The sequence below is a fragment of the Mytilus edulis genome, chromosome 7, assembly GCF_963676685.1.
Source record: "Mytilus edulis chromosome 7, xbMytEdul2.2, whole genome shotgun sequence".
Classification (NCBI taxonomy): Eukaryota; Metazoa; Mollusca; class Bivalvia; order Mytilida; family Mytilidae; genus Mytilus; species Mytilus edulis.
This window is the reverse complement of record NC_092350.1, coordinates 64927969-65000057: the sequence shown is the minus strand read 5'-3', so window position 1 is coordinate 65000057 and position 72089 is coordinate 64927969. Positions and strand designations below refer to the sequence as shown.

At 31.7% G+C, this 72089-nt stretch overlaps 4 protein-coding genes across 4 annotated transcripts; all 4 read right to left on the bottom strand.

Annotated features, from left to right (window-relative positions):
- Positions 1 to 4924: 4924 nt before the first annotated feature.
- LOC139483328 (uncharacterized) lies at positions 4925 to 8509 on the bottom strand. Its single transcript, XM_071267353.1, has 2 exons — positions 7150 to 8509; positions 4925 to 5618 (listed from the first exon to the last, which is right to left on the bottom strand). Exons 1-2 carry the CDS (start codon positions 8507 to 8509, stop codon positions 5311 to 5313), a joined length of 1668 nt encoding a protein of 555 aa, XP_071123454.1. The 3' UTR covers positions 4925 to 5310.
- Positions 8510 to 18218: 9709 nt separating this feature from the next.
- LOC139481995 (uncharacterized) lies at positions 18219 to 24999 on the bottom strand. Its single transcript, XM_071265623.1, has 2 exons — positions 22878 to 24999; positions 18219 to 18548 (listed from the first exon to the last, which is right to left on the bottom strand). The coding sequence occupies exons 1-2, from the start codon at positions 24946 to 24948 to the stop codon at positions 18238 to 18240; spliced, it is 2382 nt and encodes a 793-aa protein (XP_071121724.1). The 5' UTR covers positions 24949 to 24999; the 3' UTR covers positions 18219 to 18237.
- A 23790-nt stretch (positions 25000 to 48789) lies between these two features.
- LOC139481994 (uncharacterized) lies at positions 48790 to 50921 on the bottom strand. The gene is made up of 2 exons (XM_071265622.1): positions 50275 to 50921; positions 48790 to 49267 (listed from the first exon to the last, which is right to left on the bottom strand). Exons 1-2 carry the CDS (start codon positions 50843 to 50845, stop codon positions 48957 to 48959), a joined length of 882 nt encoding a protein of 293 aa, XP_071121723.1. The 5' UTR covers positions 50846 to 50921; the 3' UTR covers positions 48790 to 48956.
- A 1-nt stretch (position 50922) lies between these two features.
- Positions 50923 to 56694, bottom strand: LOC139483327 (uncharacterized). The gene is made up of 2 exons (XM_071267351.1): positions 56610 to 56694; positions 50923 to 52357 (listed from the first exon to the last, which is right to left on the bottom strand). The coding sequence occupies exon 2, from the start codon at positions 52300 to 52302 to the stop codon at positions 50923 to 50925; it is 1380 nt and encodes a 459-aa protein (XP_071123452.1). The 5' UTR covers positions 52303 to 52357; positions 56610 to 56694.
- Positions 56695 to 72089: the final 15395 nt, after the last annotated feature.

Sequence of the window (72089 nt, the reverse complement as noted above, 5' to 3'; positions counted from 1 at the left end):
TAAGATTTTTGGAATATGATACCGTATAGTTTATACGCTTTAAAATTGACAAAGACATAACCAAATACTTTATGTTGTAAGATTATCTCCACATACACTGTTTTTCTTGTGGCCACTACTCCTTCCCAACCATAAAAGATTACGACAAATTTATTTCACCGAATTGCTCGTTACATCTTCAGGATTAGGAGTTTGATTTTAACCGAAGCTATCAGGAGACTCCATATGAGAGTTATTCCCCCTTATGTATGTGATATCAGTGAAATGCGTTTCTAACTGGTAAACCATAAGTGATAGAGACCTAAGGTCTTTTGATTTGAGGTCTAAAAAAATGAAAATTAGGTCAAAGTCAATGGTCAAGGTCATATTCTAAATTTTGTTTTTGCCTTATTTTGGCTTATTTTGAAGCACATATCGACAAATTATGTTTACTAAATTGTTAGTTGCGATATGCCGTTACTTATATATTTTGGTTGAACGGGTACTTTCACCCATCCTTTATTTAAAATTACGTGTAAAGTGATATAACTCATTACCCATACATATTAAAGACCTAGGGTCTCTTGATTTTAGGAACTTTGTTTGTGGCCTTGAAATTTATGTCAAGGTCATAGGCTAATTGGACATTTTACATTTTGACCTTTGCTTCAAATTCATATTAATCCATCATAAAGCCATAGGAACTAACATTTTAAACTGAGTTTTCATATTTTTATATCAAAATAGATCTTTACTAGTCGAAAGATTTTTAATTATTGTATAATTTCTCTAAATTCTGTATGTATATCTCCTCCCAGAATGAATACACAATTAGAAGTTGCTCTAATGGAGATATTGTCAATATATATACAGTTAAATGTGATGACAATCGGTATGAATCTCTTCGGCTTTTTAAAACACTGTAGCAGGTTAAATACGAGGTATTCATTTGAATTGATAATGAGACCCCGTATCGTGGCATTTAACAAATAAATAATTAAAATCATATTCAGTGTTTTAGATTAACAATTAATCAAGTCAATCTCAACAGTCGAAATAGTACACTTACTATACACAGTTATAATAATTTAAATAATTATTCAGATATATTAGCACTATGTGTCATGTAAACACTTATAAATGGTACCAGGATTAGCATCTTTAAATCCAAAACGTCTATAAGTTTCCCTTCATTAATCGAGTACACAGTTAGCGACTGAACATGCAGAAGGCTTCAAGGAAACTTACACAAATGTATTAAATTCGTGATCTCAGATTGTGTTTCTGATATCTCAAATTACTTATCCGTTATCTAGGTTTTCCCCAAATCTTAATATCTAATTTCTATTCGGCGATCTTTGTGTTCCAATCCGTTATTTCTTTTAGCAATATTTCGGTATTTTTCTATGTGAATGCCGACAAAGGCCGGAGGCTCCTTATTTTAGGTAAACGCAAAAAATGCCGTGGGGTCAATCATGTTTTGTGCGTTCTCAACACTACCCCTATACATTTAGCCATGAATAAACAAACATATTCAATGTTTTCTTTGTTTTTCTTTAAATCCGAGATACTGAACTGGTAATAAAAAACCGTCTGTTTAGAAACTTATTAAATTCATACTTAAGGTTAAGTCCTTTTTAAAAACAAATATTTCATCAGATTTGGGAAACACCTCTCACTTGAATGAATAAATTTCGATTAAATTTACAGCGATGTATATATTGATATTCCTGAGTCTATAGTAGTACATGTATGCAATAGAATCAAACCTGTAATTATATAAACATCACCATTTAGGACCCTCATTACGCCATGTGCACCAAAATAAATGCAAGGTCAAATACATCGTATATTTAGAAGAAATCGTATCTAGAATGTTATCATTAGAATATGACACTGTCCCGTCTTCACTCCCAAGATAGATGGTAACAAAGCTCTCTTTTGTCGCTTACATGAATGACAGTTTAATGTCCAAATCAGCTTAATAGTTGTCAAAACAATAATGCGAATGCTTCAAAAGTTCAGGCAAAACAAACTGGAATTAGTACCGATATGTTAATGATTTCCTAGTAACTTATGTATTGTAGCCCGAAAAATCAAAACCGTAATAAAGAGAAAGCTTTCCACTACTCATTTACATATCAAATAGAGTGTAAAGCTATTTTATAAAAGCTATCGCTGGTTCTTACATGTAGATTGTTCATATATATGACATGTGAATGGATGCACAGACAATACGGTACGTTATCAAACATTTTCTTGAAAGACGGTCTTTTCATACAATAAAATGCCCTTAACCTCCATTTTATAGCTTTTTTGCGTCAGACATAAACCTCAAGATAACATAAAACGCTTATTTAAAATTGTACATGAATCGACACATTTTTATCTAAATTGTTGTTGTTGTCAAAATCTTTAAACTTGTATCGATACACGGTAGGTTAAAACTTAGAATGAATGTTCACCGTTTTACCTGACTGCTCATTGATTCTTTATGAATTGTCTTCCGTTGTACTAAATTGTGACTAGCCTTTGGCAACAACAAAAGCACATGAATATGTGTTTATCTTTTATATTTACTACACAAACACATTTTTGTTAAAGTCAATGAAAAAAATAGATATGAGTTGACGATTGCAGTAGTATGGTTGCTCACGAGGAGACTATCATAACCAGAGTTCAAAGTGGTCCAGCTGATATCATTTATTTGTAAATCTTACGAACGACATAAAATGTTGGTAAACTGTTATGGAATGTACATTTTACAGATGATAGGGGATATGTTCCTCATGTCGTTCTCCTTTTAGTCGAATGTGACCATCGCGTTATCAATTTATTTTCGACTTACGAGTTAGAATATTCTTTTTGTATCTTTCTGATTGTAGTATGATTGAAGGGCGAATGAATATACCAATATTATATAGAATGGTTTTAATATTATGATAATAAAAATAATAATTCTGTCCACTTACAACAAACCGCAGGATTTATCATATTCATTTGTACGAGATAAGGAATATCTTGTGTATTTTACCATTTATAAGACAATGTATTAATTTAAAGAGAACCAAGAAGGCGATTTGTGAAGTGCAACATATTCAAAGTACAAATTATATTTAAAATAAACAATGTTTTCCTTGTACATTTAAATTTGAACAACAAGATACAAATGAATGAAAAACATGAAACGATAGAACAAGAATACATAATACAATTGATACCCTATGGAGAAGTCAACTAAGCCTTCAGGAAATATTTAATGAAATCAATCGTTCCTTCAAAACAAAAACCAAGCGCTTTTTTCAAAAATAGAAAACATGAGTTTCATTGAATAAGAGAGGCAAAAGATACGATCGGGAGAGTCAACTCATCAATCGAAAATAAACTAACAACGCCATAGCTAAAAACGACAAACCTATATAATAACCTTAATCATAACTGCTTTTTAGTGTTGTAAGTGAACATACATTATGCAACTTGTTTTGAGACCTTTATTAGTTCTCATTCATCCGATGTAATAATTAACAACGACAAAACTTAATAACTAGACAACTAACTAGATGACTAATGACAAGAATTCAGACAGGAAAACCAACTGAATACTACGGTCTTATCTATATACAAACAACCGGAAAATGATATAAATCAAACTAACACACCATCACCACTAAACAAAAGGCTTTTCAATCATCTGTAATAAAACTTAATGGTCTAGTATGAAATTAAATTTATATAACACATTTATATTTTGAAAATAATAAAAATGAAAAAAATGATTATTTTTGAGAAAAAATAATAAGAACTCGTTTAGTAACTTATTTAGCGGACAAAAAATATATTTATACAATGTACTTTCTCACTTCTGTTTGACCAAACACCTGGTATATTAGTCGTGGTATACTTCCAACATATATAGACCAGCTACAACGTGGTTTATAAATAGTCTGGACATTTAACGACCAACTATATTATCAACATTTACTGACCGCTTACATGGTCCATTACCGACATCTATTGACCAAATTTAAAGCCTATAAGTAATATGTACAACCCAATTACATAGTCTATAACCATATAGTAGTGATCCAAATATTGTCAGTAATATATATTGACAAGATTAATGGTTTGTTACCAGCAAATGTTGAACAAATAATGATCTAGTGCCAAAATACATGGTTTTAAAGTAACATGAATCACCTAAATACATGGTATGTAACTAACATCTGTTCATGCAAGTAGATGTTCTATAATAATCATGTATCATGTTTCTTGACCTACTTGGTATATTGTCAACTTCTATTCACAAAAGTACATGATATGTTACTAAAATTCGTTGCCTCATTAGACTGTCTATAAGTAACATCAAATGACCATGTACACGGTGTATGAGTACCATTTATTGAAAAAAATGGTCTGGTAACAAACATATATTGACAAATTCCAGGGTCTGTAAGTAAGATCTTAAAACCAAATATATGGTTTATACTGACCAGCTACATAATTGTGCTATTAAATTTTTTACCGTTTTTTTTTAAATAAAACACAATGTATTGTGTGTCTGAATCTTCAGTTCCCCAGACCGTTTAAAAAAAACATGAATTCACCAGGACAAAAAGTCAAACTTGTGTTAAAAAGACACACAACCTCCATTGATAAATACAAACAAATAAATAATAATAGTTTAACATTTTAAATACTTGCTATCATGTCTGTTGTATTTTAGAGCGACTGTTCACGTTGTAAGATGATAGAAATAGCTGAACGTTTTTGTTAAGCTTTTCTGAGTATAAGTTGTCATAGATAAATACAAGTTTTGAAATCTGCATATCATGGTACGACATACCTCTATAATAAACATGAACATTGAACATAAGCAATATCTTATTATATTAATTAGCATTGTAAAACAAAATAGAGGCAAAAGAAAAAATTGATGGTAAGCCAATTTCCAGGAAGTTTTTTTTTTAATCATATTAAGCATAGTACGTATGAATGCATTCCAAGTTAACAATGATAATGAAAGTAACAGACATTTATTATGAATTGTAAGATTCCATCAGTCAGATTGATTTCGTAAACTTTCTCATTGACTACAAATGCAGATCACATTAGGATACTTCAAAAGATGAGAGTCTACATGTGAATAATACTAATTGCAAAACAAAGGATAAAAATGTCTCGTAACACAGAATCATTGAAATTTGCACAGCAACAGCTAATAAACACAGGAACAGTGTAATGTATAGATGTTCCTCAAATCAAAATTAGAGTGACGTCTTCAGAATTCAAAATATGAGAATGAATAGAACAGATGATTTTGTCTTCAATCAATCAGTTTTCTAGTAAAGCCAACTTCAAATGTTGAATTTCGAAAGGAATGTTCATCTCGTCAGTGAAATCAAAGTATGATAAACGTGTATCATCTATCTCCGACGGCACATCACACGTTTCGAGTAAAATGATAAATAGAGAGTCCGATCTTTTCTGTAGTATTTCTGTAACTATCGGCTTTAACAAACACCATTCCCTCGTCAGTAAGTCTTTAGATAGAACAAGTATGCTTGTTCGACTTTTATTGATACCGTCTATTGTAGTCTTCAACAACGATGAACTGGATTCATAATCGATACCAGGAAAACCTAAAATAAGTTTTAAAAAGAATGAGAATTGAATTGGGAATATGTCAAAAAGACAACAACTCACACAATAATAAACATAACAGCTAAGTGTAAATTGTCGTTTTGTAATGATTGTTTCCGTAATGTATGTAATGTATGTGTAATATGACAAAACAAATACGTTTGTTCATATTTTACAGTCACAGGTCAGTTTCATCAAATAACGTGAGTAATTGCTTTATTCACTTACGGTGAAACAGTAACAAACTAAAAATGAACAATGCGAAAACAGAGTTTATTCTCTTTGGCAGTCGACAACAACTCTCTAAATGTCAGACAAAAGAAATAATCATTTGTGGAGATGTTATAAAATCAAAAACATGTATACGGTACTTAGGAGCTTTTCTGGATGAGACTCTAAACTTCAAAGACCATATTACTAAAAAATGTAAGACAGCAATGATGAACTACTACAAAATAAAGTGCATAAGATCCTATCTATCGAAAGAAGCAACTGAAACTTTGGTCTTATCTTTGGTTATTTCACATTTAGATTATTGCAATGTTATACTTTTTGGAGTTTCACAAACTGATTTATATAAATTGCAACGTATACAGAATATGTGTGCCAAACTTGTGTTAAACCGTTCTAAGTATGACAGTGCCAAGCAGGCATTGTTTGACTTACACTGGCTTCCGATCAAAGCCAGAATTACATTTAAAATCTTAACATACATGTACAACTGTCATGTAGGTAATGCACCGTCTTATTTGATCAATTTGTTAAATCCTCAAGTGTCGAAACGTTCATTAAGGTCGTCAGAGTCATCTATTGGTTGTTATGCAGTCCCATATAACAAAAAGAAAACTTTTTCAGATAGAAGCTTTAGTACTACTGGGCCAAAATTGTGGAATGAACTAGGTACAAATGTAAGAAACTCTGAATCTTTGGATATTTTTAAATGTCGGTTGAAAACATTGTATTTCCAAAATTATTTTGAACTTTTCTGACTTTTTTCTTGTGTATCACAGTATAAATTTTCAATTTTTGGTATTGTACATACATATTGTATTTTTGTTTAGTATTTTTGTATTTTATATGTCATTTATGTACAACGCCATTGAATACATATTGTATATGTAGAAATAGGCGTTTAATTAAGTTTTCATGTTTCATGTTTCAATATCTTCTTTATATTCTGGCAAAGAAAAAATTTCAAAATGCTGTGTGCACAGTTGTTGGACGTAGATCATGAAGATTGATGCCTGACAATTAGGACAGCCACCGAAGGTAAGATAGATGTATGTTACAAAACGGTAAAGTTTCTTTTAAAACAGGCAACAGTGTCGTTCATCAAACAGTTGCATCTTTTATATTTATCGAACGAAGAGTTTGTATGGTTACCTACATGAAAAATTTGATATCAATTTTGACAAAGGCTGAACATGAACACATTTGAATCCTACTACATTTTAAATATTAGTACCAAAGACTTATAACTAAAAAAATGTCTTGTAAGATTACAGATATTCTTAAAGTTAATATTGCTACCTGCAAATTTACTGTCACCATCGACCATTTGTATTGCAAGCTGATGCTGTAGGAAACATTGAATCCAACCAGATTTAACTTTACTCATGATAAAACAGTAATCAAATCTATAGTTCTGTAGGACATCCGCAGGTTCAATTTCAATTGGATTTCGTTGAAGCAGGCTTGCTTCGTTTACGTCATATTCATTGTGGTTTGTTGTAGATTTGCTGTACTTTGTAGCGCCGAACTGATCAGCGGTTATGACATTTTTCCTGAATAAGATAGTTTCCAAACACTTTGCGATTTCAACCTGCGGAGTTGTAAGTGGAAATGTTTGTAAGAAAGTTAGAAATTTCGAAAAATATATTAGATATACCTTCCCCTGAAAGTTGGACACTAAGTCACGAAGAAATTCTACATCTTTTCTTTTTCTGGCTATCAATGTTAAAACGTGAATAAGCTCATCATACACAAGTGAGTTATCTACCATATCTACCAATCTAAATATTGAAAAGCATAATTTTTTAATATTTCCAAGGCTATCTGACAACAGGAGAGCTATTTTATGCCATTCTGTGGCGGTTCTAAAATCTCCCATATCAAAATAGATCATTCCAAATGAGTAGGCTGTCTGGTAAGTATAACCCTTTGCACGAAAGCATTGATTTAAATAATCTAGGGCTGCATTTAAGTAGCTGTTGCTTATAACGGCTGCTGGACCATAAAGGTAGTATTTTGGAAATTTAGCAAGTCTCTGACAAATTTCAGCAACTGTATAGACATCCCTCACGCTCATCTTATTCTTTATTAGAGCTTTACCGTCCTCTAGTGCCTTTTTCAAGACATCTTTCTTTCTATCGAGGGGGAGACTTTGCAAAGAGGACAATTTAAGATATACTTTCATTCTCGTCGAAAAGGTGACTTGGTGCATGCAAGGGCTTATTGATATAGATAACGATAACACTTTATCAGCTCTGTCTAGAAATTCATAGATTTTCTCATCATTTCTAGTCGAACCATACTTGACTAATATCCATAGACTCATACCCTCTCGACGAAGAATAACCTCATCATTTTGTAGTTCAGCATTTGCAAGTTCAAAGGATAGCATTGGACTCATAAGTATGGATTGGAATTGTTCATTGTTGCTCAATAAGCTGTATTTGGGATTTGCGTCCGACGTTGAAATCAAGATATGGCCAATATATGCATATGAACGAGCTCTATATATGGTAAAGCATCCGTTGTCTTTTGGTAAATTCACAATTACTGACCAGAATAGTTGAACAGCCTTTTCACGCATGGATAATTTGTTGTAGGCGGCTTCACTAATGCCAGGCAGTCTGCTGCAAGCCAGTTTGTCCACAGGATTGTGCATGCGTCTAGTGTGGTTAGAACCATAGGTTCTCTATCACCGCTGGCTAGCCTGCTTTTGCAGGTGAAAAGAAAGCCGAGTGAGTAAGTCTTTCTGACAGTACATAGCCTCTGCATTATTCAAGACTTCTACAATGCCTCCTCGCGACAACACACGGTAACTAGGAGCTAGCATCCTAGGCATTATTGTAGAGGATCTCGGAGCAGCAAGGGCCCCAGAGATGCAGTGTGTAGGCCCACCGGCGTGTGGACATGCCCTAACACTCATCAACCTTGCCCCAGCTATGGGTAAATAGCTGGTCAGATGAAGATCATAGCTCTGTTAAAGCAGTTCATCTAAGAGAAGGAAAACTCGATATAAAACCAATGGCAAGATGGGAGTCATAAGCTTTGGCTAGCGACTCATCTAGAGGAAGGAAACCTTGATGAATAAATCCCTGGCCCTCCTGGTAAGGAGGTTGTGCGCTGGGCTAGCTACTCAGCCACGGAAAGAAACTTATGCTACAGAAACAGAAACAAGGGAAAATCAATTAGTTCGGTGTAGACAGATGGAAACCTCTGCAGGAATGCAGCCTATGACGAGCGACAAGACTCCGACAAACTCTATTCTGTCTCCTAAACAAACGTTAAAATTTGGTTGTTGGAATGTTAGAACTATGAACGAAACAAGCAGAACTGATCAAACAATTAAGGAAATGAAGAGATTCAAGCTTGACATACTGGGTGTTAGTGAATGCAGATGGACTGATTCAGGAAAATTTAAACATAATTCAGGTACAGACATTTATTATTCAGGACGTACAGATGGTAGACACCAGGAAGGAGTAGCTATTCTATTGAGTAAGAGGGCAAGCAAGTCTGTTGTAGAATGGATAGCAATAAATGAAAGAATAATAAAAATACGAATGAAGACCAGTTATGGACACATGACCGTTATCCAATGCTATGCCCCAACAAATGATTATACAGATAATGAGAAAGAGATTTTTTATGATAAATTAAATCAGATCATAATGGATACACCAAAGCATGATGTACTTACCATCATTGGAGATTTTAATGCAAAAGTAGGTTCAACTAACATAGGTTCAGAAGAAGTGATGGGAAAACATGGGCTTGGAGAAATTAACAACAATGGTGAAAGATTAGTGGAGATGTGTACTATGAACAATCTGATAATTGGGGGAACAATCTTTGAACATAAAAACATACATAAAGCCACATGGGTGTCTCCAAATGGGAAAGTGAAAAACCAGATCGATCACATACTGATTAATAAGAAATGGAGGTCATCATTATTAGATGTGAAAGTGAAAAGAGGTGCAGATGTATACAGCGATCATCACCTAGTCATTGGAAAGATCAGACTAAAATTAAGAAAAAATAAATGCAAAACACCAAGCAAGATCATAGACTTTGGAAAACTTAAACAACCTGAAATACAACAAAACTTCAATATAGAACTGAAGAACAGATTTGAGGTCTTACAACTTGAAGAAAATGAGATTGACATAAACTCTAAATGGCAACATATGAGTGAAATTTATTTAAAAACAAGTGAAGACATCTTAGGTTACAAGAATAAAGAAAGAAAGGAATGGATATCTGAAAAAACCTGGGCTCTAATTATGGAAAGAAAACTGTTAAAATCAAAAACCAACCAAGCAACAGGAGAACAACAAGAGAGAACAAAAGATCTATACAATAGTAAGGAAAAGGAAGTGAAAAAGAATGCTAAGGCAGACAAAAAGGCATACATAGATAAGATTGCAGAAGAGGCTGAAAATGCATCTAAAGTTGGAGATATGAGAAAGCTATATAACATTACAAAACAGCTTAGTGGCAGAGTAAATACCAACAGTACTTACATCAAAGATAAAGATGGTCAGACAATATGCAAATTTGAGAAACAACTGGAAAGATGGAAAGAGCATTTTGAAGAGGTGTTGAATAGGCCTGAACCAGAAATCTCAGTTGACAGGACAGAGGAAGCTCCACCACCAATAGAAATAGAAATGGGACCCATAACAGATGATGAGATCAAAGCAGCCATTAAAAAACTTAAAAACAACAAAGCTCCTGGGGTAGATGGCATACCAGCAGAAGTACTAAAATCAGACATAAATCTCAACGTGAACATCCTACATGATTTGCTGAATGAAATATGGGAAAAAGAAATACTACCTACCCAGTGGAAAGATGGTATCATCATAAAACTACCAAAGAAAGGTAACCTTACAGATTGTAACAACTGGCGTGGAATTACTTTACTATCAGTGCCTGGTAAGATACTTTGTAGAATAATTTTAGAACGAATCAAAGACAAAATCGATACCATTCTACGGGAAGAACAAAGTGGATTTAGAACAAACCGTGCATGTATAGATAACATCCTCATACTGAGAAATATTATAGAACAGGCACTAGAATGGAGGTCACCCATATATATAAATTATGTGGATTTCGAAAAAGCCTTTGATAGCGTCCATAGAGAGTCACTCTGGTACATCATGAGTATGTATGGAATTCCACAAAAAATAATTAACATCATTATGGAAATGTATGATGGTTTTAGATGTGCAGTCAGACATGATGGAAAACTATCAGATTGGTTTTTAATAACATCTGGAGTAAGACAGGGATGCATAATATCTCCTTTTCTCTTTATATTGGTGGTTGACTGGGTAATGAAGAAGACAACAACTGAAAATCATGGTATACAGTGGGGACTAACAACATTTTTGGAGGACATGGACTTTGCTGATGATATCAGCCTCTTTTCTCATACACATGAACACATGCAGAAAAAGACAGATAAAGTAACATCAGAGGCAGCAAAAGTAGGACTGAAGATAAATGTAAAGAAAACTAAGGTGATGAAGATAGGTACAAAGAACAATAAAGCAATAACAGTGAATGGAAAAGAACTGGAACAAGTAAACTCATTTAATTATCTTGGTAGTAGAGTAAATGCAGAAGGAAATATTGAAGAAGAAGCTAACATCCGTATTGGCAAAGCAGCTTCTGCATTCAAAAACCTGAATAACATATGGAAAAACAACAAAATATCCAGAAAGACAAAGATCAGATTGTATGTGAGCAATGTAAGATCAGTTCTGTTGTACGGTTCAGAAACATGGAAAACAACCAAAAAAGTAGAAAGTCGAATTAGAGGATTCGAAGGACGCTGTTTGAGACGAATAATTAACATCAGATGGCCAAGTGTAATTTCAAACAGTGAACTATCAGAAAGAACAGGTGTGAAGAATATAGTGAATGAAATCATGAGAAGGCGGTGGAAATATATTGGACATATACTGCGAATGGATAACAACCGGCATGTGAAAAAGGTATTGACATGGACACCGCAAGGGAAAAGAAAGCCTGGAAGACCGAAAGGCACATGGAGGAGAGATATAGCAGCAGAGATAAAAAGACATGGATACACCTGGAAACAAATAGAAAGAATCGCGAAAGATAGAACGAGTTGGAGGTCCCTTGTTGATGCCTTATGTGTTCAAGAACATGAAGAGGATTAAGTAAGTAAGTATGTACCCTCGAAGGCCACGAAAATTGGTATCCAACACACAATAATAAACCCACAGTACGGCTAAACATAGACCAGTAATTGGATGATTTATTCACCATTTTTACTTTTATTGATGATTTTAAAATTTGCAATATTATGTGCTAATGTAAATCGTGAAGAACACTGCAGAAGAAAAATAGATAAATAAAAAGCAAAATCATAATTCGTTGCACAAAGAGGGTTGTTTATCATGGAAAGTTGGTAATTATCAACTGATTTATTCAATAATATTTACAACATTTCTTTAATTGACTATTTATTATACTTTTATTATGAATCGTTACAGTTAAAAATTATGATAAATAATCTAAAGAACTAACCATACCATAGTGTATCCGACACATTCTAGCTCGTTGTAATTGAATCACTGTCATGCATGTACTTGCAAACAGGAGGACCCAGACGAAAACTACGTGATGAATCATGTCTATTTTTTCAATTTTTGGAAAATACATATTGACATTTGTTGAATTAGTGTTACTTCGTAAAGCAATTGACTAAATGTGTCAAGCCTGTATTTTAAATAGAAATACAATGAACTTCAAATCAAGTTGGCATATACCCATATAGACGACATTTTAATTAAAACGTATGTCTGTTCGGATATATTTTCAATAAACTGACGACCTTTAACACATATTATATGTAGTATACAAAACATACTACGTTACTGCTTAAAATATTAACAAAACAATGTAATATGTACTTTAATAAGTTTGAATTTACGACTTGATGCATTTCGTTCAAAGTTATGGAAATAGATCCAAAGTAGCACATATTTGTACATTGCGTACGGTTTCAAAATTGAAGGAAAGAAAACAGTGTCAACTTTTGTGAGGTTGTTTATAAAGGGAAGCTAGTATATTAAAGTGGTAGTACGACTCATGATCATGTGGTACAAAAATAACACTTAAAAGTACAAACAATAGTTTTTTAACAGAGATCATTGATACTTTGACTCAGAAACAACAACTATACAAATAACACAGCGATTATATCAGCTTCATTGGAATGTTTAGATGATCATATCATATCATATACTGGATTACTCTTGTTAATCCTAACCTATCGACCAGAATTTTTTGATAAGTCACATATGAAGAAAAATAAATAATTTTATGAAAACTTGTCATCTCTGATTTGAAATAGACATTTTAACATGCTGAACCGAAGAGGGATTAAGACAGTAAAAATGCTGACAGGGGTAACTAAAACTTCAATACTTGGGATTCTTCGTTGAATTGCTTCCTTATGAGCAGTAACCCTATGATAATAAAGCTCAACTGGTTGATAATACATATCCCTTATGCATGTTCTGTTGGATGGTTGCTCAATTGAAATTCATGGAAGAATGAATCTTCATACTTTATTTGGCTTTTTTAACTTTTGGAGATTCGAGCGTCACTGATGAGACTTTTGTAGACGAAACGCGTGTCTGTCGTAATTACAATATTTACTCCTGGTATTTCTGATGAGTTTATCTATTTAATTGTAAAGTTTTATTCTTATCTATTGTCCTCTTCTAGATGTAAGCCATCAGGGAAGACATACTTAAATGAATCTTGCACTACATTTGAATTTTGATAAGATATAGGCGTACATTATATTTACCAGAATTTAATTGTTTTCGGTAAGAGCTAGCTAGGTTAACATCTATATATATATAGCGGAACGTAAGGTTATCAACCTTACTAATGTTATTCATTCTTTCTTATGAGCTCTGTTATGAACTTTGTCTCGTATTAACAATTGAACAAGGTGAACAGATAGCATGCACTTATACATGTATATACATTTTTATAATAAATATTATGAGAGATGTCACGATTTGAAATAAGACAACAACCATAAGATTCTAAGAAACAAGATGGGGCATGTTTTGAAATCAGACAACAATCATGCAGAGTCAAACGATGTGAAGGTAAACAAATTATTGTCATTGTACGTACTGACTTCAAAAAAATCGGAAAACTATTACGTTAATGATTTTGAAGGTCTTTAGTTTTTTTTCGACTTCACTACCTATTTTTTGCCTGATGTAAACCGCGCGCGCGCGTCTCTATCTATTCGGCCAAGCATTGCACAAGGTCATGTTTCTTTGACCAATAAAAAAGTTTTCCTACTACATTCATTGAATGATAGATGTGCACTAATTGATAATTTAGTCTCAGAAGCGTTTCTTTATCAGTTGTTTGTGGCTTTGAACTAGCTGTCAGAAACTGCAAGTACACTTGGGTCTGTTATTTGTGTCTTTTTGTTTTTGGGACATACAAGTACCCGGCCACGTACACTCAGTGTTTTTGTTATATGTATTTTTATTTATCCATCTGAGAAGATAAGTCTTTTTCAACTGATATTTATAGTTCGTTTTGATGCTACACTGTTTCACCAATCTCCTAGGTAATGGCCTGTAATTCAGTCTTTGTTAAATATAAAGAAAGAAAAATCAATATAACACTACCCAGACAACTACCAGATTTTTCAACACAGACATTTTATAATTCATAAAATTTGAATCAGTCTTTACGCTTTAGATATGCTTTGTAAGTTCTTCATCTTTCATTGGATAATAATATGATTATCCAATAAGATTATCCAAACAATGCGAAAACGTAAAAACAACTTAAAAAAAATCAAACACGGTAACAAGTGTGATCAGGTGGATGCACGAAATATGCATGTGTGTTAACGGTCTGAAAATAAAACAGGAATATAACAAATTACTATAGCATTAATGTTACTTAATTTGCTTCACCATGATAACAAATGATGTTTTCTAGGGGATATAAAAAAGAAGATGTGGTATGATTGCCAATGAGACAACTATCCACAAAAGATCAAAATGACTCAGACATTAACAACTAACGGCCTTCAACAATGAGCAAAGCCCATACCGCATAGTCAGCTATAATAGGCCCCGATAAGACAATGTAAAACAATTCAAACGAGAAAACTAACGGCCTTATTTATGTAAACAAATATGAACGAAAAACAAATATGTAACACATAAACAAACGACAACCACCGAATTACAGGCTCCTGACTTGGGACAGGCACATACATAAATAATATGGCGGGGTTAAACATGTTAGCGGGATCCCAACCCTCCCCCTAACCTGGGACAGTGGTATAACAGTACAACATAAGAACGAACTATACAAATCAGTTGAAAAAGGCTTAATGGACAAAACTACAAGTAGACGTGGCCGGGTATTTATACATCCCGACACAAAAAGACGCAATTAACAGATCTGAGAGTACTCGCAGTTATTTGACAGCTAGTTCAAAGCCACTAACAACTAATAAAAAATCATGCATCTAAGACTAGATGCTTGTTAACAATCAGGTTGAATATCAGAAACCTACAAACAAAGAAAAAGTTGTTAAAACCAAAAAGGATAAAAATGTTAAGCAAACATCGGAAACATAATTAATAAGTTGGCTCAATATGTTGAAATGATGACAATTTATATATCCTTTGTGATACTGGAGGTAAAAAGTGTTAAACATATGAAACTCGGTAAAACATCGAGTGTCTGACACCAGAAAGAACAAACATGATAGTCAAATTCGGGCAAATAATCTCAAAAATGGCGTAACTTGTTCCTCGTATTTCAAAAAAAAACACGGGCTTGTTATAAAATAAAGATGGTTTCAGTTTTTGAAAATATTCATAAAATACACATTTTATACTATGTAACGTTCAATTTTGCATTTGATTTTCAGAAAGTAACAACTTACTTTCATTTCTGTTCGTTGTTATTATTGACTAGTGTTCAAACTACATATCTTTGTCAAGTGTTACATAATGATAACATGTTGAAGTATGGTGTTAATCTGATGAAAATAAAACTAATACAAATTTGTTGTCAAAGCTTGACATGCACTTAGTATTGTACTGATAATGAAACACTTGCAAAAAACAAATAGGTAATATCATGACAATTGTAATGCAAATCAAGGTTTACCCGTTCTTTCAAACAAAAAAGGGCACATTTATCTAATAGTAAATCATCAAAAAGTTGCATAGCTATTATTGATTTGTTTTATCTATCTAAATGATATATTACGTCGTTAAATTTCAAGGACACAAATTGGTTACAATATTTGTCCTCATGGAAGAAATAATACAGATTATTGTGTAACATGTAAAATAAATGGTTTCATTTTCCACTCATTTATTGCATGTATTTAATATTTGAAGTTGTTAAACTTTAACGACATTTGATTTACTACGAGTTAGTACCGTAAAATTTTATTAGTTTGAAATGTTTTACATTTGTGATTGCGGGGCCTTTTACAGGTGACTTTGCGGTACACACCTTGAACATTGGTGAATGCCGTACGGTGACCTATAGCTGTTAATGTCTGTGTTTTGTGTCTCTTGTGAAGAGTTGTTGCATTGGCATCATATCATATCTTCAGAAAAAAAACCAGTTAATTTAAGAATGTTAGAAGATACTTTGACTAAAATCTGGCATATTATCTATGAAAATTTTAATTTTTAACTGTTTACATCCATAATTCTCATTTGAGTTTTTCTTTTTAGTCTACTTATTTTTGATTTTATAATTGTTCGTTATAAATAATCTATTCATTTTGATATTTTCCTGCTTTAAAAGTGAGCTTTATATACAATTTATTGTATGTATCACACACGTCAAAGTTTAAGGTTGTTGCAGTCATTAAGACAACTATGTACTAAACCTATGCTAAACATATTGACGGGTCAGATACGCCATTTTTATTAATTTTCAATATCTTTCCATAAATGTCCCGATACATCAGGACCCACTTTATTGAGTGTAGCAGATTCAGCAGGGAAAATGTGTAACCATACACCACTTTCCCTAATGTCAAAGCTTTGGTCGATGTTTTACGACTTAATTGAGTGTCGCAGATGCAGCCGGGAAAAGATGAACTTTTTTTTGCTTTCTATTCCAGTTGGAAATCTTTTGGAAAATATAATAAGGTGATTTCATAATAAATGGAAATTCAAACTCATAAGTAGAAAATAACTGACAATGTCATGACTAAAATAAAAGAGACAAACAAACAAACAAACACCTGTCAATAATACAAAAAACTTAAACAAACAAAAAATGGGTAACACAAACCACACCAAATGTATTGGGATGAAGTTATGTAATATATGTACACGTGCTACTATGATATAACTGTACAACATGGAATCATACAGTGAGTTTCTAGATGCGACAAAAGAAAATAAAACAACCTTAGTGCACCAACAAAATTGTAAACAAAAAAAACATGATAAAATCTATTGCAATAAACCCGTCCTAGTTCTTGACATAACTGTTTTAGATAAAAAGTTGTAAAACAGCTGATAAAAGATCAACATTGCGGTTTATCGTCTAATAATAGTCGTTATTTATCAATTTTAATCTCTACAATTTAATTATAATAATAGATTAAAGACTATCTGTTATCGTCTAATGTTGATATCCTTTTGTGTGTTTATATTCATCTACTACAAATGGAACTCTCTACATCAAGCAAATATTGTGCTATACATCTGAATTAAGCTAAAACTTAGTTAGAAAATTCAATTCAAATTATAACATTATAATTAATCAAACTTTTAGCTTCCTCTAAAACTCATAATGAAAATTCAATCCGACTCAAAATGAGATGTACGGCGACAAATTTTAACCATTATATACTCCTAAGAAGATTCGAACTTTCTTCCGATACAAAAGATTGATTGTATGATTGATTGACTGTGATAAATATTATGATTGAAAGTGTATAGTAAACATTCTAAAACGTGGTGTATATTCAACTTCTCATACTGTGGATTCATTTATTTTCGTGGGTACAGATTTTCGTTGATTGCGAAAATCTTCCATTTTTGTGGATATGTGATTTCGTGGTTCTGCTCAAGTTTCAATACAACTTTAAGGAAATTTGTTTTTTGTTGAACATTTAAATTCGTTGTTCACCTGACCCAGGAAACCCACGGAATTGGGTCCAACTTATAATAATGAATCCACAGTACCTAAATTCAAGTAATTTGGAATAGTTATAGACTTGTGCAATCAATTCAATTGCTTGTAGAATGAAGGACATATAGAATAAAAACATTGAATGACACTCGAAACCGTGTATCATATTATCATTTATTAAACTGAAAGCAAAGCCAGTTTCAAATTTTGAATTTCCATAGGGATTTTCTTCTCGTCGGTGAAATCAAAGTACAATAAATGTTCAGAATCTATTTCTGGCGGCACATCACAATTATCCAGTAAAATAACCAATAAAATGCCATGTCTTTTCTGTAACGTTTCTGTAATTATTGACTTCAGCACGCACCACTCTCTGGTCAAACAATCATTTGAAAGAACCAGTATGGCCTTTCGACTTTTATTGATACCGTTAATGGTCGTCTCCAATAACGTTGAACAGGAGTCATATTTGATAGGCTCTGAACAAGCTAAAACGAATAACAAATTATTAAAAGTATCAAACATTATTTAGATAGTAACAGTTAATGGTTGGGCCTTCGTTTTGTTTTTCTTATTTTGTCATTTTTTATTGACTATCTCTTCATTAATTTACTCGGAGATCGGTACATTAGTTGAACTGCTTAACAAGATGAAGTCTAACCAATGCTTTTACTTTATACGCGAGGTATGAACATCATCTCCCTGTAATATAGTGGAAGATATTAGCAGGCAAAATCGAGGGAATTGTGCAAAAGATGATACAAGCATGAAAATTACCACAAAGCATCATTATTATATACTTTTAAAAAAACAACTGCTGGCCATTAAAAAAAATCATTTTTTCAAGATGGCCACCGCCGTTTTCTAAAATGGCTGTTTTTTCAGTTTGAAAATACCGATTTTTTCTGGAAAACTTTTCGTTTACCTTCTTTTAGTGAAAAACTACTGTCAGGTTTGGTAGCTACCTTCCTCATATGTGAATAATTCACTAGACATGAATATTTGACACATACAGGGTTTGCGCATGCGCGAAAATGTTACAAAATTCATTAAAAAATATTTCAACTATTTTATATAAAATAAGTCATTTGGGATTTTCAATGATATTATGATCTGGTTTGATAACATTTTTCAAGGTTATGACACATATGATTTAACAATTTTGCGCATGCGCAAACTATTTATTGACATAATGAGTGATTTGTATGCACTACCAGGGCAAACTGGTATAAATCGTACTTCATCTCATTACTCTAAAAAGGAAGTAAGTGTAAAATCTATGATGCCACTGTTTAAAAACAAGCCCATTCAGTTGCAATAATCAGGTATTTGATGGATAAGACGGAAAAGGTGGTAAAAACGAGAAAAAACATCGATAGTAACGGCAGATCAGCCACTTTTGGTAATGGATATTCAGTGGGAATTGTCTGATTTGTACAGAGGATTGTAAGGTGGATTTCACATTGAAATGACTTGTTATAAAATTCTGGGTGATATATAATGTGAAGGTAGATGGACACATGTGTCAGGTGTCCTCACTAAAACCAGTATTGCAACACATAGAACGGCATATTCTTGTATGTATGTTCAAATGTACCTAGGACTAGACACGCGCATCAGATAACTCTATGTGTTTTAGCTTGAAAGGTATATATCGGCTTAAGAAAGCTAAACACAGAAATTATAATCATGTCATGACTCTGTGACGTTCAATGATTTGATAGACTGGCGTAAGAAAATATAGTCATCTCTACCACAGTTCAATTCCTGGCGTTAAATTATAAAATAAGAACTTCTTGTGAATTTGCTAGTATGCTCATTTCATGAGTCAGATTTTGTACAAACAGTCCATATAAAGCATGATACTGTATTCATTTAGGTCTTGATCGTGTAACATATTCTCGATCGCGACCGACCTTCTCCGAGATATGGCTTTCCTTCTCTTAAGTCACCCACAGGTGGCAATTGATTTTGAAAATGATAATTTTATTGTACGTAAGACCAGAAAATATTTTTTCTTATAACACAATTGATCAGACAAAAACAGAATAATGCAATTGTAAAGGGCGATGTGTTGTCAAAGGTTTAACCGAAGCCCTCATTTAGACGTATTGATGATAGCTAGACCAGAAGTCAGTAGACTATCAGATGAATTTGCAAGATCTAGTAGTTTGAGGCATTCTATAAAAGATGAACGACTTAATGAACACAAAAGGATTTCTTTAAAAAGATCAAAGGCAAATAATTTGTAGATCGTTTGAAGCAAATACAAAACGAAGGAGAACCGGTTTCTTATAAACAGATCAAAAAGAACAACTTCCTATTATGTCGGTAAAATAAAACTGTAAACATTTTTGTAAAAAACAAAGCTAGAGAACCTTAGATATCTTTTCTAGACTTTTATTTCTTGTCGCAGTGGACACATTGATTTGGAATATTTCTTAATCTATAAAGACAAACTGCTCCTCCGTTTTTGTCTTCGGATGTCATTTTGAACAGTGGTATTAAATCGGTGCAAATGGATAAACTTGAAACATTTTGCAATTTGCAGATCCAAATTCTGACGCATTTATCGTTGATAGAGCAGCAATGGATAATTCCAGGCCACCTTGTAGGGAACAATATTGGATGATTTTGCAATTGTGTTATACGGCCTTAAATAAAATATTGCATCGATAAGTATTCAAGAGTAGATATTGTGTTAGATTTACTAAATGGATCATTGAAAGGCTAGATGTGAGAAGACAAAAGTTGGGTTTTGGAGTAGTTTTCTCTATGAAGATGACAATGAAACGAAGTGTCTTGCCGACAGAAATGCTTCTGTAGAGACTAATAAGGATACTTTCCATCTATCCCTTGTAAGCATGGAGAAGCAGATATACGAATTGTTGTCCATGTTCGGCCTGATTATGAAAATTGTTGTAGGACGGTAATTTAAGGTAGTACCGACACAGATGTAGTAGTATTAAAAATTGCAGCACTCCAAAAATATGGTGGAACAAACTGTGAATAGGTTTTGGCAGGAATGAAGACTTTTGATGGCTTCCTGTACGTGATATATCAAATGCGTTTGGTCCTCGTGTAGCTACTCTTCCTTTCATTCATACATTCAGTGCATATGACACTAAGGGACTAGGTAAGTTTGGATGACATGGGAAGTATTTCAACATGTAAGGGACGTACTTATTTCTTTGCTGAAGTATAAAGACACATACAAGGACACAAAATAAGCATTTGTATGCATCATGTATGACAGAACAACATCACTATTTGCTGTTAACGAGGCACGATGTAAATTTTTACCAAGGAAGCAGCGGCATTGTGATGTAGTTCCGCCTACAAGAGGTTTTTTTCGGAGGACATCCAAAGAGCAGCGTATCAAGGAGGATAAGTTTGGGCTCAGCCTGATTTATGTACCAATTCATGAACACTGGGGTTGGATGAAAGAAACAAATCGAGGACTTCTTCGGCTGCCGTTAAAGTTGCATCCTCCTGTCGGAAACTTTTGAAATGAGGAGGCGAAATATCCTATTGTGTTGGTGACTGTAAATGCTACCGTTCTGTCCTTTCTTGTACGAATTTTGTTATTGGCTACTGTCCGATAATTTTAAGATACCGAACCTGTCTTTCTAACAAAACTAGGCATTTAATGTTAACAAAGAATGTGATATCACTTGTTAAGTTTAATGATGAAAATTATAAAAAAAAATACGTTTTCCAAAATTTTGCCGCCATTTTGAAACCGGAAATCACTCTTTATTGTCATTTGTGTGTTGTTTTTTGTACTTTAAGAACTGTAATTTAAAGCTTAATAAAACCTTACATTGGATTATACCTATAACACAACTTTCAAAGATTTACTTCTGGATATGACGCTATTTGCAAAATGATCGGTGGCCATCTTGAAAAAATGGAAATTTTTTATGGCCAGCACACTTATTTCTTTTAATTATCGTTTAGTCCACCTGTATACCAAATTTCATGCTTGTATTTCATGCTTGTGTTATTACTTGTTAAGTTGATGAAAATTATTAAAATATTTTTTAAGTATTTGCCTCTAATTTGGAACCGAAAACCACTAATTTTTTTTTCTTTTATGTGTTGGTTTGTCGTACTAAGGAGCTGCTTTTAACGTTTTATCATATCTTACATTGGATTATACATGACACACCTTTCAAGGATTGAAATCCCTTGTAAAATTGCTTGAAAGTAAAAAAAAATCGAAATTTTTGACTCGTTAGCCGACATTTTGAAACCGGAAGTCACCTAAAGTTTCATTAATGTATTGGCTAGTCGTAATTTATGAACTGTCATTTTCTTTTTATCAAATTTAACAATGGATTTTACATATAACACACCTTTCATAGGATTAACAAATAATGGCTAATTTGTTATTACGCCATTTTCAAAATGTGTGGTGGCCATCTTGAAAAAATGATTTTTTTTTCTGGCCAGCAGCGGATTTTTTATAAGTATCATTTAGTTAACCTTTATACCAAATTTCATGCTTGTATCACGATTTGCACAATTATGTCCATAATATCTCCCACTAATAGTATTTCAATTCAAGGAATGCTTTTTTTTTTAAACTGACAAAGTAAATCTGACGTCCCTAAAATGTATTTAAAATTTGTTTTACAGGTTGGTAGGTTACTAGTAATCATACATATGAATCACAATCAACCCTTTCGAAAAATCAAAAATATTATACATTTGTACTTCATTTTAAATTTCAAAGATTATATCCTTAACAAAATTTCAAATGATAATGTGTATAACCATATTACTTTAATCATGTTAATATAGCTTAAACATACCTGTAAATATCATATCATTATAAAGCATCTGAGTGCTCAGCTGCTTCTGAAGAAAACATTCAATCCAACCAGAATTTTCATGACTCATGATGGCAAAATAGTCATATTCAAAGTCATGGTTATCACTTGCTGACATAATTACTGGATGAAGCAAGATTGCGGTTTTTAAATCATAATCAAAGTCGTTTCTTGTAGACGTTGTGTACTGGCTTTTTCTATGTATTTGTATTAACTGTGTGCCTGAGAGGAGAATTTTCTTTAATAAAAAATTCTTCAAATACTCTGCAATTTCAACCTTCTTCGTTGTAAGTGGAAATGATTTTAAAAAGTCAAGAAATCTCAACAGCTTGTCAAGATATTCATTCCAAAGACTGTCCGGTACTAGTTCATCAACGAATTCTAAATCAACCAGTTTACTTGCAATAAATGTTAATGCGTTGATAAACTCTATATAAAGGGATGATGTCTCTTCTAATTCAAAAATACAAAGGCACAATTTTCTAACATTACCTATTGCACGTTTGTAATCTGCACGTTTGTAATCTGTACGTTTGTAATCTGACAGCAGGAATGCTCTTTTATGCCATTCTAAAGCGGTTCGAAATTCTCCAATGTCAAAATGAATAGTGCCAATTGCGAATGCTAGGAAATACGTTTGACCCTTTGCACAGATATATTGATTCAGGTAATCCAGAGCAATATGAAGGTACTCTTTGTTTGTTACAGTTTTTGGTCCGTACAAGAAAAAATCAGGAAATTTTGCAAGTCTTTGACAAATTTCAGCAACTTTACAGACATCTTTGCCTTTTAAATTGAGCGATATTGCTGCTTTGCCATCATCCAATGCCTTCTGTAACAAATCGTAGCTACTGTCAGCGGAGGTATGTTTCAAAGAGGACATTTCGAAGTAGACGTTCATTCGTATGGAAAAGTTGAGATGGTCCAAACGAGGGTTAATTGATATTGATGAGGATAGCGCTTTGTCCGCCTCAGTCAGGTGTTCTATAGTTTTAGTTCCAAACTTATATTCGAACAGCAAACTTTTCCCTTTACGATTTAGAACAATCTCATCATCTGGGTGTTCAGCAATTGCATAATCAAAAGCAGACAGCGGATTTTTGATAAAAGCTTGGAATTTTTTCTCATGTGATAATTTACTTTGCTTTATATCTTTATGGAATACCTCATTGGGTGTAACGAGTCTGTGACCAATACAAGCATATGCACGTGCCCTATATACGGTATATTGTTTGTTATGTTTTGGTAATTGTTTTATTATTGACCAGTACAGTTTAACTGCTTTAGTGTCGTTACAACTCGTTATGAGCGTCGCACTGTTACAAGCTCTTGCATAATAATATTTCCATATGTAAATATGTTCCTTTGGATATGCAGTATTTCTGATGTGTTGTATCCCTTTCTTGAACATCTCCATGCTTGATTTCTTTCCATAACAAACATCGTCTTTAGTTTTACAGTTGAGTGAACGGTACACTACTTGTTGTGCAATGATTGTGTGTTTCGAGGCCTGGCAAAGAAGGTCGTGTTTCTTCCCAGCAGATATATTCTTTTCTAACTGCATACGTTGCAAGGAATCAGCCAATTTGTGCTGAGCTTCAAATTCGTTTTGGGAGAATTCGTCACACAGGACCGCATAACCTTGTTCAAGAACGCACACTGCTTTTTCTTCAATATCATTAGGATCATTGCTTATCAATATTTCATTAATTGTCTCATATATCAACACAGCTTTGTCTTCTTCATTTATAGTTCTGTATAAGACTGCAAGGTCAGCTAATGTATTCAAGTGCTTTGGGTTCGTTTTGATATTTTGTTCAAGCTTTTCAATATTGTGAGCTATGCGCCGACGGTTTTGTAATGGATTATCCAGTAATGTTAACATTAAATCAATAACAGCATGGACTATTTGATGTTCTTCCTGTTTTGCAGCAAATAAAGATAGTTTTTTAAGTTCAATTTGCACATGGTCAATGTACATCAAGTTTAATTTCATCCAGAAAAGACCAGGTTGTATATCTTTCAATTTTGGTTCTATTCCATGTTTCTCCATTTCGTGTTTCGAATTTCTTTTTGAGACAGATTTTTTTTTTACAGCACTATTTTTTTCTGTGAAAAAAAGAACACAGCAGTAGTTTTGTATTAATAGAATATATAAATAAGATCCGGTCAAAAACCATAGAATAACATACAATCCAATACATATTTGTATAAAATCCAGTCAAAAACCATAAATTTAGGAAATTATACAAGTCTAAAATGAGCTACATAGATTGCATTGAAAGTTTGTAAATACGACAATAATCATCCATTTGAAAATAGTTTGCTAGTTTGCTTTTTACAATCGTTCCGTCAGTGGCTGTTTTGTTTAAACTATGACACTGACAAACATGAAAATAGTTGTATAAGCTACTTATTATTGTTATACGTGAGGACAGTCTACAAATTGTTTTTCTGTGGTGTTCACGCCATTTTACATGTGACTGATACATGAATTTGGTAGAAGTATAAAATGAAGAAAAAAAAGTCGAAAATTCCACAATTTACCGACTAATAGTTTGTCCGTAAGGGGGGAAAAAAAGAAAAAAAAGTCACTTATCAAAGGTAATAAAAGGGCGTACGGTTTTTAATTAGGTTCCATTTTTATTTGAATAGTGTCTGCTGTCAGGTTCTGCGAATTTATAAATGTTAGTGATGTTTGAGCATTGAAGACAAACATGGCTTACAAAAATTGCCAACTACGGTAATCTATTCATGCGGTAGAAAAGCGTTAGTATTTCAAATATTGATCGTTTTGTAAACAATTAATTTATAATTATGACCATCATATCAATGATAATTCAGGCCAACACCAAAGTGCTAACTACTGGGATTATTATGTCTTCTGGGAATTAAAACTTCAACAGCAGCGGCATTTACCCAGTGGTAGTAAATACACTCATCATATACTAGTATACCAGGTTTAAAATTATGTCTTTGTACCAGACGCCGTTTCGCCTATCAAAGAATCATCAACCACGAATCCAACAAAGTACTTCGAAGTAAAACATACCAGTGGCGATCAAATCAAAATGATAAGCTGATTCGAGTTTAAGTCAAATTAACTTGGATATATATATAGTTAGGTTGTTCAATATAATTAACACACCTTATAACTGTATTCTTATCGACTTACCATTTCTCACACCATGTGGACTCGGTTATTGCAATTGATATTTCAGAAGCGCTTTGATGAGAATAACAGATGCAGTACTAATCAGCACATCGATTTATATTACACACTGAATATTTTCCTTTTATACTGATATAACATTACTACATGTATGTATGAGGAGCAAAGTCTAAATTTCATTTGATGCATTTCCAAAAATATGATATCTGTTCTTGATTATTTATTTGTATTTTTAGAAAATTTTATGCACTTGATAGTATATGTATCCTTTTAGTCACCTGATGCCGATAAAGAGATATAAACATGTGTACATGTGTTTATTTTTATTGATAAACACTAAATCCCAAGGTTGGTTTGTTTAGATTACACGTATTTTCACTATTTTGCTATACCTGAATATGAATTTTGCATAAAGAAATCTGATAATCCATGGACTTCCCCGCACACACATCATTGCTAAAATGAGACGTCCGTTTCGTTGATTGGATGTATACAGATGCAGCCACGTCAAGTACGAATTTTGATGTTTAACTCAATGCTTTATAAAGGAAGAACAATGAAGAAAGCTAGTCGTCTTGTAGATTTGAACATCATTGAAACATCTAACTAAGGACTTGTGAATGGTTTATTGTAAGCAATAAACCTCCTCTATCCAACATAAAACCAACTTTTCCAATAAAATTCCCTCATCGACTTTTGTTAAAGAGCATACATAGATATACGAATATTTGTGAGTGTAAATGGGGTCATTGCTTAAAAATGTATGCAATATCATCCAATGAACGTTCATAATTCAAACATTAATATATAAGTTTACATTGGTCACGTATTGAACACAAGAAAGAAGCACAAATACACATAAAATAGTAATATTGCTATTATACTAATATTTTTCAAACAACACATATCATAAAATTGAGAATGGAAATAGGGAATATTTCAATAATAGAGACAAAAACCCGAGCAAAGAGCAGACAACAGTCGAATGCGCCACCAATGGGTCTTCAACGCAGCGAGAAAATCCGCACAAGGAGGTGGTCCTCAGCTGGTCCTTTAATACAATTATGTACTAGTCCAATGACAATGGACGTCACACAAAACTCCAAAAAGTATATATGAACTCAAGTTAAAAAAAACAACATGCAAGAGTAATAAAAGCCAGAGTTCCCTGACTTTAGGAAGACGCAAACATGCGGCGGGGTGAAAGTGTATTTTTAAACATTGTTTGTTTTTAATACTAACTAGATATCTTATATACAGCAACGATTGAAATCTTTAAAAAAAAGACAGAAAGATAACTCTTTTGAATGTGCAAAGAAAAGATCTGTTATTGACTTTATGAGTGCACCGAGATAAATAGTCAAGCAAAATTTACTCACCTCCATTACATAGTATCACTTAAGATTGAATTATATAACAACATCGCTAATCTGACCTTAAGATAGGAGGTATTCACATAATTAAGAATGGTGAATGTACAAAATTTGAAAATATTAGTATTCTTTTTGTTTATTTGTACAAGATATTTGTAGTAATAAATAGAAATAAATACGCTGAATTAAATCTTTGTCATTTTTTTATTTGAATTACAACAAATAGACTTATTAAGAATGACTGAGATGCATTTTGCTACTATCACGATATTTCCGATGTTCAGCGTTTAGGTAATATCACTTTGACGTTGCTCTGTATTTATACATCCCTTTTTTGTGTTACTGTGCTATGGTAATTTTTCATAATATTGTGTTTCGCGTTTGCTTATGAGCTTTGTCTATTTGGTTTTTTTTTTATTTTCTTTGAGCCATATGCTTTTGTTTTGTAATGATTAAGAGATAACACAATATTGACTGTCTTATCCCTATTTTTGACATGTTTACCTATTATGTCTGTTTAGGTTTTTCCCACACATTGTTTCCAGTAAAACGATTTTTTGGACTATCATACAGGTGAAAGATTTACCTACCTAGCTGTCACGTTTAAATCACATATTTCTACAAAAGGAAATCGCTATACCATGACAGAAATATGATAATTCTCATCAATTTTATTGATATGTTTGAGGTATTGAGTTTACCATTTGATGAGTATTTTTACGCTATTGTTTTTTTGTACTTTTGTTATTTAACGTGTTCGTATTGGTGTACATATAAGCAATAACATATGCAGATGTTACTCTTTCTTTTAAATAGTTAAATAATTTTATTTTTTATTTTTATTTTCAACAAATAAAACAAGATTGTTAATGAAATAATAAAACAATAATCTGCTAATCTTAGTGTGAAATTGCGATTTTACCAGAATAATAAAATGTCTTTGAATCAAAGTAAACAATCTTTTTAGAAAACGCTTAAAGTTAAACCTAGTAATACGCTTATTCCAGTAATATTTTTACACTTTTGACCCTCATATTTTGTGTTTTGACCAACGCACACATCTATGCACCGAACGAATAACGGGAAACACGCACATGCTGTACTATAAATAATAATCCGTGTATTTCAGTAAGGTAACTTTAGATCATTGTTGTCAAAAATGCTCCTTTGAGATTATCTTTGTGGATCATAAACAGAAAAAAACTGGTATTTTTTTTTTCGTAAAACTTGTGTATCAGATACACTTTTGCTTTATTCAAAGTTATTGTTGGTACAGAAAAGTAATGCAAAACTATGATATGATTTTCTGAAAACAAAGATTGACTTTCACAAAAGCAATTTGATATGATAAAGTAGAGTTTCATTTGAATAAATGATCAGATTATGATATGTATTTACACATTACCACACATTTTCTAGATATAAAAAGTAAAATTACAAAAATACTGAACTTAAATGTTACAGAAACTGTCGCATATATGACCATTTTAACCTTTTTTTTAAATAAATTTTAACTGTGTTAGGATAACGTGTTCCTTATTCAAGTGCTTGTATTGTCTTCTTGTTTAAGACCATGATTACATGTAGATCATTTAAATTCAAAATAAAAGACGATTTCAGGTCCGTTTTGTAGGCTTTTATATCAACTGTTTAAAAGATTTACAGACTTTGCACATATCTTTTTTCCTACCCGATATAGCCTATCAGGGGTTTTCATATTCATGTGCATTAAGTTGATTGTTTCCTGAAGCTGCTTAAATACTGACGCAAACAACTCTATCTGAATGGTAATTTGAAATAAAAATAAAATGCCTTATCTTTTAATGAAGGTATAGTGTTTCGTACAATTCATTTACTTACTGTTTGTTGTCATACAAAATCATGTCGTGTTCATATCAGCTTCAAATTGTTACGTAACGATAAGTAAGACGTAGCTTATGGAAAGTTACATAAGGAAATGAAGCTTAGGAAATCTTGTTTTACAATAAACTGGTAAGTTATAAAGAAGAAGAAAAATTCAGAGATCTTAGCGTGAAAATGCGATTTTACTGAATCACACTATAGCAAACCCATCGTTTATGGATAATAAATAATTAGGAAATTCTCAGAACTACCGTAAACATATATTCTTTATAATTCTGACTTACATTGCTACTTTTGCATATGTACTAGTTTTGTACAAACAAATCTGTAGTACTCGAAATTTACTTTTAATATTTAGTGCTATTTTTTTTTTTTTACTTTAAACTGATTGTAATATTTAGATATCTGTTTTTACAGTACTTGATTTGTCCTAAAATGTTGGTACAGAAATAGTACCAGCAGTAATCGCAATATGTCATGTTCAAAATCATAACTTTAAAAGATTTGAAATTGACCAATTTTCAAAATGCTGAAAATTTAACAGTGGAACCAAAAAACTGTAGTTCTTGAATATCAAGTACAAACCAATTACTGTAAAACACAGGTACCACAAAACTGTATTTATTATGGATGAACTAATGTATTATACAATTCGGGTTTTTTATGACTACCCGGAAAAAAAAACTTATCAGAAAACACTATATGAGGAAGTCCTTTTGGGAGTTTATTACAAGCAACGTTTTATATCCTACACTATCATTTAACAACATGTTTTTGTGCAGAGTGTGAAGTTAGTCTTGTTATTGACTGTTTGGACGTTTAACATTTGACACTCTTCTGTAATGATTAAAAATTTGGTTACGTATCATTACAAAACCATTAACAATGTGTTTAATATGCATATTCCCAACTGTCCATAGCATGTTAAGCAAAACTATGAACGACCTTTATTAAATTCAATATGCATTCTGCAGTTTTTCTATACTGATAAAACATGTTGTGTGTCTAAACAATTTATGTGACACTTGCATTTTCCGAAAATCAACTTTCACATTCACAACTGAAGTCTTTATATTAGTATATTAAAAGTATTCTTTGTTTTACATCAGTTACGAGTATTGACAGAGTTGATGTAGATATATTTACTCCTGTTAAGAGATATCATGTAAATAAAAGTTACCGATGAATCTAGATTTTAATAAAGTGTTCTCAATATATTTCATTTGTGTCTAATCTATTTTAATACCCTTAAACAACTGCCACCAAGTTCTACAATAAATTTCAATGAATTTGATCATATAATAAGTCTAATAACAATTGGTACCATTGAAACGTTTAATCCCGCTGCAAATGTTTGCACCTGTCATTAGGCAAGAATCTAATGTACAGTAGTTGTGGTTTGTTTATGTAACTTATACGTGTTTCTCGTTTCTCGTATTTTTTTTTATAAAGACTAGACCGTTGGTTTTCCTGTTTTAATGGTTTTACAATAGCAATTGTTGGGGCCCTTTATAGCTTGCTGTTCAGTGTGAGCCAAAGCTCCACGTTGAAGGCCGTACCTTGACCTATATGGTTTACTTTTATAAATTGTTATTTGGATGGAGAGTTGTCTCATTGGCACTCATACCAAATCTTCCTATATCTATAGTATACAAAATACAACATAGAACCAAAAAAAAACATGAACCCACTTTATAAGAAGACATGCCAGATATAATCACGAAATTCCCAGAAAGTTTGCAAGATCCTGCACCTCTCCTGTCATCCGTCATATTGCTAATTATTGACCAGACTCGTCAGGCTCTGTTATGTGTTTGAGATGCCAGTATCTGTTCTAGAATTAAAAATATTTTGAATGTGTTGAATGTCAAAACTTTAAAAATTGTTCTATGGTAGAACAATTTTTTTCAGACACGGTGTTAAAAGTTTAATTTAATATTTTAGGTATAGGTTTTTGAGGAGGAATCTCATGTTAGTATAACATAATGTAAAATTTAGTCAACATGTTCACGGTGATTTTTATATAGCATTTCATTTTTAGTATCTAATTATCATGTTTGTCCTCTTCACACTCATTAGATTTTCTTAATTGTGTTAAGTTGATAATTACCTGTTTTTTTTATTTCAAACTTTTCTAAAGTGATACCTAGATTTTCCGAAAAATCAACAATTTAATTTCACTATTGAAGGTTTGGTACATGTATACAAAACGTATCCTCAATTTCGATATCAGTTAGAAGTATTTACACAATGATTGCTAACATATTTACAACAGATAAGATATAGATTGTGACATTATGCAACCGTAAATTATGAAGTCAATAAGGATGATACATTTCATTGCTGTATACTCTTTAAATCTTTAACGAAATGCAATATAATTTGCCTTCAAGTACAATGGAAAACTTAGATGAATGTGGTAATAAATAAAGTTCTTATGCAAAAATCCAAACTTAATTCATGGAAAAGAATATGAAATCTGAAAATTTATAATTGAAAAATATGCAAGTTAAATCGCTGATCATGTTAAGTCTTGCTATTTGTATATATAACATTTTCACATAGTTTGTATTAACTAAAGGAGGAAATCACATGTATGTTAATGAGTCGAATATGGTTTTTTTTACCTACTTGCTGCCAAGTTTTCACAAGGGTCTTTTCTTGAATAATATACATGTTTGATTGTAAATTTGTTCATTGCTTACTTATATATTCAGTATTACCAACTTGGCGTTCAGCATTCATACATTAATTAATAAGTTATCATTGGTCACATTTTGAAGAAAAAAAAGAGACAAATACAAATACAAATTGTAAAATCGATAAGTTTTTCTTATATAAACCTATGAAAAATATTGCATTTTTTAGGTTTACTAGATAATTTAGATATTGTCATGATTATAATGTACACACATAGGGTGAATGAATATGATTTAGAATGTGAAGACATCTATCATGATTTATAACAATTCTCAGAAATTAACAGCAAGGCAACATTTAAAGATTTTTTTTATTTCAAACAGATTTAGACTATTTTAAAATCTTTCACGAAAAAAAAATGTAAACGAAGTTGTTTGAGAAGTGGTAATGGCATTTAGACATAGATTTTTTTTTCTGAAAAACTTATCTTAATGTTTTAAACAGGGAACAAGCCAGATTCATCCTAATTCATGAAAACAATACGACTGACCAGTAATAATCTTTAGGTCAGGTAACTATTTAATTTAAGCTTTTAAAGTATTCTGTGTCGACATCAATAGAATGGAAGACAGAGCAAAGTGGTAAAACATGTCATCCTTTATTACGGTTGTTGACAAGTTATAGCATGTTTAACTATAGTAATTTTGAATACCGATTATTCCCTTTCTCACATGCATTTTAGTTTTATAAAGTAGAATATTAATTTCGCATTTACATATCAGATAAGGGTACCTACACAATTACCAATACTGTATGTACAATAATTGAAAATATTGCTGGTTTTTTTAATTGTTTTTCACAGACATTGTGTGAGCTGAAATAGTACCCTGTATTAAGTACTTGCATTGATGGTTATTTGATGTAAAAAGAAAGCAAGACTTAATTATGTTGGTGTTTGATAAAGCGTCTGAAAAGGGCGGGGTTGTTTGGTTTTATTTGTGGATATTTTGTGTATACTTGTGATTAAGTTTAAAACACTGATGTACCCTTATTTTTGACACTTTTACCTATAATGTTCACACATTAGTGAAATTTTATGTAACTGTCATCCACATGAGAGGTTTAGACAGCTTCAAAACAATGTTACATTCATTTAAACATAATGAAATGCCTGTAACAAGTCAGGAATATGACAGTTGTTGTCCATTCGTTTAAGGCGTTCTAGCCTTGTGTTTTCCATTAGTTTGGGGATGTTCCATTTTAATTTTCCTAGCAGTTTGGTTTTTTTATGTTGTTAAACTGTTAGGCATCGGTTTACATATTAGCAGTATGACATACATATTTACATGTTAGTCTCTCATGTGACAATCGTTAAATATAACGCAAGAGGCAATGTAATGTACATGCAACACCAGGCATTATTACAGGTAACTTAATGTTGATAAATGACATATATTATTTATGTGGTTAGAATGTTGGGGTTCGTGTTGTTTATTCTTTAGTTTTCTATGTTGTGTCGTGTGTGCTGTTGTTTGTTTGTCTTTTTCATTTTTTAGCCATGTCGTTGTCAGTTTGTTTTAGATTTATGAGTTTGACTGTCGCTTTGGTATCTTTCGTCCCTCTTTTGGAAATCAAGAAGCAATGCATTAGATGTTTGTTTGATATATATTCATATCATTTTCAAATATTTACTTGTCGATAAAATACTTATTTATCATCTCTAACCTGTACGTCATGGAAGGTATCTACGAACATGAAACTTGTGCGTTCGTGTTAAACAACACAGCAAATTGATAAAAGAACAAAATCTGCAGATCTTAGCGCTATATGAATATTGTAATTTTACCTTAACGTAACACAATTTCTACGAAACAAACCCATATATTTGTTTTACAATAAAAACACGCTAAAGATAGTCATGCGACAGTTTTCCCATTATTCTTTAAATTTATATTTTCTTTTTTACCAGTGTGCACATCCATGCACCTACCGTATCGTAGGATACAAAAACATAATATAGATGAATATGCGTGTAAGTGGATTTCCGTACGATAAGTTTCTTGACTTAGCTCTTTAAAATTAGTTTTTACACTTATCTTTGAAGACTTTTAAACAGTGAAAATTTAGACAACCCTGTTCCTTGAATATATTGGACATCACTAGAACGTCATAAAATATGAGTTTCAAATACATATTTGCTATAATTCTTCAGACGACAAGGTAAAGTGTGTACAACTATTGTAATACAAAGTAATGACATGATTGTGTGAATGCAAAGACTGACTTTCACAAATGCAATTAAATGTGATAAAGCATAGTTTGCTTTACATATTTTGTCAGATTATGGTATTCACACAATTGTTATAGCATAAAATTGAGAATGGAAATGGGGAATGTGCATCAACAGGTCTTCAATGTGGCGAGAAATTCCCGCAACCGGAGGTGTCCTTCAGCTGGCCCCTAAACAAAGATATACTAGTTCAGTGATAATGAACGCCACACTAATTTCCAAATTGTACACAAGAAACTAAAATTAAAATAATACAAGACTAACAAAGGCCAGAAGCTCCTGACGTGGGACAGGCGCAAAAATGCGGCGGGGTTAAACATGTTTGTGAGATCTCAACCCCCCCCCCTCCATACCTCTACCATGTATAGATTGGTTTTAACATTTTTATATCTTTAAAGTTTTTATATATTGTGTTTCAGAAACTGTCGCATATACATTTATATATGAACATAACAATATTTCATTTTTCTACCCCATATAGGCTAACCAGTGCATGCAAATGATTTTTGTCTAGCGCTGTTTATATACTGACGTAAATAGTCTCTATATGGATGGTAATTTAAAATTTGGGTTGTCATTTATTATCAATGAATTATATTAATTCGTATTTTTTTGACTAATTTAATTCGTTCAGGGATAGTCATATGTTTAACTTTATTCTTGAAGGTAGATGAAAAACGACGGATAGCAAAAGTGATGTTTCACGATTAATTTTAGAATATCTCAAATCCGATATTCTTTTTGACGTTATCTGATAAATTTCATGATATTGTTGATTTTTTTTTCAAAAGCATATGATAATGATCGATAATTTGTAAAAAAAAAATACCATAAACCAAATTAAAAAAACACCAAATACCTATTGTTATTGTCAAATTGACAATATGATATTTATAAAATTCCATCAAACTTCAATGACCAAAAAAAGAGCGTATACTGCAAAGACAATTTCGATACAAATATGATCGGAAATTAATAAATTGTCATCAGGCAATATACTTCTTTCAGGTCAATATATCCTAGTATCGACCTCATACGAAGACTATAATTGTATAATGTTCATTTCAGTTTCAAATATTTACCTAACGATAAAACACTCATTTATTATCTTTAAGATACATGTTATGATAGTTAAATAAGGAAATGAAACTTATGAAATCTTCTTTTAAAATAAACAGTTAAATAACAGAACTAAAAAATAATGATCAGATATTGTATTTTTTTTCTGGAAAAATCCAGTTTATATGACTTAAAACCGAACTAAACTTTGAATGTAAAAAGTGAAATACGGAACATACTTTGGACTAACGTATGTACATCCATTATACATATGGATTAGTTTTACGTTTGTTTACATCACGAACTCTTTGTTTGTTACAGGAATTTAAAAACCAATTAGTAAAATTTTAATTTTTCTCAAAGAAATTTTAAACAAATTCAAGATTGTTACTGTTTTAGGTTTGATTAACCTTATACATATTTGGATGTTATTTTATGGCCTTCATTTATTCCTTTACAATATACCTAGTTGTACATGTACAGTCCCTGTAACGTAAAAGTTAACACTTTTTTCGTTCGGGAATCGTACGTATAGCGTTCGGTAATCGTTCGTATAGAGATCGGTCATCGTCCGTACATCGTTCGTATATCGTCCGTACAACGTTCGGTCAGCGTTCGTTCATCGTTCGTTCATCGTATGGTAAATGTCACCGTTGAGGGTTTTGTATAACGTATGCTTTATGGTATCGTTAATCGTTTTATTTGTCGTATGGTTTATGGTATCGTTTAGCGTTTAGCGTTTCGTTTATCGTATGGTATGTAATATCGTTTAGCGATTCATCAATCGTATGGTGGTATATCGTTTTGTTAAGCGTCTGATATACAAGTATGTTAGGGTTTTATTTCAGAAAATTATTTCAATTATTATAGTTTTGAGTTAAAATGATTTAATATAAAAAGATGCGAGATAAAAAAAAACAATTATTAGTTTGGATTGAATTAATTAAAATCTCTAACTAATATCATTATGGAATATGATTAAAACGAAGGGGAAACGTTTCCTCCCATCACATTTTGACATGAACAACAAGAGACCAAATACCGCGATATAAGTCTATATGTCTCTCTCTCTCTCCTCCGCCAAATATTTCTCTCATCCAAATATTTCCTTGACACAATACATTATATATAATGTTATATAAATGAGGCTTTATATGAAGTAAACGTTTATATCTAAATGTATTAGAAAAAAGACAACACTTCCATGGTATTTGTTCTCCTCAATGTCAGTGTCTGATATATACCGAAAACTGCCAGGGATATATAAAAATTCGTTGAAGATATCTATGAAACCAGCGTTGCTTTTTTTTTACTGTTAAAAGGGCTTAAGTCCATGTATGAGTGAAATACAGAATTAAAAAATAACTCTACCTTTTTTATATTTCTTTATCATAGAGGTAAGCTTCTGGCCAAGTTTCACTTATTCTGTCGCAAATCATTTACCTCAAGTAACCAATCAATTGTATTCTAAAAGAAGTTGATTTGTTCTTTGTACGAATACATGAAATATTTGTCACTGGGCGTTATGTTTGCAATCGATGATCAAATACAAATCTACAGTATTTACATGAAAGAGACTAAATAATATATTTTTGTATTATTATTTTACACATATTTAAAGGATCGAAATAATCAGTTCTACAAATGGATGTTATTTAAAGACTTGAAATTTTACAATTAGCACATGCATCTATGAAATTTTTTTATCGACGCACCAAACTTTTCCCTTTCATCGTGCATAGACCATTTTCCGATTCGCTTAAGGTTTCTAACGATCTTCTTATTTGTTCATTACATTCTAAAATTGAAATCCTACACAAATTGCAAAAACTTTTATTCTCCGGGTAGACTGCGTAAAATAGCTATCAAAGTTACCAGGATTATAATTTAGTACGCCAGACGCGCGTTTCGTCTACATAAGACTCATCAGTTACGCTCATATCAAAATATTTATAAAGCCAAACAAATACAAAGTTGAAGAGCATTGAGGATCCAAAGTTCCAAAAAGTTGTGCCAAATACGGTAAAAGATGAATATTGTTTCGTTTGTGTACACACAATGTTTTAAAGGTCAATATAAAGTTTCGCTAAACAGAATTAATTTGCGCCACAACTTAATTACGCCAATTTGTTTTTTGAATCACTTATTGTAAAAACTGCAGCATTCATTTGCGCCAATAAAACAATCATTTAATTGCGCAAATATTATAGACTTGTTTTCAAATGATTGTTCTTAGTGCACCGAGGAGGTCCTTTCCGGTATTTAAAGGTACAAGAAGAAATACCACAAAGCGCCTCCTTAGTGCATGCACTTAGAACAAAATAGTGCATTAAGGACCTGATGGAATGATAGAATTGACACAAAAAACATGGCATACAGATGGAGACTTTCTTAAAGTACATAATTTCAAATTTTAGTAATTTTAGTAATTATAAAGTTATTTAACAGTTGAAGTCAGTATTCTAATGTTACATGAAGGTGTAAATAGATTAATCGTTTCGAGGTTATTATAACACAACACAATTAATAAAATAGAGAATGGAAATGGGGAATGTGTCAAATTCCATTTATTGGCGCAATTCATATTATAAAAAAAAGAAGAGACGAGCGCGACGTTTTGACACACCAGTAAATTCTTCGTCCGGGGATATACACCTGACATTAATCTTCCTTCAGTAACTTTACAATACCCAGCCGTGTCATTTCCGTATATTGTACATGTAGATAGCACGTGTGATACATGTATATACACCAGAAATACCCATTCAAATGATATTTTTTTAGAAGAACTCCATATCGGGTAACATTAAATATACATAAACATAAAATTACAATTGAAATAAAATAGTAGTAATATATAAGTTCAAATGTTGTTTTATTAAATGCTACTAGGTACATATGTATATGTAAACTTATGTTATTACGTTATTTCATGTACCTTTTTTTGGCTTCAATTACTTTTTTATCTTATTGACTTATTCGTAAATCGAAAAACGCACAAATCTGAATAGAATCATATGGCATTGAATGATTTCTCTAACTCCAAACTAGTTATACATGTACATGTAGCTGCCTCTGAAATTTTATTTTTCTCGTTGGGTTGCTTGTCCATTAATTGACGTTTACGCTATATTCTTTTGTTTCGGTAGTTGTAAAAAAACGCTCATCTATCAATTTCACAAGAAATATAATACTCGTAAGTCATAAACATTGACACAAACATGAAATAAATTGAAACACTTTAAAGCTGTTTAAATTATGCAGTGCATTTTGAAAAAATAATTTTGAAAAAATAATTTTGAAAAACCGGTTATTTTTGTTAAATACTTTTTCTGTCCCTTTTCTTAAAAATTAGGACACGTGTCACTGGTTAATATAGAACTAGTCAACCATGAATAATCCAAAACAACACATTTGTGATTGCATGGTTTGTCAAACTTGCCTATATTATCAATATTACGTAGTGTTTTCGGCTGAGACTACTACATCTGTCTGTGCTATCGCTCTGTGTGTGTTAATTATTTTAAGCATAACGTTTATAAAGCGATCTCTGAAACAAATTATACATAAAAAATTATATCATGACAATTAAGTCAAAGTAAAGATTAAACTTATGCATGGCGGAAAAGAAATATATGAAAACGATAGTTCAAAGTACATGCAGCCTTGCAAATGATATTTAAAAAAATATATATTCACTTTATAAAACGTAGGACTTTAATTTAAGTATTGTTGATGGGATGTTGAAGTTTTAAGAACATAGCAAATACACAAGAAAATCTATCAGTACACTATTCTATCAAAATGTGTTTGGTGTCCATTTAACAATATATTGTTTAAGAGTTTAGTGTTTTCTTATTCATTCTGACATCTGTGTCCATGGATCTGAACAAGAAATTGCGAAGACGTTATGCTTATCTGTTTACCTTTAATTTTAAAAATGATTTGTCAACAGGATATTACATATATAAAACTGTTTAATTTTTGTTTTTCTTTGCGAAAACAAAATGGCCCTAAAGCTAAATGTCATCGTCAGCATGTATAATGGAAGGCGAAAAACACTTTAGAATATACACCACCTGCTGGATCTTTTTACCTGGGCAAATATCTCATTACGTAACAAATATGAATGTAAAATTCTCGATATGGTATATTCAGGCGAATATACACGGTATCTCTGGACTGGGGAATTTAAGATATTTTGATCTCATAATGTAACATGTAAATTTATTTGTGCTTTATGTAAAAAAAAAAAATTCATTTAGCCATTTTATTTTCAAAACTTCTTTAAAATGAGTTGACTTTGAGCATGACAAATCACTGATTTCTCAATTTTAGACCAATCTCATTATTTTCAGCAGTGGGCAAAGTATTTGAAAAGAAATTGTATTTAAAAATGTAACAAAATGCGTTTCTGTTTCATATTTTCCTTTTGAGAATACTAATGCAGGAGTTCCACAAGGCTCTGTATTAGGTTCCCTACTATTCCTTATTCATGTATATGACATAGCTGGTAATTTGATACGTCTAACTCGATTGTGTGCTGATGAAACATCCCTTTCTTATTCAAGAACTAGTCCTAACACAATAGCGAATGTCTTAAATAGCGATTTAGAACAAATTTTAGCATGGTCTAAGGATTGGTTTATTGATTTTAATCGGAACAAGACAAATACTATGCTATTCTCCTGTAATTCTTCTCCAGATGATATTAACATAAGAACTTCAAAATCAAGTAGTAGAATTGGGGTACGTAGAAATACAGCAAAGGACCTCCTTAGTACACTAAGAACAAAAATGTGCATTAAGGACCTGATGGAATGATACAACTGTCACAAGGGACATGGCATCAAGAAATAGACTTTGTTAAAATTTCATAATTATATCTTTTTTTATTAGAGAGTTATTTAAGGTTTTCTCGACACGTGCCTCAATCTGTTGATTGTCACCTGTGTAATTGGTAGAAGTTCATGTTCGCCCAACCTTGACCCGTTTATAATCCGCTTGTATACTGATTAAACATGTATATGGTATTTCAGATGGGTTTTTTTTTCGTTTGTTTGTTCCTGCCGTGTTTATTCTGTATTTCTGTCTGTTATATTTTTTTACTTCTTATGTAATGGCGTATTTTCAACTCATATATTATTTTTATCCTTTTAATTTTAAAAAGACAAATAATTGTGAACTCTTCACGGAAAGGTAAGGATTATATTTGGTTGCTTAAGGTCCAGTGGCCAATATTTCATTCATTTTTCTGATGTCAACCAAACCCCACAGCAAGGATTTTAAAAGGATAGAATACTGGCAAATGCAAAAAGATTATTTTGACTATCTTTGCTGCCTTGGTCTCTATATGATGATTTATTATGTTTTAAGGGAGACTATTAAAGGGAAACTTCGCAAAAAAATCAAAAATTGATATTATGTTCATTCTGTATAAAAATGCTCAAAGTCATAGATATTAAAGTTTTATTCCGCTAGATAAGCGATCACCATCGATTTTAAATTTAGAGTATCAATTCTCTGCGTTCGGCCATTTTGTCTTCTTTCTCGATTAATAACAACGATATGTCTATAAACCACAAAGGAACAAAACGACAGTAACCGATGTAGTCGTAATTGCGTGTCGATATCTTGTCACTCGTACGGTTGTTTTATCCGACTAACTATTTTGATACGGAAAATATTCTGATTTTTTTTTAATTACCATGGTCTGTTGTTTGTAAACTGTTAATATTGGAATTAGGTAAAAAGTCAAAGTTGAAATCACAAATAAGTGTTCCGTGAAAATTGTTTTCGAAAATCTAATTTGTTCATAATTCTTTAAAGTAATAAACTTTTTTCAAATAAATTCTTATCTTCCCTCATCTGATCACCAGCATGGCTAAAGGTATTACTTCCAAAGGTATTGTGAGGGGTGCGAGGTGACACGTCCAGGTATTCAAGCGATTTTCTGTCGGGCTTGCAAGTTCATGCATCGTTTCACTTCTGCAGGTATTTTTCAGTGTACACGGCCGATAACTTATAACTTTCCATTTTGAACTATCAGATGTATAATATACAAGTCTGTCTTACTTGTCATTACTAAACTCATACGCTTGTTTATAAATAACATTTCTGGTGTAAAGAATATTATTCATAAAAATATAAATAATACCCCAAAAAATAAGATTTGATGAAATTAAAATCTATTTAAATATTTTTTCCAAGGGTGAATTTGGGAAAATGTAATATATACTCGTTGTCAATAGTGAGGGACAGAGTGTAACATACCAGAAATATTGCTTTAAAAAATGAACGCACTTGTCGACGATTCGTTTATACGACTGGGTAGAAAGTTACGGAACTATAGCGGAATTCAAAATATATACATGTATACATTGAACATAAGAAAAAAATATATATTTTGAATAAATTGGGGTAAAAGTTTTGTACACGTATGACAACAGTATGTAATCATCGAATGTCGATAGACTATTGTATACCAAAAGAAGAAGAAGAGAACCAATTTGATTTAAATACAGGTCGATGTAAAACTTGCTTTAGTTCTGTATACTAATAATGATTGTTTCAAGAACAACGATGTAGGGACGAACTATTCTAATTTCGTCAATATCAGTTATGCATGACTAAAATAAAAGTTTTATTACAACAACTGTATTTGGTCTCGAATGTATGTTAACTAATTAATGTGTTTTTATAGACTAGCTCAAATCCTCATCCAAATAATATAATATATATGTAATAATCGTTTCCTATCACACCGAGATTTAATGCCAAGCGGTAGACATATTTTAGGTACTAATTAAGTAATTAAATGAACAATATTATTGATAACAATAATTAATCATTAATGTGCAAAGATTAAAAAACAACTGTAGTTTTTCTTTATTTGTACGTATTATATTCCGCTTCGGTAGAGTTATCTTCAAATAGTTTCAGATATTAATTAATACATGGGTTTCAAAAGTCTAAATGTAAGTATTCTCGTACATTTTTTTGCCTAATAAAGACAATCAAAATGCTTTGGTAAAGCTATTTCTAATTTCTAAGTTCCCCCTTTTTATGAGACATAAATCAAGGACAAGAGGTGTATATCATTTCATTCTGACACATGAATTAAGTTTCCCGTCTTTAACCGAAAATTGTTTATTTCTTAGTAAATTAATTTATTTGAATTCAAATAAATAATAGCATCGTTCATAGAAGACACGTATGAGTTATATTTTCTTTTTAAAACATAAAATAGTATTTACCGCTTGAAGTTTTAAAATTTCTATAATACTTTTGTAATCGGGTTTTGAAGAACCCTACGGACGCCACATACTTTCTTATGTCTTTCAAGGTATAATGAAAGTATGTATAGGAAATGAAAGCTCAGAAGCATTTTTTTTTCTCAATTTGTATCTCAAAATTGGCCTCTTTAAAAAAAAGAAGCTTACATATTCAGTTTCCTTAAAAACAAATTTTAACAAAGGCAAAGTAAACACAAAATTCAATTTTAATTTTTCTTTCATCAACTTGAAATTATGCCATGCTAAACCGTTAGGTGCATTCAACAACAACCATTAATTAATCAATTAGTAACGTTAAATTTTTTATTGGATAATGTTGATTGAACATGATGATTGGTGGGTGGCAAGACAATTGTTTATTGGATAAGGTTTATTTGCCGAGTGGCACGCGCCGATTAAAAAGCATTTTACTTCAAAATTACAATATCTTTTGATACCAAACTTTATAAATATGAGTTATATACTCGTATCCTCTTATATCCATGTTCTTTGGGATCTCAAAACATCGTTGTAATGTCCTAAGTGCAAAAGCTTTCTTCTTAGTGCACTAAGAAGTCCTTTGCGGTATTTCTACACACCGGTAGAATTGTCTCCTGTCATAAACATTTAAGTATTACTTTTGATTCCAATGATAAATTCTATACAATATAGAAAACGTTTTAAAGTGTGCAAGCACAAGATTAAATTTCTAAAAAAATTGAAATATGTATTGACTAGGAATTATCTTATTCGCATACACTTATAAGATCATTTATGTAATATGCACGTGAGTTATGGAATGACTGTACTAAACAAGATTCCAACAATCTGGAACATGTCGTTCAGTTGGAAGCAGGAAGATTAGTAACTGGGTTGCCTGTGTTTGCTAGTCCGGAAGTTATATGTATAATCAGTGGTACAGGCAGACATTTGCTAGTGGACAAAGAAAATCCAAAAAAGCTCAATATGTTCTATTCTTCACATAAAGTGGGACTGCCTCTACGATTTAATGCCATTTGTTTTCAGTTATAGATAGAATATCAGAAAATCCTTTTTTTTCATATACTACTATTGAATGAAATAGCCTAAACCTGACATATGTACGTCCAGAAATATGAATATATTTATCTAACTTGACACAGACACAATTGCACGTCAATCTTTATTATTAAGGACAGTTGATTGGATTAAAGTGATGGATTGCCACGCCTATATTAAAAATGAGATCCTATGAACAGACTTCAGATAGCTCCCAGTATTCGAATTTGAAAATTTCAAAATATTTCAGACACGTAAATAATATAGGTTATTAGTGCTAGCTTTACAAAGAAAATATCCACTGACATGCATAATATCTAATGCCATGGGTCACGCATGGACTGTCTTATTTTATATGGATGCCCATAGTGGCACATCAAAGTTAAGATTAATTTAACCATTGTACTTTAGAATTGCAACCAATCTTAAATTCACTTGAATACATTAACCTGTTATCTTGTCGACTTTACAGCTAATTTCCTAATGCTTGTAGAGTAAAACTTTGGTAGGCTTGCTTGCTCTGTTTGTATAAACATGAATTCAAGCTTTGTAAATAACATTGACATCTTCAAACAATATAGAGGCATATTTTAATTTGTATATATTATATTTAAATTTGATTGGAAATTATCCAAATTACAATTGTAAATGATACAAACTAAGCAATCAAGTTAACCAAAGTCGCGCTTTACATGCATTAGGAAATGAGCTGTAAAGCTAACATAAAGATAGCCGCTATATCCTGAGAAGAGACCACGATGAAATTTGAAAGTTAAACAAATCTTAGTTTTCACGGGAACGAATATTTTGTTAAAACGTTGTAGTGATCAGATCATCAATGACGTAATTTAAAAAATAAGACGACAAGGTCGGAAATAGTTCTAAAGGTCTAATAGCAAGAAAGTCTCCTCACTCAGCTTCTGGTTATGTGTTGGTGGTGGATAGAGTCACACCGACTTACAATTGACTATTTTTCTGCGGTTACAACTAAAGATCGTTGTCGAAATCAACACTAGGGAGATACCATTTAATTTTTACAGGGTAGGGGTGGGGGAGTTGTGGCCAGGATGAAAAATGTTGTCCTGCATTTTTCTTTCAATGTTATCTCAATGTAAATGTAGTCCTGTTTTTTTTTTTATTTTACACTTTATTCTGTCCTGCCTTTCTTAGTTATTAATGTATCCTGACTTGTTTTTCATAAGTTCATCATGACTTTTCTTTTTGGCAAGATAGCCATTCTGCCTTTTTTCTCTTATACTCCTGTCATGCCTTTTTTCTTTTCAATTTTCATACGTCAGACAAACTTCTTCGTGCATGTGACTTCATATATATATATTTCAAAAGGGATAAGAAATGTCTTAATTGATAAGTTCTACATTGCATTTAAAACATCCATAAAAAGAGTATTGTATGATTAGAAATCATTGTCCGCTGTTGGAAGTTCAGTTTCGCCATTTTTCGCGCTTGTCATAAGACGAAATTTCCGGGGTTTCGATTTTTAAACTCGTTAAATCAAATAACAAACACATTCCATCTCAACCTGAGAAAGAGTGGCTCATTTACATTAATTTTATCAATGATTATCGTTTTTGAGCTGTTGTACTTTCAATGCTATTTATAAACGCCGAGTAAAATGTTAAATGTTTGGTATACAAATTTTTAATTATTCATCTTTAAAAATATTCAGAGGACAATGGAACATATCGAAGAATCTTTGAGTTCTGACGAAAATTATAGTGTTTTTCTATCTTTCCACAAAGTATATAAAAGTACCAAGCGTTTTTCTCAACTTTGACAACCTTATTCTGTAACAGATCTTCGCAGTATTTTCCAACGGCAATTTTCAAAGTGATTAGACAATTCAAGTGCACCGTTACGATTCAAATATGATGTAATGGTATAGAAAAACCTTGCAGTTTTGTAACTGTTGACAAAAACATGCTACATTTTAGAAAAATGGCTGTTAAGATTTTACCTATATCTGCCGTCACCATATTGGGATAGTCGTAATTCCAGTTACGGTTATCAGTTTAATACCAGTGCAGTTGAGAAATATGGTGCAGTTATTCAAATGCAGATGTAAACCTTTTAGGTAAAAAAGGGGGGATCTCAGAAAATAAAAAACATACTTATAAGTGATTAAACAGCTGTTTTATACAGTTATCAAAAATCATTAAAAAAATGAAATCTTGTTGGGAGTTTATTACAAGCGATGTCTTAGCTCTCACTGTGTGATGAATGCAAAGACATTTTTTGTGAAATTTTCTTATTAACATATAATTGAACGTTTTTACATTTGAAACTCTTCTGTTCTGTTTAAATTTTATATATATAAGTATCATAACAAAACTATATACATGATACGTTTATATTTTATAATTTTATTATTATTTCAAAAAACCATAAAATTTAAAACAAACCTATTAATAACTCTCCTGTAGGTTCAATATACATACTACGTTTTGTGTATACTGGTAATTACATCACTTTTTAAACAATTTCTGTGAAACTTGCATTTTCCGAAATTAACTTTCACTTTCACAATTGTAATTTATATACCAATACATTGAAGTTTACTTTGTTTTACAATCAGTTACGAGTATTGACACAACAAGTGTTGTTATAATTATTACGGTTAAGATAATGCATGTGACTACATGTAACCGATTAATCTGGGTTTTCATAAAATTAATCTAATTTGTTCTATTTGTGTCTCCTCTTTTGAAATGAATTCACTCATAAAAAATGTATTTGTTGTATGCCTTACAAAAAAAAAAAACGAACAAAGACAGAGGCAAACAATAGTAAAGTATCATTTAGAATGAGATGAAGGATAATATTAGAGGGACATTTAAGGTCAAAAATAAACCAACAACGTCATGAAAAGAATGAGCAGAGTATGTAAAATATAAAACATAAAAGACTGAGCGACAGTATGACCCCCCTCCCCCCCTCCCGCCCCCCATTCGCCACTTAAAACTAGGGTTTATCTCAGAAATGGGATTGAACTGTAAAAAAAACATGATGCTTTATTCTCATAACTGTATATAGCTATTCTAAGGGAGTAAGTATTAGACACTATTTTATAATACTGTTTTTAATTCTATCAGATTTAAGCCTCCAAGAAGGGTTCTTTCGCAAGTGTAACACATTGTCAAATTATTTTATAAGATTGAGTTAGTATTTTGATCGGCTTTTATTTCTAGTATCTTATTAAATGTTTATTCTCCTGCAAATTTGTTTGATATCTGTTGTAACAAAACTTGTGATTATTTTTAATAATCCAATAATCAACAATTAACTTTCACTTTTGCAAAGGTATCTTGTGATTTGGATATCAGTAAAAAATATTGACACAATGATTGCTGACATTTCAATTACAGTTTACAGATAATATGTGACTACACGTAACAGCATATTAATCTAGATTTTTATAAAGTGTTACGAATTTCATATGTGTCTAACCTGTATCGGAATACAATGAAAATTTGATTTCATTTACCACATCAAATGTATATGAATGTGCGTGTAAATATAGGTCTTATTGGAGAAAAAAACTCAACAATATAAAAAAAGACCAAACTATGTGAACATTGTAGACAAGTTAAATCGCATTCGTATTTGAATGTATAACATAATGTTTATTGTATACAGATAAGGGTTGAACAAGAAAAAACAAACTCGTTCCTTTTACAATCCGTTATATGCATATGTTCTCATGCATATGCTTACAACTAGTACGGACCTTGATCACATTTTAACCTCTGCCATATACGATTTATACTCTTTAAAGGCCAGACGCATTTGTCATATACATATAACTAGCATACGTTATGCTATTTGTAAAAATAAATGCAATGATAAAGACCACTGACACTCAAACATCGAAAAATGTTTAAAACTGTTTAACATACTATGTCAACTCTCTATGTCCATATTTGATTCTGTTGGAATAGTTCAAGATCTCACAAACAGAAACTTGCAAAGAACGAGCATATTAAAACACAATTAGATACAGGAACATATGGTGTGAGTGCCAATGAGACAACTCTCCATCCAAATAACAATTTATAAATGTAAACCATTATAGGTCTACTACTGGACTAACTACATTTACCACATCGGATTAAACATGGTTTCTAGCAGTTCCAAAGAACCAAGTGCTCGCAAAACTCATCAAATTAACGCCCGGATTTGAACTAAACATATTTTAAAGGAGGGACGAAAGATACCAAAGGGACAGTCAAACTCGTAAATCTAAAACAAACTGACAGCGCCATGGCTAAAAATGAAAAAGACAAACAGAAAAACAATAGTACACATGACACAACATAGAAAACTAAAGAATAAACAACACGAACCCCACCAAAAACTTGGGGTGATCTCAGGTGCTCCGGAAGGGTAAGCAGATTCTGCTCCACATGTGGCACCCGTCGTGTTGCTTATGTGATTACAAATCCGGTAAATAGTCTAATTCGGTAGGTCACATTCATGAAAGGGAAGGGGATTGTAGTTACGACGTTAGGAACATATCCGATATCATTTGTGAAACGGTTATTCCATAACGGTCAACCAACTCGTGATGGCGTCCGTAAAATTTACGAAGGGATGATTTCAACTTCACCATTTGGAACTCTTAAATGTCAACTTAAGTTTTGCCAATGCATACAATTAGGAAATAACTATGAATTGTACAACATTTCTGATTTTAAGACGTCATATAAACGTCAATAATTGATCGCCGTTAGAAAACAAAATTTACCAAGGTCACTGTTGTTTATTGATTATCGTTACTTTTTATGTTGTTCATAAGTGTTTCTTGTTCCTTCTTTTTTTGTTTAGATTAGTTCGTTTGGTTTTCTGTTTGTATTTTTTACACGATGCCGGATTAGTCCTTTGATAGCTTGCTAAATCGGTTTGGGCCAAAGCTCATCGTTGGAGGTCGTACTTCAAATATAAATGTTACACGTTATGACTTTATCAATGTATAATTGTTTTCTTTTTACACATTATGTCTATAATAATTTATTTTTCACCCATTGATACTCTGATAGAGTGTTATCTCATTGACACCCACACCAATTCATCTTACTTCTATGCATCGTGATATTGTCATATTAATCAGTTTTAAATCAGATTAGCGTGCATAAATATCGTGCGTTCCCGTCAAACAATAAAATAATGTTAGACAAACTTTGTTATTTCTTAACAATAAATACACATTGTTTTAAATTCTGCTAATACATTTTTCAGATTAATTTGTGAATATATATATATATAGGTATACATATGTAAATACGCTTCAGACTATAAAATGGTTGTCAGATTTCCTTTGTTGTATCTAGAAATATTTCAAATTTCCAGTAAAGCCAACTTCAAATGTTGAATTTCTATTGGAATGTTCTTGTCATGTGTGAAATCAAAGAACGATATACGTTCGATGTCTATTTCTGGTGGAATATCACATTTTTCTAGCAGGATAACTCGTAGGAAGTCCGATCTTCTCTTCAGTGTTTGTGTTATTATTGTTTTTAGGACGTCCCATTCTCTCTCCAGAAAGTCTTTAGATAAAACCAGTATGCTCTTCCTACATTCTGTGATACCCTCAATGGTTGTCTCCAATAACGACGAACATGAATCGTAATCAATAGCACCAGGCCAACCTGAAAAGAATAACAAATATTTACCAAAAGTTTATTAAAGCATTGACAGTTCACAACAATACACTATAATCAATGCAGACTGCGAGTTGTATTAATTTTTATTAGCATCACCAATAATATGAGGCAGGCATAACCTGTGAATGGGGACGAAGTCTGTATGTATTATTTTCTTAATTCAATCATGTTGATAAAAGAAACCGAAATACCGTACGTAACGTTCCCGATTTTGGTTCTGTTGTTAGGGAATTAGCTGTGACGTTCTTTAAGTTATGACGTCATATTCGATGTAAACAAAAGAAACGCTTTCATCAGGTAACGTAACGTTTTTTTTCATATCAAACAATTATTAAAATTGAATTTGTATTGAGATCCAATCTTATGTTTTACTAGACTGATAAATATAAAAAAAAAATCAAAGTCTCATGCAAACAAGACAGATTTCTGCGCAAATGCGGGAAAACCGGAACAGGAACTAGATCTGAAAAAAAACGTTAACGATTTTGAGTTCATTAGTACAATGAAAAATTCGGGAAATTTTCCCAGATTTTTTTTTTTTTTTTTTTTTCATTGATTTTTCTACCGTAATTGGGGACTTCGTCCCCATATCAAGTATCGGAATTTTACCATTAATTGCATCATATCTAAACCCTTTCACATAATCACATTTGCCAAACAATCGTCTTTTGCTCAATATCGACAATTATTTTTTGACATTAATATATTCGACGAGTATCAATTCTCATAAATTAGAGAAAATCGGAAAGCATGTGTTTCATTCTTTGTTAATTCGAAAATATTGCATTACGATCGATTTTATGTAATTGGTATCAAAAGTTTATGAATCATTTTGCTACAAATACGGGCATCGTTGAGAATTAGAAAAAAAAATGATTATGTTTCTATGTTCCAATTGAAGATCAGGTAGTCAAAGTAATTCTAAAGGTTACTGAAATTTTTAAAATTAGATATTTTGTAAAAGATTACACTGCTGTATATTTTAGCACTACCTGTAAGTATGATGTCATCATCGATCATTTGTATGCCAAGCTGATGCTGTAAAAAGCATTGAATCCAAGCAGAATTTACTTCACTCACGATGATGAAATAATCATTTCTACAATTTTGTGAACCACCTGCGTATCCAATATCTGCTTGAAGCAAGCTTGCTGCATTTAAATCATATTTTAAATCGTATCTGTTTGATAGTTGGAACTGGCATATTCTTAACCGTCGTGCTGTTAAGAAGTCTTTCTTAATTAAAACAGTTTTCAAATACTCTGCTATTTTTACTTGATCTGTTGTAAGGTGGAAAGTTTCTAAAAATATCATAAATTCACAAAGCTTTCCAAGATAGTCTTTCCAAAGACCTTTTGGTACTAAATAATTAAGAAACTCTAAACCATTCATTCTGTTAGCAATAAATGTTAAGACATGGATAAACTCAGCATGAATGATTGATGTATCACCAAGTTTCAGTACTGACATGCATAATGATTTGACATTTTCAAACGCACGCGTTGGATCTGAGAACATGAATGATCTTTTCAGCCATTCTGTAGCCATACGATACTCCGCCATGTCAAAATAAATTATTCCAATTTTGAACGCTGTGAAATATGTTTGTCCTTTCGCGCTTATACATTGATTTAGGTAACCTAGTATTCGCTGCATGAAACGGCTTCAGGTCCATACCTGTAAAAGTTTGGAAATGTAGCAAGTTTCTGACAAACTTCAGCTACTGTGCAAACATCGCGAGGGCTCATATTATTTTTAATAGAATGTTTTCCGTCATGTAGGGCCTTGTGTAAGAAGTCTTTCCTTTTGTCTTCAGAAAAAACTTTCAAAGTGGATAAGTCCATATAGACCTTCATTCTTGTTGAAAAGGCAAGCAAATGCATACGTGGGTTCTGTGAAATAGACAATGATAGCGTTTCCTCGGCTTGTTCCAAATAATCAAGTTTTTCGTTGTCTGTTTTAGCATATCCAAACTTAAACAAAGACCACAAGCTTATACCTTTACGATTTAGAATAACCTCATCGTATGGTAGCTCAGCGATCGCAAGTTCAAAAGCAGAAAGAGGAGACTTTAGGAGAGCGAGGAATTTTTCATCACTGGTTAAGGAACTGGTTGACAAAGAAGCATTGAAAGCTTCATTCCGTGTAATTATTTTATGTCCAATATAGGCGTATGCACGGGCTCTATAAATGGAAAATCTTTCGTCATCTTTTGGTAGATTCGAAACAACTGACCAGAACAAATAAACAGCTTGAATACCTATATCGTTTGCACTGTAAGGCATTCTATTGCAAGCCATCGCATAATAGTAAGTCCATATATAAATATCTTCCACAGAATAAGATGTATTTCTAAGATACTGTATCCCTTTTTGAAACATTTCAATGCTTGATTTCTTTTCCTCGGCAACTTTATTGTCACTTTTACAGTTAATCGTAAGACACAAAAGCCGTTGTGCATTTACCGTATATTTTAAGGCAAGGCAGAGCAAATCTTTTCTTTCTTCAATAGCACTGCTCTGTTCAGCCTTGATAAATTCAAATGAATCCGCTAGCTTTTGTTGTGCTTCTAGTTCGTTTTCTTTAAATTCTTCAAAAAGTACAGCATAACCTTGTTCGACGATACAAATTGCCTTTTCTTTGATATCATCGGAATCACTGCTTTGCAAAATTTTACTAATTCTATCTTCTATTATCTTAGCTTTTTCTTTCAAATTATTGCTTCTATACAAGTCTGCAAGGTCAGCTAATGTGTTCAAGTGTTTAGGGTTATTTTTGATATTTTGTTCGAGCTTTTTAGTATTGCGAGCGATGTACCTATGTTTTCGTAATGGATTATCGAGCAAAGTTCGCATTAAATCAACAACTCCATGAACTATCTCATGCTCCCGTTCTATTGCAGTATCTAAAGCCATTGTTCGGTTTTCGACTTGAGTCTGGCCTGATGTATACATTAAGTTTAATTTCATCCTTAAAAGGCCTGGACATATGTCATACAACTCTGGTTTCGCCCTATCCATTTTTCTTCTATCTTCCTCCCGGGAAAACACTAATTCTTTACCAATGACTTGAATACTGTAAAATAAATATATGTACTATGTATAAAAATTAAACCTCAGGCATAGATTACCTTAGCTGTATTTGGCAAAACTTTTAGGAACTTTGGTCCTCAATGCTCTTCAACTTCGTACTTTATTTGGCCTGTTAACTTTTTTGGATTCGAGCGTCACTGATGAGTCTTTTGTAGACGAAACGCGCGTCTGGCGTATATAATTTAGTCCTGGTATCTTTGATGAGTTAATTACTACCACTGGGTCGATGCCACTGCTGGTCGAGATTTATTTCCCCGAGGGTATCACCAGCCCAGTAGTCAGCACTTTAGTGCGGACATGAATTATCATTGATATGGTTATATTTATAAATTAACTGATAAAATATTGAATTTTTGAAATACTAAGGCATTTCTATCTCAGGCATAGATTACCTTAGCTGTATTTGGCAAAACTTTTAGGAACTTTGGTCCTCAATGCTCTTCAACTTCGTACTTTATTTGGCCTGTTGCCTTTTTTGGATTCGAGTGTCACTGATGAGTCTTTTGTAGACGAAACGCTCGTCTGGCGTATATACCAAATTTAGTCCTGGTATCTTTGATGAGTTAATTACTTAACAAGTCCAAGTAAAGCCGTCAGCATGGAGTTTTGGCTCAAACCAAACAGCAAACTATGAAGCGCCCCAAAATCACTATTGCAAAACTATTTAAACAGAACAACCAACTTATCTATATAAAAATGAGAAACACATCATCAAACGTCAACTACTAAACAACTGATTCCTTAATTAGCACAGGTGCATACGTTTCAACAGTTTTAAAAATACTCCCTTAAAAACTAATAAAGGTATCTAGTAGACACTATAGAGATTTTTAAAAACCTAGTAAATAATATTGTTAAAATATCAGTTCGATATGAAGTCTCTCAAAATGAATAAAAAGCAACCAAAATACCTATCTCAACTAATTGCAGTATTGTTAAATCTGAAAAAATTTCAAATCACAAAAATACTTCACTCCGTGGAAAATTCAATACGGAAAGTCTCTAATCAAATGGCAAATTATAAGCTCAAACACACCAAACGAATGGACAACAACTGTCATATTCTTAAAAAGCATTTTATTCATAAAATATGGTGGATTGAAAATAGTTTTATAGCGCTAAACCTCTTAAAAGCAACACAATTAATCTTAACTAATTGCGGTGTTTTTTAAATCTGACAAAAGTGCCCTGTTGGATTCAAAATATATGTGACTGCAAGCATCACTAACTAGAAATGCAATAGATGTATTGAAAAATCATATGCAGATGACACGTTGAAGGTTACATTTTAACACGACACATTTCAGACTTAAAGCTCGTTAACATTTAGAAGAAACACTTTCCATTCACCCACAAGCTGTGAGTTGTAACAATAGTTTTCTTTATAGTGATCACATTTAATGATATTTTTTTTTTGCAGTATAGCATGTCTTCTGTGAAATTTAGATACGGACAAGCTTTTTCAACAAGCCGTGGTTTACTGTACTTCGATTTTCGTAAATTCAGAATTGCAGTTTATAATCAAGTAGTAAAGTATCACAACGAAATCAGATTTAAGTATTAAAATATGCGATTGAAAATATTTCAAACATGTCAATGATTAAGTAAAATGTATAGTCAAACATGTGCCTAAGTACAGACACAGCATTACACGTAGTCGGTGGAAAAGGTTAGCGCCGCGTTTACTGGCGTGTTTTTCGCGTAAAACCGCGTTAACTCTGCTTTAATTCTGAAATTTAATGAAATGAAAACGGGCGTTGACGTTCGTGTGACCCTCCGCGCTAACGCAAAAATGGCGCGTCTTCTAATTTTGTAAAGAGTAAACGGGCGTTTACTTTTACGTTTACTGCCGCGTTAAAGTGGAAAAGGGCGCGTCTTCTATCTTTGTAAAAAATAAACGCACGTTTACTGTTTGTAGTAAATGCGCGTTAACGGTGGTTGTCATCGTATTCTGTACTCATTGACCTATCATGTATCAATATTTGTACATCACAAGATACAAAAAAAAACACCACTGTCCAGTTTTGATTGACATCTTGATGATTACAGTTATAGATTTGACATCTCCTTAATTAATTGAAAAATAATCATAGTAAAGAAGTACAAAATGAATATTTATCATGGAACTGTCAAACCTACCAGACTTTCAGTTTGCATTCGTGATAGAATAAGATCTAGAAAAACTAACTGAAGATAGAGATTAGTTGATACAAGATAATGTTCATATTTCTTGAAAGGTTTAAATGCGACGTTTATATCAGAGTGGAAATATTTTGCTTGTACATGTAACTTTTGAAGAGAAAATATAGAAATTTTACTATTTAAAGTTATTGGGACCTATTTTTTCAGTTAATAGGGTTGATAATTCGAATAAGAAGCGTTTTAAAAATTCAAAATATACACATGGAAAAAAGTATTGCAACACCTTGAATTTTTAAAACTTTTAGTTAATGATAACATTGGCATTGAAACAAACAAAAAAAGTATGAACAAATTTTTTTTTATGTAACCAACATTTTTATTACAAAATAAAGTGTTTTTTGTACAAAATTGCATATTACAACTTTTTCTGTAGTCGAATTTAATAATGTCAGACATTTCAAAATTAATCTTAAGAGTATTGTTTACATCATGGTTGATCGTTATACGCCAAAGAATTAGTACTTTGTGCGCAACCTCCATTCAAACGGATAACCGCTTCTTAACGTCTTCTGATTCCTGACATAAGTCGACTTATTTGTTGATAAGGTAGCAGCAACCATTCCGGACGAAGATTATTGGTTTTTTTTTAAGACGTGTTTGAACTTGGGTGTCCTTTCGTGCTCTTAACGCTCAATAGTGTTCAATATATGCTCGGTATGGCTCAAATCCGGGCTACGATCAGGCCAAGGAAAATAAACCAAGATAAACATAGGAACAATGGATCTTCCTCCACGATTATAATTTCCAACTTTGGCGAGCTCTGCACTACATTAGATACGGGCAACTGTGTGTCTGTTCGTAGGCAAAGGTCACCAAAATGAAATGGTCTTATCACACGATAACAAGTAGCGATGACAGTTCTTGCTTACAGGCTCCTGTATGATCATCACTCTCTTTTTAGGGTTGTATTGTTTGCAATGGGTTTGCTTCTGACCAACCTTCACTATGCTTGATTTTCCCTAGCAGATGTTATAATAGGGGGTCTTCTTGATCTCGGAAGGTCTTTAACATCGGTTGTTGCCTGAATGGTATTATCAAAACGACTTATAGTGGAATGTGATGAACAACAATACGTGCAATTACCACATCGACATACCTACTTCTCTCATGCTGATTTTCTACCATCTTGCTACAGTCATGAGTTGTGGGTGATCAATTACAAGATGTCAATCACATAACTTTAAAAACTTGGTTATTTAAAGTGTTGAAAACAATGAGGATAAAAACATCTGTTTTGCTGTTAAAGAGTACAGTAGCTGCATGTGCAGATAAGAACTTAACGAGTCGAGATTTTTTTTATTAAACTCAAGTGATATTTAAATAATGTTTAACTAGTTCTAATTCAACAAATTATATCACAAAAAAATTAAAAGTGTTTTTTTAAATTTGAATTTCAATTCAGTAGTGGTCAGTGTTTGATGGAGGAGAAAGGCGGTGTATTTGGAAAAACCACTGATCTTCGATAGAACAACTTACCAGTATAGACCCTTAAGGTTGGGAACGAGTGCATTTGCCCCGGTCAAAATTTAAACTCAGAACATCAGTGTGAACTGATTAATGATACAGTAGTTCGATTATTTTGACCACCCGGCCACCGAGGCCCCCGTTTAATTAAAGTTAGGTGTTAAATTATACAAATATTTGTAACAGAATATTAAGAATCGAGACGTTTAAAGTGTGTCACTTTCCAGTTTAAGTATATACAAATGAATAACTAGTTTTGACTTAAACACAATGAATACATATTGCGAAACAAGGCATTGAACAAACGTTGAGAATTTAGAAATATGGCAAAACGATTCAAGCAATTTCAATTATTAAAAATTGATGCGTGCCAACGGTATTTTGAACAACGATAAGGACATTGTGAGTAGACAACTCTTCATCTTAGTTTCAAACACAGTAATGTAGTTTATTCAAAATATTTGTGTTACAGCCTTTGTTATTTCAATTTCAATGTTGTCTACAATGATAAATGCATCCATCTTTAACATGGTAAAAACAATGAAATCAAAATAATTTCAAAAACTTACGCCGTTGATTCATTAAAAACTCTGTAAAATTATAATCCAGTTTCTATTATCAACCTTTCAAGTTTAGCGTATCCAGCATTAATACATTGAAATTGTATAACTTATGATTATATACATGATATAGTTACGTTTGAGGAGAAAGGTTTAAATTAGGAGTAAAGTACACTGTGATTACCTTGCATTTGTAATGTTTGTTTATGATTATTGTTTTTACTTATGATAACCTGAATCACAACTATCTATAATATTAGCTTATGATATAGTGTAATAGTAGTTCGTGCTACTGATCTTATTAAATGTTAGATAATTTATTTCGTAATTAACACCACTGGGCTGAGTCCCCGAGGGTATCACCAGCCCAATAGTCAACACTTCGGTGTAGAAGTGTTGACATGAATATCAATAATATGGTCATTTAAAAAAATTTGCTCTTTATAAAACTTTGAATTTTTTTAAAACTAAGGATTTTCTTATCCTAGTCATAGATTACCTTAGCATTATTTGGCACACCTTTAAGGAATTTTGGATCCTCAACGCTGTTCAATTTTGTACTTGTTTGGTTTGATAAATATTTTGATATGAGCGTCACTGATGAGTCTTACGTAGACGAAACGCGCGTCTGTCGTACTAAATTATAATCCTGGTACCTTTGTTACTATTTTAAATAATCCCGTTGGGCTGATTTATAGTAGACGGTTGTACTATTGTAAATTAGAAATACCAGATAAACATGCAAGTATAGCATGCAGATATAATAACACTCACTTAATTAACATAGTCTCGTTAAAGGAACAATTCCATCGAAAAGTAAACTAGATGTATTAGTAGGTTTTGCTCTGAAAATATTGGTACTATACCTGACTATTCATGAAAAATATTGATAATCAACACGTGTATCCTTAATAATGATATATAGCAAATATAACATCCAAAGAACACTAGAGTAAACATACAGTTTTTAATTTTAGCCAGATGAGTATTTACTTCAAGGAATATCTTATCGACTTTGAATAAAACCGCATATGCAGGCGCTGCTTGAATAGTATTTCGTTGTTAAATTCTAGTGTTTTATTGAAGCCGAATCAACAGTCATTGCAGGTTTTAATAGATTAATGAGTTCAATATTAAATGCAAGGTATTGAACAATGTGTTCTGCAATGCTCAATCTAACAAACTTAACATGGTTACAGCCCTTGAATGGTGTAAATTTCCAAGATAAATAACATGTATGGTGTATGACATATGGTGCAATGTTGCAATGGTTGAAGGTGTATGGTGCTACAGTGTATTGCGTAAGGGGAATGGTGTAATGATGTGATTGTGTAACGTGTATAGACAGTGTGGTTATCAAAGTTAAAAAATGATAATAACTGAATTTTAAAGTGTGATCAAAATTAGTTTTTTTTAAAGAAATAACAAATTTGTAGTCGCACTCTTTCTTTAAAATAAATTGCGTTATGGGTATAACTTATGGTGTAGCTAGAATGTGAAAAGTGTAGGATGTAAAGGTGTAACGTGTATGGTGTAATGAAACAGGGTGTATGATGTAATGGTGTATGCCGAAAAGTGTAACAATGTAAGGTGTTAGTTGAAAGTTTAAACCATCAAATAAATGTAAGACATGAATTGAACATTATTTCATAAATCGTATGACGATGATTCATTTCAATCTTCAATTGCAATATAACATACAATAAACAACAATGCATAGATGTCCTGGCCTTTTTATTATACTACTGTAAAAACAATGTAATGTGCTTGAAATTGAAAGTTAATCCAATCTGACACATTTGTTCTATTTTCACATTCATGATAAAGATATGAAATAAGTTTTATTTAACATCTATCTTTCATATCTACATTCCTTTACCTTACGATGTAACCATATTTACGTAACCATATAACATTGTCAAGTATTTACCCAACACTAGCTTTATACTTTACGAGATATTATAAAAAATGTTTCACTGGTAAAGTAAGAGAATATATGTACAAGTCGTAAAAAGATAGAAACAATAACTGATAACATTTATTGATAACAAATGAACCAACAGCAGTCTGCAATCCTTTCACGCAAGCAACAAATAGAGCGATATTTCGAAAAATCCTTTTTAATTCATCTCAAATATAAAGGCTACATTTCATTTTACAAAGGTATCACCATAAATAATAGGGTTTGTACATACATTAAAAAGATTTTATCTATTTCGTCTGCATTTTTTAAGGTTATAATGAGATGAAAAAGACTGATTTAAAATCCTGCTTGTTATTGGGTAATCAGTTTTCGTAGAACGCGTAAAATCAATTAACAAGACTTTTGTTTATTTGTAAAACGAAGTATTTTCAAATTAAATTGTCGATTTGAAAACAGTTTTTACATTTTTGATTGCATTTATTTTTTGCGACGCTCAAAATAATGATAATATATAATTTCAATAAAGTGTTATGTCATCGTCACCAAAACATAAGTAATAAGAAAAAAAAGAGTGAGGTTAAAAACAATATGAAGTCTGATAATAGTACTAAACAATCTACATTTCAAACTGCGTTCTATATTTGGAATAGTAACGGAAGCAATAATGATCCGCACAACTAGTACCCGAAGCAAGAGAAAGTAACAGCATACGTAGTGAGGAAGCAATGTCGCTTAGAAATAGCAATTTGAAGAATAACTTAGCAGAGTTTATTTCGATACAGATACATATGGTGTCAAGAGTCTTCACTCGATTTTTACAAATTAGACTATTTACCGGGTTTTGTAATAACATGAACATCACATGTGGCGCAGAATCTGCTTATTCCTCGGGAGCAGCTGGGATCAACCCCAGTTTTTGTGTCTGGCTCGAGGTCCTTTAGTTTTCTATGTTCTGTATTGTATACTATTATGTGTCTGATTGTTTGGGTTTTTGTTTTGTTTTTGGTTAAACATGGCGTTGTCAGTTTATTTGCGATAGATGAATTTGTCTGTCCCTCTGGTATCTTTCGTCCCTCTTTTCAATTGTCGAATTGACCCTGTTTTTTTTGTATTTATCTGTCTCAAATGTAATATATTTGATTGTTGAAATGGAACTGATTTATTTTTACCAAACAGAGTTAATAGCGATAACTCTTAAAATAAAATAAAAATAAACAATTTGCTATTAGAAATTTTTATTTTTATTTTTACAATTAACGTTTTTTGCAATACATTGTGTACAAGATAAACTAAACTCATAATAGTTACCAGGACTTAAATTAAAACTAAGGTCAATGCGCGCGTTTCGTCTGCAAAATTCTCACCACTGACGCTCTAATATTTTATTTTTTTTAAAGGCTAAAAATACGTAATGGTTTTAAGCATTTTAGAAACCATACTATTGCGTGGAAATAGAAAGACTTTTAATAGTTAAACGGTTTTATAAAAAATAAAAAAAGAAGCATTACAAACTGTTTAACAAAAGAATATATTTTTGTTTTGTTTTTAAGAAATGATACGGGTGTCTAGGAAAACTTGTAGAATAAGACATATCGGAAATGTTTCACAATTTTTTATGATCGGACGTCCATCAAATGTTATGTTATTTCCAGTCTTCCTTCATATTTCAGTCATGAATTTTACGGACCAAGATTGGAGTTGTAAGGAAACCTTCGATAGAGACAGCAACTTGCCTCCTGCTTCGTACACTTGGGTATTTGTAAATTCGTATATAACACGCTCAGCACACACATACACACAGCAGAGGATACGCATGTGTCAATTTTCATTTGAATTAAAAACATGCAGTTTTACTGTTGACACATCTAACAATGACATATTTCTATTGGCTATCAAACATTTTATCGCATATTACTGTTATATTTTACAAATTTGCTGAATAGATTTGATTTTTGTTCGTTTACAATTTTAATTTTATTAATAGTGATACACTCTGTTTTAACATTGTTTTGTGTCTTTGCAGTCTATTACTGGTATTTTAGCTTCGGCATGGTGTCCTGGAAGTACACGAGTACCTATAAGGATGCAAGAAATGATAGTTTTTCTAGATGAGGTTTCCAGCAACAGAAGTTCTGATATTATGTTTGAAAAAAGTAAAATCACAAAAATACTGAACTTAGAGGAAGATCAATTGGGAAAGTCCATAATCACATGGCAAAATCAAATAACAAAACGCATCAAAAACGAATGGACAAGAACTGTCATATTCCTGACTTGGTACAGGCATTTTCAAATGTAGAAAATGGTGGATTAAACCTGGTTCTATAGCGCTAACCCTCTCACTTTTGTAATGACAGTCTCATCAATTTCCGATATTTTTACATTGATGCGTTAAATAAACAGACACAATAAATATAATAGTCAAAATATGGGTAAATCAGTCATCATCGTTTAACAATTTTAAAAGGAACAATTTAACAGAACACAAAAACATCTACTATCTACGAACACATTTATTGAGTGTCTGACGGCACATTTGATGTAAATACTGATTCTCAATATGATGACATAGCGGCAGCAAACCGAACATCCCGTCACAAAGTTTTTATGAAGACTTGAATGACAAATAATGTTTTTCTATGTTTCCTACTTATCTGCTTATTACCATACCAACATTTACATAGCAGTGTGCTTTCTATTCAGTATGGTTATCTTTATTGGGAACATCTTGGTTTTAATTCTATCTTATATTTTAAAAGCATTGAGGTCGCCAATATTGACTACACTTTTAATTTTTTCTGTCGTACCGTTGTTTCATCGTTTCGGCATGTTATTCTACAGTTTGTCGAAATGTTCGCTTTAATTTAGTTTCAGACTAAATTCCGCATTCGTGTGTATATTATGTAGCGATGGAAGGAGATTTATTGCAAATATTAGGAGCTTACATCTAAGTTTGTTGGCTTGTCAACGTATTTATGTATTTATATTTCCTTTGAATGCACGTGTGCATCACACAAAGACAAATATTCGTCGGTGTATTTTCTGTATTTACATTGCATGCATTTTGATTGAAATAATAATGGGGGTTGAAGGTGTCCGTGACTGCGTGGTTAGTAGATTTAATCATGATTGGTATACTAAATTGAAAACACATGCGGATTTCATTGTTATTAATTTTACGGTAGTTTTTTCTATTATCAGCAGCTATGGTATCCGGGATAGTTCAGAAGTATGCAGCATCAAGACTTACAAAGTCTGCGTCACAAAAATCTCAATCGCGTATAGCCTCGATAGTTATCATTCTGTATTTCACTTTGTATTGTCCACTTCAAATTGTAGTCATTGTTCTTCAGTTTACGTGCGTAGATCAAAATTATTAAGGACCAATTTCGTGTACTGTTTCTATGGCACATTTTGCTCTCAGTGCGTTCAATCCAATTATGTTGTGTCTAAGAGTACTAGAAGAGAAAAATGCTCTGAAAGACAGATTGTGTAGATGCATCAACAAGTAGACTAATAATCAGATGTAGATAGGAAGTTTTTGGTAGGGTTCTTGTTGCATAGTTGTTTGTCTGTTTATCTGTTCTTCTTTTAAGCCAACACCTTCTTACAAGCTGCCCAGCGTACAGGCACATTCGAAAATCTAATTTTCAACAGATAAAAGAATATGTTGTTAGTAAAATTTAAAGTAGAGTATGGCCAATCACTAATTACGTGGCATGAGAGGGTAAATCTCTATGTATGGTCAAGTCAGACTCGTATCTTATATCGTAAAAGTGTTATTCCATATGAACATTATTAAACCAATTAAAATAATACTACTCAAACATCAAAGTCATGATTTTAGATTTTATAAATTACATTTGTTAAGAACACTTATCTTGATAATTATGATTCCCAAGCAGTACACGAACATGATAATTATATAATTTCTTGACAATTTAAACTAACGTTAAGCCTATTTAGATAAATTTAAAACTACTAAACATCAAAGTTAGTCATGCTTCTGATTTTAATATTGCATTTAAAACACTTACTTTTATAATTATGATTCTTAGGCTTAAAGAACGTGTAATTCTGTCTCTTGCCATTTTAACATTACATTTCTTTGAAAGTCCCTATATTAATGCTTCTATATAAACTCACGACTTGTTGTATATACTCTGGATATTATGGTTGAGGATACTGTTCATTCATATTTTGCACAGGAATTATTGTGTTTTTATGTACAGATAATGTTATTATGTATCGGTCTCATCCGAGTGCTCCTAAACAGGAGGGAATTATGAAAAAAGAACAAGAACAGGCTCCTGACTTTGGACAGACACATATTTACAGAATGTGGCGGGGTTAAACATGTTAGCGGGATTCCAACCTATATGTCTGTTAATGCTAGTTTATACTTTCTGTGTTTCGCATTTTACCACAGCGAAAGTAACGAAATGAAAACAAATAAAACATCGAAAAGAGAATGAAGTATGATGAAGGAGCTCTGCTATCAATTAACACAAACCAGCAAAAATCCAGTCTTCAAATCAAATTCCATCACTGGAAAAAATGAGGTATACATCAGTGCTCAAAATAGTCTATTGAGGAACACTCCAAAGACACGAAACGATAAAATATATCCTAAATTGGAACACTTGTAATTCTGCGTTAAAAACCCTATGTCATAGTTAGTCATAGTTCGATTCTGTTTTGTGCCTCAACTTGATGTGTCAAATTTCGTTACAATTCGACAATATGGTAAATAGTGGAGTTTCGTTGTTTCTGTATAGACACAATTTATACGTCTTTTTTTCTCTAAATTTCGTCTTTCGTATATTCCTATTGTCTTTTTTATTAATAAATTATAAAAGTTGATGTCAAAATAGTTCTTTATACTTTATAATTCTCTTTAAGCTGAAAAGTTACTTTATCACCAAAATGAAAAAGCAATCAACTGAAGTTTAATCTCGTTTTATGTCAGACTAATTATAATGGTTTGATTTCTTTTTTATATATATTATTGTATGTAGTATACATTGTAAACCTTTTCTTATTTGGAGGTGGTGTATAACAACAAATATATTTTATCAACGCATGTAAACGATAGGCCCTTTGCAAAATATGTTTATTCATACTGCAGACTATTAAACTTATACAAAAAGGTTCTTATATGTATATGTGTCTTACTTTCATAAATTTGTATATAGGTTTTACGTTAGAGACTAAAAATTTTCGATTGTCATCTCTCATCTCTCATTTGTTTAGGGTATTTCAGTACTTTTAAACAAAAAAAAAGTATTCACATAGTATTTATCAAAAATTTAATGGATGTAAGGCATTCAACAATCAACCACGCATCGATTGCGACTTCTTCTTGAAGCAAACGTTAGATGTGCTCGTTCAAAGATGTAATCATTTGGATCAATTCGGTGCAGTTTAGAGGTTTTTATTCCAGAATATTTTATTTAATTCTGTTCACATAACGAATTGTCAATGGTTTTGTCTATGTTCAGTAGAATTGGTTAAAATATAATAGTTATTACAAGACCACATGCAAAGTCATTTATTTAATAAATATTTATAAACAATCTTTAACAAAAAAAAAATTTATAACTGCGTATTTCCTTGTTCATAAAATGCACATTCTAGTAGTATTCAATTTAAAGAATTATATACACATGATACCTTATCAATTGTTAAAGTACTGATCAAATTGATCATAGACAATCTAAAACTAACAGACACATACAATGATATTTGGAAGAAAGATTACACTGATGTATATAGACATTTGTTATTTGTTTATGTTTGATATACTTTCATTTCATTTGTATGTTATGTAGTTTAGTGTGAAGTTCATTTCCATTAAACTAGTACTGATTTTTTTAAAGGGGCTTCTTGGTACGGGATTTTTTTGTCGGTTTGTAGAAGGCCCATATGTAGACTTCGGGTGTGTTCAGCTCTTTGATCGGGTTGGTGTTTCTTTGACAATAATACAAAATACAAGGTTATTGTTTTATACGTCAGATGTGCGTTTTGATCAAAATAGTTGCAAAAGCCAAATGCAAACAAGTAAAAAGTTGAAGAGCAAAAACAAATCCTAAGTATTTCGAATAATTCATACTTTTTCAAACAGTTAGTTTTAAAAAATTGACATATTGCCTATTTCCATTCTCTATTTTATAATAAACAGGCGGAAGAATAAGCAGTCAGATATAAATTTATTGCTACTTACAAACATTGCAAAAAAATGGGTACTTTAGCGAATATCTAAAGGAGCAACAAAATATACCAGAGGGACAGTCAAACTCATAGATCGAAAAATAAATGAAAAAGACAAACATAAAATAAGTGAATAAAAGACACAATATAGAAAACTAAAGACTTAGCAACACGAACCCCACCACAATTGGGAGTGATCTCAGTTGCTTCTGAAGGGTAAGCAGATCCTGCTCCACATGTGGCACCCGTCGTGTTATTTATATATTATAACAAACCCGGTAAATAGACTAATTCGGTAGGTCACATAAAAGATATGGTTGCTAACATGAAAAAGAACATATAAATTACGAATATTCTTATTTAGTGCGAGATATTATGGACATAGTTGTGCAAATCGTGATACAAGGATGAAATTTGGTTCACGAGTAGACTAAATAATAATAGAAAAAAATTCAGCTCAGGCCATAAAATAATTTCATTTATTCAAGATGGCCACCGCTCACTTTGCCAATGACGTCGTATCCAATTGGTTACATTTCGTAAATTTCTTTGAAAGCTGTGTAATAGGTATAATCCAATGTAAGTTTTGAAAAAACTTAAATAACAATTCATAAAGTACGACAAAACAATACATACATGAAGAAAAAAAAAACTTCCGATTATTTGGTATGCTATTTTCTCACTGTTGAATATAATCAGGCTGCCTGTAACTGCTTATGACAACAGTTGTTTTAAAAATAGTCCGTTTGTATATATAAATGACATTTTTACCTATTTAGTCTTTTTATTAAGACCACACCTTTTCTAATTTAGGAAATGTCTGTACAAGTTAGGTGTATGAGTTGTTGTCCATTTGGTTAATGTGATTGAGCTTTTGAATTTTCATCGGAGTTTTGTGATTTTACTTTGTGATTCTGTTTGCCTTTTTTAAACTTTACCTTAATATTTGAAATTAAAAATTACTTGCATATCGTCACACCCATCCACATCTTATCCTTACATCCAATCCCCTATCCACACTCCTTTCATCCATTTTGTAGAAAAACAGTATAACCAAGTGATGCACATCATTATCATTTGTGTCTTTTACGTGGTTAGAAGACTGAAAAAATTGTAGGATGATTTTAAAAGTATAATTCATATTTTTCTTCGAGAAAGCTTCAGAATCTCAATTTTGAGTTTATTCAGAATTTGATTTTGATATACATTTTGTACATTTCAAATAATACAAACACTACGGAATTAAAAACTAAATTTTTGACTTATTAAATCTACGAACTAGAATCAGTTAAAATTTGAAATTGTGAAACTAGATGTCTCCAATTTAACATCATATCTATTTTGGATTTTTTGTTTATTTTAAAATCCTGATAACAGATTTCATATTTCACTTCTGATTTAAATCTGATAATATGACATAATATATTTTCTACACAATTTTAATAAATTCTTGATCCCCGATTTAAATATATTATAACGGACTTTGAGAATTCAGTATTGTTTCATACAAATTTGACAAATAGACATCCTAATTACGATTAAGTCGTTACAATACATATCAAATGATCCGTCATTAGGGAATTCAAGAAATCATTTAAAAGTTTTTTGGATTCGAGCGTCAGTGATGAGTCTTTTGTAGACGAAACGCGAGTCTGGCGTGAAAACAACTTTAAAGCTGGTGTCTATAATGAGTTTATTAATATGTTATTTCCAAGTTAAAGCATTTTTAGAAGTTTTTATTAACTTTTAAATGATGTAATAAAAATTTGAATAAATTAGTACTTATTCATTACGTAAGAATCGATCACGATATAGTGACATGGATTCCTAACATGTTTTACTCGAATCACTATACATAGATATTATGTAGACATTATATTTGTTTATGCTATTGTAATACTCTTTTTTTTATGACAGTGAATATTTCCATTTGTATTATGGATGTTCCTTTAAAGAGTCGAGTAAAAATTTAATTTAAATCTTCGTCGCTAGACTTGAAATCTCCCTTGAATTTTCAATCTCTAATGCTAGAGCTAGACCTTACATTTCCAGTGCTAGACTTACATCTTTAGTACTAAATGTGAACTTTCAATCTTTAGCATTAGACGTTGAATCTTCAGTGTTAGACTTTTTATTTTCAGTATAATAGACTTAAATGGCTATTGTTATAACATAGTTCGATTCAATGGGTGTTGTGTTTCTGTTGTGTCGTTGTTCTCCTCTTATATTTGATGCAACCCGGATTTGTTTTTTTCTCAATCGATTTATGAATTTCGAACAGCGGTATTCTACTATTGCCTTTATTTTATGTCTTCACCACTAGAAGTAAGTTATGTACGGAACCCTATTGGTCACATGCAGATAAGGATTGCTTTTTGTAAGTCAGACGCAGGATATGTATTATATAGCAATGAATACTTTGCGTTTACATCGTTACTTTAAATCTTTCGCACTAGACTTTTAATCTACAAAACTAGACTTAATCTACAGTGCTAGACACTAGATCTTCAGCACTTGACTTTACATAATAAGCACAATTCTTTCAATCTTTAGCATTATACTCTAAATCTGCAATGCTAGACTTAAAATCATCAGCATCAGACTTTATATATTCAGCCATAAACTTTAAATCTTCACCGGTAGACTCGACATTTCTACGCTAGAATTCACCTACTACAGCTCTCAATCTGTATATCTATGTTTTTACCTATATACATTGTTATAAAAATAATGAGATGTGGTATGACACAATGAGACAACCATCCACTCCAGTTCAAATGAAGTGTATAGACGCAATTAAAGGTAGTCAAACGACATTCAACAATGAGGAATACCAAAACGGTATAGTCGGCAATAAAGGCCGGCCTTCACAAGAAACATGTTTTTTTTATCAAATGAAAATATGTATGAAAGTGAAAAGATGTAAGCAGATTGCCAATGTCCCTTTTTAAAATTAACTGACAAGTTTTTTTCTCTTCGCAAAATATTTGGACATACAAAACCGTCCCTCATAATCATATTATATTTAGGTGAAAATCAAAAGTAACGATATACAAAAGAAATTAATTCAAATAGAAAGAGTTCCTTCTTCGTGCTATGCTAATTTGTTTAGATGTTTGTATGTAAACATAAACATTTTATATTTAATAATATTCTTGTCAATGTGAAAGTAACCTATACACACCCCTTTTTTAAGTGAAAATTTGACACGATATAATTTATGTTTAACACAATAATCAATTAAAAACAAACCGTTTTTCTAACGTGTGAAGAAATTCATGATACAAAACTTTCCATTTTATTTTGGGTATAACCATATAAAAAAATAAGTTTTTGTTTGAAAATCTAGTTTCGATTAATCAGTGCTTTTACACAAAATACTAAGTTTAACATATGTTGTTATCTGTCCCTAATTTAAAAGGAAGCATTCGATAATTTTGTCAAAGACGTAAGTTAATAATATGTCATAAACTCGTTTACTACGAAAATGAAACGGAAATAAAACGAAAATAAAATATAATCCAAAATAATTAATCACTCTTTTTATGAATATTATTATTAACTTTTGAAACAATCAATTAAAAAGGGTTAATGACCCTTTTTACTTGCAGTATCACTGTCGAAACTGATGTCGACCAAACGTGCATACAAAATTTAAGTCATAGGTTAATGAAAAACATAAATCTTTCATTGTAACTTCTATAAATAACTTTTAAAAATCAGGTTTGAAATTAATATGTGTTTAATTTTGAATCCGTTATCATCAGGATAATTTAGAGGCACATATTAATTTTTTTTAAATTGCAGTCGAAGGATTTCGTGATTCCTTCAAAAATTTAAAATAATTATATGTTTGTCATAAACCCGGTTACTACGATAATCAAACGGAAATTAAGAAAAAAAATAATCATCTTAAAACATTTTTACATTTGTCATGTTTGTTCTCATAAATATTATTTTTAATCTTGAAAAATCAAATCGCCCAGTTAATTTCAATTGCGACAACCTATATTTCCAATTAGTAAGATTATGATGTAATTTGTTTTTATTTAAAGGGGCACTAGCTTCAAGATACATGTATATAAAAAATCTAAAGTTTGATTTTTTTTGTTCAATCAATAATGAAAGTGAAATAGTGAAATAACAACTTGCTTTTTGCTGTCAAAAAGGTTCAATTTTGTCAAATTACGCTAAGAAACATTGATAATTAGTTATTCACTTGCAAGTGAATGAGTCGACCTCTTAAATCTGTATTCATGTTAACTTTAATTTAACCCCTAGCTAGAGATTGACAACGCATGCATTGTACGTGTACTGGTTATTTAATGAGAGGAATGTCAACAATGAAAGTGAAACTAAGGTAAATCATTTGATTACTAATTCGATGCACATAAAATCATTCTTATACGGTTAAAAGCAATGAGAACTATCTATTTTTAATCTATAAAATAAATTCAAACAGACCTTTACAAATCCAATTGCACGTGTTGGCTTAATCTATTCATATCTTTATTTATATTTACATCGCTTATATGGTCATCTGAGGTCAAGTCGAAAGTTAATTAGATGGCGTCTGGACTAAAATACACACGAAACGAACCTTTATATTATCTACCCTATGCTCTGTAAACTGTTTATTTTAGACTTTTGATAGTTTGGATAAATGTTTTACATTGTTATAAATCAAATATGAGAATTTGAGTCAAATCGGTGACCATGAATTTGACAGCTAGTGCCCCTTTAAAAAAATGGGTTGATAATATTTACAACTTTTAGCATCACTTCCGAGAATACTAAAGACAACACGAGCGTATAGCGTACACATGTTTAATCCTGGAATTTATAATGAGTTAATGTTTATTGATGACAGCATGCATTGTCTTTTACGAAATACTGTATAACAATCCTTAACGATTCCCGTTTGGACATAGGAATACACTTTAAAACAGAATGAATTTGTTTGCTCTGAAAATAATTATATAATAATATTGTCTAACAATACAATTCATATTCCTTGTAAAAAAATATTACATAAAGGTCAAATAATTCGTGATCGCGTCCGTAAGATTTCTAACTTCACGAGTTGGAACTTTTAGTTAATAATAAATATCATATTCCACTGGTGCCAAGCATAATTATATAGTTTAAGAAAAGAAAGAATATATTTTAAACTTTTCAACCAATTGTTCCGAAATGGCTTTCAGTTTAAAAGATTTATTAAAAATACGATACTTATTATTTCCTACTAATTCAATAAGTTTAAAGAATGAATGGGAAGCTTCTTTGCAGCACTTTTCCATCTGGTAAATCAATAAAAAATAAACTCACGTAGCATACGTGTTAATTGGGCTGAGTTCTAAAATTGGTGACTTCATACATAACGGAACAGATTTGCCTCTAGTAGATGCAGTTGAGAGGTTTGTCGAAAACCTTAGAACCACACATTTCGAATCCCGACTTATAAAATACCACAAAACGTAACAATATGCTTTTTTTTATTGCAACTTGATCCCAGCTGTAATTTAGTTATTGCAACAAATCTGCGACATATTTTAGAGTAGATACAATTAAATCTAATTTATATTTCAAAAGTTTTAATACTTCTTCGTTCTGTTATAAACCACAATTACTGATAAAAGGAATGAGCATAACTCGTGTAACTTTCATTTATTACAATGTATGTAATGAAATTACACTATATCAGCAGGAAATTGTTATTATGTAACTTCTCGTACTTTACAAAAAGCAGTGTGAATTTGGCAGTTATGTAACTTCTCTAATTAATATACACTTGTTTACTGGCTATGATGACCATAGACTTGTTATTGTCCACATGGCCAGTAAAATAAGGGTATACTTTTACATGAAAAACAGGATTGAGATATGCATTAATTCATTTAGGGTGAAATAGTAGATCCATTTGTTAATTACTCTACTGATATTGAAATTAATGATGCCATAATTTAACCAAGACCGTGTCCATTACTAGAGTGACATACATTATAACAGAACAATGAGTACCCGTCTAAATCTGGAATTCTAAACATCGAAGATGGTTTCAACTTTTTGATTATTGTCTTTTTTTTATTTTCATTAGTTTAGTTGGTTACTTTACGATTTATTCACAGACAAAAGAATATTTACCAGGGATACGTGACAGGCATATCAATTGACTTCTTGAAAATTCTTATAAATGTTTTCTTCACTTGGTAGATATACCATTTTGGAATAATGAGTTAAGGTACAAGCATAAGTTTCAATAATACATGTAACAGTAACGCTTCTCTTAATTGAAATAACGTTAACTTATCAAACATATACATTCTTTAAGATTCTGACTATTCATGTAGAATATGATGTATCTATCAGAAGGACATCAAACTCTTTAAATTCAAGATTACAAGTTTTACCCCTTCTTACGGATGTACGTGGATGAATTAAACAAATCAAGAATTAAAACTGATATTATAAATTCGAAAGGGCATTATATAAGGACCAACATAAAAAATTCATGGACTTCTTTTTCGAGACATTCGATTTTTTAAATATTGCGGGAAAAGGCTGACTCGGACTTTTACTTTATACATGTAATTGCTTTGGTATTATGCTGGTCTTAAATCAAAACAAAAGACATCACGAATCTGCTAACATAGCATTTGTAATATGTAGTTTTTATTTTGATCATATAACCTAGTGTTACATAAAAGCTATATATAAAAGTAAGACAACTAAACAGCTACACACTTTTTGAATATTGTTTTAAAAGATTTTAGAAGATACTACTGACGACTTTTTATTTTTTATAAGTAAACGGAACATTTTGTAGAAAAAGAATGAACAAAAACAACTAAACAACATACATATACAGAAACTATAGTTGTCACTATACATGCTTTAAGCGATAGTATTAAGAATAATATGTAAAGCTTTTGAAATTGTTCCACCCATATCGGATGTAAAAAGCATCCTCATTAATGACGCCTTCTGGGGGAAAAACTATATTATCTATGTACTAGGTAAATGTAGCTTTAAAACTGTTAGTCTCGGATAAGCAGCCGTGACGAACAATCGAATCAAGTATATCACCACTGGGTCTATGCATCTGCTGGTGAACGTTCCGTCCCGAGGGTATCATCAGCCCAGAAGTCAGCACTTATATATTCATTTTTATAAATTTACTGTTTGCAAAAGTATGAATTATTCGAAATACTAAGGATTTTCTTATCCCAGGCATAGATTACCTAGCCATATTTGACACAACGTTTTGTAAGTTTAGGTCCTCAATGCCCTTCAACTTTAAACTTGTTCGGCTTTTACATATTTTTATCTTAGCGTCACTGATGAGTCTTATGTAG

Excerpts from the sequence above, each read along its gene's own strand:
- LOC139483328 (XM_071267353.1), bottom strand. The coding sequence starts at position 8,509 with ATGCACAATCCTGTGGACAAACTGGCTTGCAGCAGACTGCCTGGCATT. Across the intron at positions 5,619-7,149 it reads TGGTGACAGTAAATTTGCAG|GTTTTCCTGGTATCGATTAT; the intron begins GTAGCAATATTA and ends AACTTATTTTAG.
- LOC139481995 (XM_071265623.1), bottom strand. The coding sequence starts at position 24,948 with ATGGAGAAACATGGAATAGAACCAAAATTGAAAGATATACAACCTGGT. Across the intron at positions 18,549-22,877 it reads TAATGATATGATATTTACAG|CTTGTTCAGAGCCTATCAAA; the intron begins GTATGTTTAAGC and ends TATTCGTTTTAG.
- LOC139481994 (XM_071265622.1), bottom strand. The coding sequence starts at position 50,845 with ATGGCGGAGTATCGTATGGCTACAGAATGGCTGAAAAGATCATTCATG. Across the intron at positions 49,268-50,274 it reads TGATGACATCATACTTACAG|GTTGGCCTGGTGCTATTGAT; the intron begins GTAGTGCTAAAA and ends TATTCTTTTCAG.
- LOC139483327 (XM_071267351.1), bottom strand. The coding sequence starts at position 52,302 with ATGGATAGGGCGAAACCAGAGTTGTATGACATATGTCCAGGCCTTTTA.